At 43.8% G+C, this 60,948-nt stretch overlaps 2 protein-coding genes across 4 annotated transcripts; both read left to right on the top strand.

The window, feature by feature from the left end:
• The first annotated feature begins 8,055 nt into the window (after positions 1-8,055).
• cdhr5-rs (cadherin-related family member 5, related sequence) lies at positions 8,056-35,071 on the top strand. 3 transcript variants are annotated; one of them, XM_029666214.2, is made up of 16 exons: positions 8,056-8,547; positions 12,773-12,879; positions 13,157-13,368; positions 13,513-13,569; positions 13,715-13,807; positions 13,903-13,989; positions 18,939-19,049; positions 20,821-20,994; positions 21,227-21,317; positions 21,524-21,630; positions 21,799-21,999; positions 22,129-22,260; positions 23,638-23,716; positions 25,257-25,447; positions 26,665-26,685; positions 30,678-32,543. In XM_029666214.2, exons 2-16 carry the CDS (start codon positions 12,813-12,815, stop codon positions 31,524-31,526), a joined length of 2,472 nt encoding a protein of 823 aa, XP_029522074.1. In that variant the 5' UTR covers positions 8,056-8,547; positions 12,773-12,812; the 3' UTR covers positions 31,527-32,543. The 3 variants fall into 3 exon arrangements, with proteins under 3 accessions (XP_029522074.1, XP_029522075.1, XP_029522076.1); XM_029666215.2 differs by lacking the exon at positions 26,665-26,685 and having other exon boundaries at positions 8,057-8,547; positions 30,678-32,542; XM_029666216.2 differs by lacking the exons at positions 26,665-26,685; positions 30,678-32,543 and adding an exon at positions 33,628-35,071 and having other exon boundaries at positions 8,059-8,547.
• Positions 35,072-49,516: 14,445 nt separating this feature from the next.
• On the top strand, positions 49,517-60,108 carry LOC115133223 (interferon regulatory factor 6-like). The gene is made up of 9 exons (XM_029666218.2): positions 49,517-49,852; positions 53,142-53,375; positions 56,859-57,045; positions 57,241-57,266; positions 57,386-57,413; positions 57,559-58,020; positions 58,502-58,891; positions 59,276-59,397; positions 59,483-60,108. The coding sequence occupies exons 2-9, from the start codon at positions 53,199-53,201 to the stop codon at positions 59,651-59,653; spliced, it is 1,563 nt and encodes a 520-aa protein (XP_029522078.1). The 5' UTR covers positions 49,517-49,852; positions 53,142-53,198; the 3' UTR covers positions 59,654-60,108.
• The last annotated feature ends 840 nt before the right edge of the window (positions 60,109-60,948 follow it).

Below are 60,948 nucleotides of genomic sequence, written 5' to 3' on the forward strand. Positions count from 1 at the left end.
CACAGCCTAGTACGGGAATTGCTCTGTCAATGACCGCAAGGCCCTCCAGCGGGTGGTGGTCCAGTACATCCCTGGGACCGTGCTCCCACCTATCCAGGACATCTAATCAAAACTGTCCCTGGGGAAGGCCCGCAGCATCATCAAGGACCCCACACACACTAGCCACGACCTGCTCACTCCCTTACCGTTGGGCATATGGTATTAGAGCATGAGGTCTGATACCAACAGACTCAGATACAGTTTCTATATACAAACCATCAGTCTGTTGAAACCTTGAACTGATCACCTGCACTGACTCTCTGCACCTTAGCGCACGTGTGTACACACACACACACACACACACACACACACACACACACACACACACACACACACACACACACAGTATATCAAATGTTAGGAACACCTTCCTAGTATTGAGTTGCACCCTCCCCTTTTGCCCTCAGAACAGCCTCAATTCTTCGGGGCATGAACTCTACAGGTGTCGAAAGCGTTCCACAGGGAACTGGCGTATGTTGACTCCAATGCTTCCCACAGTTAAGTCAAGTTGGCTGGATGTCCTTTGGGTGGTGGACCATTCCTGATACACACAGGAAACTGTTGAGCATGAAAAACCCTGCAGCATTGCAGTTCCTGACACTAATCAGTGTGCCTAGCACCTACTACCATACCCCGTTCAAAGACACAACTATTTTGTCTTGCACATTCCCCCTCTGAAGGGCACACATACACCGTTCATGTCTCAATTGGAAAGAACAGGTGTTCTTAATGTTTTTATAGTCAGTGTATATACATTCATGTGACACACACATCATAACTGCTGCTACCGAGTTTTTTTATGATGGCTAAATAGTGCACAATTTAAACACTTGCTCCCCAATTCCCCTTCCCCAAAACACGTGTAAATATTGAACTATAAATTGTGCCTTCCTGTATTATACTTACGCTAAAATGTTTATTATATTCTACTTTATTATATCGGTCGTTCTGCCCCTGAACAAGGCAGTTAACCCACTGTTCCTAGGCCGTCAATGGAAATAAGAACAATGACAACCTACCAAAAGGCAAAAGGCCTCCTGCGGGGACGGGGGCCTGGGATTTAAAAAATAATAATAATAATACAATATAAATATAGGACAAAACACACATCAAACAAGAGTGACAACACAACACTACATAAAGAGAGACCTAAGACAACAACATAGTAAGGCAGCAACACATGACAACACAGCACGGTAGCAACACAACATAACAACAACATGGTAGCATCGCAACATGATAGCAGCACAAAACATGGTACAAACATTATTGGGCACAGTCAACCGCACAAAGGTCAAAAAGGTAGAGACAAAAATATATCACAAAAAGCAGCCACAACTGTCAGTAAGAGTGTCCATGATTGAGTCTTCGAATGAAGAGATTGAGATAAAACTGTCCAGTTTGAGTGTTTGTTGCAGCTCGTTCCAGGCGCTAGCTGCTGTGAACTGAAAAGAGGAGTGACCCAGGGATGTGTGTCCTTTGGGGACCTTTAACAGAATGTGACTGGCAGAACGGGTGTGGAGGATGAGGGCTGCAGTAAATATCTCAGATGGGGGGAGTGAGGCCTAAGAGAGTTTTATAAATAAGCATTAACCAGTGGGTCTTGCGACGGGTATACAGAGATGACCAGTTTACAGAGGAGTATAGAGTGCAGGGATGGCAAATCTGATGGCCGAATGGTAAAGAACGTCTAGCCGATGATACTATTCTTTCTATACAAAATATACAGTTTCAACTTGTGTTTCGAGGTCTTTCAACTAGATTCTTCCATGCTTCAGGAGTGAAAATAAAGCAGGATCGCTATTCAAATTGCACAAGTTACAATAAACTGTGGGGTCTGTGGGGGCTCCGATATATAAGGCTTCATTAAACGACATGATCAGGACACAAACATGTGTATGTCATTGTCATTACACGTTACACAATGCTTATTCTGTATTCACACAGCAATCAATCAAAAACATACACCACAACATCAAAGCGTCATTCATTTCTTTCAATTCCCTATTTCTACAGTACATGGATACACCCCCCCCCCCCCACCCCCCCAGTCTGCTGCCTCTCGATTAGCAAAGGTCGTAGAGCAACATCACCAGGACTCCACTGCAGGGGGGGGGGGGTTAAACGTTGCCACGCAGCCAGAGTCACAAGGCCTTTTGTTTGGGGTTGAGAGAGGTTTGGTTTTAGCCTACGGACTGAAGTAACTGAATGAAGGCACGCGAGAAGAACGAAAGCGCCCGTCTAAGGCAGTGCATCATGGGCTGTCAGTTGGTCTTTGGCATGGGCGGATGGTGGTTGGTGTAGTGAATTTTCGGAGCTTTACTGTATGTGGGATGAGGAGGAGGTTGGTACTGGGCTATACTAGAGCAACGGTGGTGTCACTACAGTCAAGCATCACCTTTCTCTTCCTTTTATGTTGTTTGTGTAGTGGGGCATGCAGAGGCTATAGCCTGCCACTTGCTTCAGACAACTGTTAAAGATGCTGATAACAAAAACAATTTGCAGAGCCTTCCACACAATGCCTCTGACAAAGTTGACATTGTCAGCTCCCACACAGAGAGGATACATTCACTGCCTCCACAACACTGTCACCCTCAGGTGAAAAAGAGGAACACTGCACCTTTTAAAGAGTCCAATGGGGCTTACTGATATGTCCCAAAGGATTTATGCTAAACAAAAATATAAATGCAACATACAACAATTTCAACGATTTTACTGAGTTACAGTTAAAATAAGGAAATCAGTCCATTAAAATAAATAGATTAGGCCCTAATCTATGGATTTCACATGACTAGGCCCACCCACTGGGGAGCCAGGCCCAGTCAATCAGAATGAGTTTTTCCCAACAAAGGGCTTTATTACAGACAGAAATACTCCTCAGTTTCATCAGCTGTCCGGGTGGCTGATCTCAGACGATCCCGCAGGTGAAGAAGCCGGATGTGGAGGTCCTGGGCTGGATTGGTTACACGTGGTCTGCAGATATGATGCCGGTTGGACGTACTACCAAATTCTCTAAAATGATGTTGGAGACAGCTTATGGTAGAGAAATGAACATTGAATTCTCTGGCAACAGCTCTGTAGGACATTCCTGCAGTCAGCATGACAATTGCAAGCTCCCTCAAAACTTGAGACATCTGTGGCATTATGTTTTGTGACTAAACTGCACATTTTAGAGTGGCCTTTTATTGTCCCCCCAGCACAAGGTGCACCTGTGTAATGATAACCCTGTTTAATCAGTTTCTTGATATGCCAGACCTGTCAGGTGGTTAGGTTATCTTGGCAAAGGAGAAATGTTCACGAACAGGGATATAAACACATTTTACACAACATTTGAGAACAATAAGCTTTTTTGCATATGGAAAAATTCTGAAATATTTTATTTCAGCTCATGAAACATGGGACCAACACTTTACATGTTGTATTTTTTGTTTTTGTTCAGTATATACAGTACCTGTCAAAAGTTTGGAAACACCTACTCATTCAAGCGTTTGTCTTTATTTTTACTATTTCCTACATTGTAGAATAATAGTGAAGACATCAAAAGTACGAGATAACACATATGGATTCATACTGTAACCAAGAAAGTGTTAAACAAATCAAAATATATTTATATTTTATATTCTTCAAAAATTGATGATAGCTTTTCTACACTCTTGGCATTCACCTAGAATACATAAAATACCAAGTCCATATTATGGCAAGAATAGCTCAAATAAGCAAAGAGAAACGACAGTCCATCATTACTTTAAGACATGAAGGTCAATCAATGCGGAACATTTCAAGAACTTTGAAAGTTTCGTCAAGTGCAGTCACAAAAACCATCAAGCGCTATGATGAAACTGGCTCTCATGAGGACCGCCACAGGAAAGGAAGACCCAGATTTACCTCTATTGCAGAGTTAAAACCCAGGATGGGAGACCAAACGGTAGCTGTAGATAGATCAGTTCTCCAGTAGAAGGTACTGCCCAGACGTTTTAATTTTGTATTATTTTTTTAAAAGATCTGACGTTGTTTTAAAGGTACAAATTCAACATATTTTATACAAGGCGTGTCTATGTTGAAATCTGTTTACCATGATGACGTAATTCTGTGGTTGAAATGTTACCTTCAAAGCAACAGTTATTTGATGACTTCTTCCAAATCCAATGTATTTTACACCTATGGTCCACCTCACAATAGGTTCACAAATTACTTCACAATACTTTGTCAGTGTGAGGGTGTGTGTGTGTGCGTGTGCACAAGTGTGTTTGAGCAAGAGTCCCAATATGTTTTTTTTACAAAAAACATATAAAGTATCTTTCGTCTCTCTGTGTTTCATAAATTGCCTTCAATTCGCAAGAGGCTGAATGTATCTCACCGGAGAAAGCATCCGACTAAACGAAACAGCGCCCCTCAGTCCCAATATGTGTAGCGTATATATCTGATGGTGTCAGGTCAGAAATGGTATGATATTGTTGCCGCCCGTAGTATTGAATGCAAGAGAAGCCAGAAAGCATTTGACCTCCATGGATAAAAACAATATAAAATATTTGCGAATTAGCGTTGAGCTAAACTATGAATGCTCCAGGGGCACCAAAATTAAGTGTCAAGGGAAGCCAGTTTGGCTTGTGATATGATTGGTCTGAAGCCAAATCCAAAGGTCATTATTGGCAGAAAATAATATTGAATTGTTGCATCTCGTTGTGTTGTTGTCCTCCGGTGGCTAGCTAGCTAGCAGTTCCTTTCCTAAATTAGCCATGATGGTGATAGGGACTTGGACTTGGTGATTTTTCTTCATTCTCCGTACTGGCCAGTGATTATAACAGCAATTCTGATCCAACCATAAATTCATACATTGTGCCCCTGGTCTGAGAGGATAGAAGTTCAACATGTAGCTAGATGTACAGCAGTATACTAATGTTAACTAGCTCGCTGGCGTATCGTTGCCCATGGAAGGAAGTTACTAGTGAGCAAGTATTTTAGCCAGGTAGCCTACGACAACAACAACAACTAAAAGTGTGTACTGTATGACAGAGTCATAGACCGTATAGGCAACATGAAAGAGGAGGATGGCATTGTCAACATGTTTTTTCTACTTGCACGCATGCATGCACGCACACACACAGAAAGAAATACCACTATCATGTTTAGCTTTCGTTGACAGGACTAAATAGTTTTTGGAATGTTTTAGTTGTCACTGTATTAGACTAATCATACAGTGCATTCAGAAAGTATTCAGACCCATTGACTTTTTCCACATTTTCGTACGTTACAGCCTTATTTGAACATTTACACACAAAACCCCATAATGACAAAGCAAAATCAGGTTTTTAGATTTTTTTGCAAATGTATTCAAAATAAAAAACAGAAATAACTTATTTACTTAAGTATTCAGACCCTTTGCTATGAGACTCGAAATTGAGCTCAGGTGCATCCTGTTTCCATTGATCATCCTTGACATGTTTCTACAACTTCATTGGAGTCCACCTCTGGTAAATTGAATTGATTGGACATGATTTGGAAAGGCTCACACCTGTCTATATAAGTTCTCACCGTTGACAGTGCATGTCAGAGCAAAAACCAAGCCATGAGGTCAAAGGAATTGTCGGTAGAGCTCAGAGACAGGATGTTGAGGTACAGACCTGAGGAAAGGTACCAAAACATTTCTGCAGCATTGAAGGTTCCCAAGACCACAGTGGCCTCCATCATTCTTAAATGATGGAGGCCACCAAGACTCTTCCTGAGCTGGATGCCAAACTGAGCAATTGGGGGAGAAGAGCCTTGGTCAGGGAGGTTACCAAGAACCCGATAGTCACTCTGACAGAGCTCCAGAGTTCCTTGGTGGGAATGGGAGAACCTTCCAGAAGGACAACCACCTCTGTAGCACTCCACCAATCAAGCCTTTATGGAAGAGTGGCCAGACGGAAGCCATTCCTCAGTAAAATGCACATGACAGCCTGCTTGGAGTTTGCCAAAAGGACTCTCAGACCATGAGAAACAAGAGTCTCTGGTCTGATGAAACAAGATCGAATTCTTTGGCCTGAATGCTAAGCATCACGCCTGGAGGGAACCTGGCGCTATCCCTACGGTGAAGCGTGGTGGTGGCAGCATCATGCTGTGGGTCTTTCAGCAACAGGGACTGGGAGACTAGTCAGGATCGAGGGAAAGATGATCGGCGCAAAGTACAGAGAGATACTTGATGAAAACCTGCTCCAGAGCGCTCAGGACCTCAGACTGGGGTGAAGGTTTACGTTCCAACAGGACAATGACCCTAAGTACACAGCCAAGACAACGCAGGAGTGGCTTCGGAACAAGTCTCTGAATGTCCTCTAGTGGCCCAGCCAGAGCCCGGACTTGAACCCGATCGAACATCTCTGTAGAGATCTGAAAATAGCTGTGCAGCGACGCTCCCCATCCAACCTGACAGAGCTTGAGGGGATCTGCAGAGAAGAATGGAAGAAACTCCCCAAATACAGGTGTGCCAAGCTTGTAGGGTCATACCCAAGAAGACTCGAGGCTGTAATCGCTGCCAAGGGTGCTTCAACAAAGTACTGAGTAAAGGGTATGAACACTTATGTAAATGTGATATTTCAGTTGTTTGTTTTTTAAGACGAGGTGCAAAAATGTCAAAAATCTTGTTTTTGCTTTGTCATTATGGGGTATTCCTTGATGAGGAAAAATAACAATTTAATCCATTTCAGAATAAGGCTGTAAACGAAACAAAATGTGGAAAAAGTCAAGGGGTCTGAATACTTTCCGAATGTAGGTGATTAGATTATGTTGGAAGGTTGAAGTTGAAATGGTGCTGGAATAGTGGAGGCAGCTCCTGTTTTCTTTGCGACTTGCGGTAAATCAATGGTTCTAAATCAATAGTTGTAAATCAATAGTTGTTTAGTAGTCCAGAAATGTTGGAAACATTACCTTGCATGACCATGCTGTAGCTCAAATGCAGTTTGTTACAAGCAATGTGTTTTGTGGGCTTCACCAGACAGATGTTGTTCTCCGGTTTTATAATGAAACAAATGTGTGGTTGAATTCATTCTGCCACTTTGTCTTCTTAATGTCTCGGCTTTAGGCCTACACATCACGGTGTCAAGGTATATGAACTAATAGCTTTTTAAAGCAAATAACGCAATTATTACAGCACATTTTTTTCTTGATTGGCTTTCTCTCTGATTTTATCCACGCACTGCTTCTGATGGATACGTGTCTAAGCCACAATAACTGTTAATCAGCGCAGCAGTAAGAGACCCTAAGCCAATTAACCTGCTGCAACAAGGCAGGAGCCCTGCTGATATACCGGTAAAGCAGAATTAAATGTTAGCGCAGGAGAAAATGTGCAGCACCTCACAGGCAACTGCTGCCATTGCCTATGGGTTTTCTTATAGAGATGGGGAAAGCAGATTTGTGAAGAAAAGAGAGGGAGGGAGAAAAAGAGAGCGATAGAGAGAGAGAGAGAGAGAGAGAGAGAGAGAGAGAGAGAGAGTGTGTGTGTGCCAAGCGGTTTAAAACCTTGTCAAAAGTAATTAAGGAATTGCATGGTGCGAGTTACCCAAAGGCTTCTAAAAAAAAGAGGGAGACAAAGAGGGAGGCATCTGGCTTTAGAAAAGGGCTGCTGTACTGTTCACTGATGAGAAGTGATTGTGACTGTACTATCATTTAATCAACAGCAGAATAGATATCAATACCAAGGTATACACTACCAAGGTAAGCTATACAGTACTGTCTGGGGTTGATAGAAAACATGCTGCAATAATCTCTTTACTATTTTTTAAATATTTTTTTTCCTCATCTGATTAATCATTTTATTCCGACACCAAAATCCATACTACTACAGTATGGCGGCACGTTTGTTGGTTTAATCCTAACTGGTGGTGTTGCAACGTGTTGCCATTAACAGAGCCTCTGTAGTTGGAAGGGAAACCAAGGCCTCTCTTCCTGCATGGATTCACAACACTAATGGGGTGTCATGATGATTCTTCAGCACACCGAGTGATTCCGTCAGACGCTACCCAGCTGGGGGCTCATAGTGACTAGTGACTAGTGAGAGTGATACGGGGGCTTGGTGGGAGAGCTCTACTGACACCCCTAGGCTGGTTTGGTGTCATTAGCATTAGCAGCACAGCCAGCGTTGTTCTCGGTTTAACCTCCCTCTCTCTTAACTGCTGTACTGAATGGCTATCCTGTCCTGGAAATGCCAGCTAAGCCCCCAGTCTGTGCTCTACGCAGGAGCTCTTAATGCTCTCTTCCAACACACACACCTCCCTCTTTCTCTCCGTCTCTCTCTCTCTTTCTGCCACGCTCCCACGCTTGGGGGAACAAGGCTCAACCGGTGGTGGTGGGAGAAGCGGGACTGGAGTGTTTAGTGCTGTCGTCACTGCTCTTGATTGTTTGACCCTGGGAGAAAGTTCTGCCACAGGGGGAAATATGTGTCTGAAACCGAGGGGCTGGAACAGACAGAATAGGAGAGGGATACCACGAGCGTGAGAGCCTCGGCTCAGGCTTTGACCATTCAGCTACCGGACGCCAGTGAGTATGGTGTGAGCCTACATGTAAATTAGTGTAAGTTAGTATATGTAGAAGAAAATATGTGCATGTGTGTGTATGAGTGTATGTAAGAATGTGGGTGAAGCCTCCTGACATATTTTCACATCATTGCGACATCACATCACCTTGAGTCACATGTGCATTAAAGGTCTCCGACCTCCATTGCCGTCTATCTAAGTGGTGATAATTGCAAACAATAACCGTTAGTCTAGGGAACATAATATTCCAACTGAATTAATATCTGGTGTGTGTGACCAAAAATATCATCATGGATTAACCTTCTGTTATGCTATGGATTCTTCCTGGGTATTCATTTGTGGATGTCTATCATCAATGTATTACGAATTACAATTCGTACAATATGTTACGAAAATGCAACGTTACCAATTCCAATTTGCTGTGGCTAATGTTAGCTAGGTGGCTAGGAGGTTGACGTTAGCTAGGCTAGGGCTTAGGGTTAGGGGTTAAGGATAGGGTTAGGGATAGGGTTAAGGATAGAGTTAAAGATAGGTTAAATGGTTAAGTTTAGGGAATGTTCGAAGCGGGCCCTAATGGCTCAGTAATTGCTGTGTTCAGTAATCAAAAGCACTTTGATGAGTTTAGTTAATTGTGGTGGGTGCAGGGCATGAAAGGAGTTCAGATAGCTTTTCAGAAAGAAACAAACTGGGCAACGCAGGTCTATTCAGCTAGAGCTCAATTTCCAGCAACAGACAAAGGCAGACTGGGTGAGGCCGCTGTCAACACAGTGCACAGAGGTACTTATTAAAATAACTACCGTTGTGCTTTAATATATTGCCTCCCTTTCACGATTCACTATTGCTTTTAAAATATGTTGAAATTTAGAATAATTTTTTTTTTTGAAATTTATATTTTTCACACGGAAGTCAGGACTTAATCAATCAGATTTCAAATTAATTTGGTTGGGGGCAGGTGATTCTCGTTTTCCTGGTAATTTCTCAACTGCGGTAAGTTGCCTACATTGTGAAAACAGCCAATCAACCAGTTTTGAAAGGAGAAAACAGAATATTCTGCTCCATTGCACTTCATTGTAAAGTGCAAGGGAACCAATATATAAGTGTGCAACTGTATGTAAATGCAAGTTTGATGAAAGCTCCTCTACAACTTCTGCATCCCTCCGTTAAAACGACCTATTAATTCTATTATTATAGTGAAGCAGATTAACCCAGACACAAACAGGTGACATTAGCACAAAAGGGGGGAAACACAAACACACACACACTTACGTCTACATCTGCCAGGGGCAGGTGTGTCAAGTCGGGCTGGATAGGATATAGAATAATATTCCATATGTAATCCCCTGTTATCTGCCCGCGTGACAGAGACTGACTTCCTGTTGCGAAGGTATTTCAATCAGATTAAAGACGGTATTAATCCAGAGACAGACTGACTCCACTCCTAATAACCAGTAGACACACACAGCATTATCCACAGCCTTACCAGCTGCGTTATCAGTCTCTACTCTTTTTAATAGATGTTCTATTGTGCAATACATTTCTTAGGACAGTTCTTTTTTTGTATCATTTCATTTTCATATACATGCCACACTAAATTAGTGAATTTATCTTTTTTTTTGGGGTGAGGGCCATGAATTTATTTGTTTTTTGGGGTGAGGGCCATGAATTTATTTGTTTTTGGGGGTGAGGGCCATGAATTTATTAGTTTTTTGGGGTGAGGGCCATGAATTTATTTGTTTTTTGGGGTGAGGGCCATGAATTTATTTGTTTTTTGGGGGGAGGGCCATGAATTTATGTGTTTTTTGGGGTGAGGGCCATGAATTTATTTGTTTTTTGGGGTGAGGGCCCAATCAATATTATATATGGAGTGTGTAGAGCATTAACACCTGCTCTTTCCATGACATAGACTGACCAGGTGAATCCAGGTGAAAGCTATTATCCCGTATTGATGTCACTTGCTAAATCCACTTCAATCAATGTAGATGAAGCGGAGGAGACGGGTTAAAGAAGGATTTTTATGCCTGGAGACACTTGAGACATGGATTGTGTATGTGTGCCTTTCAGAGGTTGAATGGGAAAGACAAAAGATTTAAGCGCCTTTGAACAGGGTATAGTAGTAGGTGCCAGGTGCACCGGTTTTGGTCAAGAACTGCAACGCTGCTGGGTTTTTCACGCTCAACAGTTTCCCACGTGTATCAAGAATGGTCCAACACCCATTGGACATCCAGCCAACTTAACAACTCTGGGAAGCAACTCAATATTAGGAAGGTGTTCTTAATGTGTTGTCCAACATATCCACGGTGCCGGCGTTATTCCAATTTGTCACATTGAGACATTTATATTTTATCCGCATCAAATCAGCAGTTATAATCTTAATTGCTACGTCTGTAAAAGTAATCACATTCATCATAAGGTACTACTTGTACTGAACCACACTATTGTATTGAACACCAAGTAATCATGGTGACTTCCATGAAATTTCAACTTAAAAAGTGAGACAAAAAACGGTACATTCTGTATTTCTGTTATTAAGCAAGCATAGTATCACTGAGCATGCATGATCTCATGTAAAGGAAACGTTGGGCATCCCATCGTGATGTACCTGTACGTCCCCTCATGATTCTCTTGCGCTGTTAGGTCAGAGAGGTCAGACGAGACCTTCCAAACACACGACTCAGACATATAGCCTAATTCTCACACTGAACATTATAACTACACTGAGCATCGTGTGCATTTTTACACTCAAGCCACAGGTGGCATCGAAACACACTGTCATTTAAACAATAAATAGCAAACAGTAAAATATATTAGAGTAAGATTCTATGACAGTTGGCCTCCCGAGTGGCGCAGTGGTCTATTGCAGTGCTAGAGGCGTCACTAGAGACCCGGGTTTGATCCCGGGCCGTATCACACCCGGCCGTGATCGGGAGTCCCATAGGTCGGAGCACAATTGGCCCAGCATCATCCAGGTTAGACGAGGGTTTGGCTGGGGGGGCTTTACTTGACTGATCGCGCTCTAGCGACTACCTGTGGCCAGCCGGGTGCCTGCAGGTTGACCTCGGTCGTCAGTTGAACAATGTTTCCACCGACACATTGGTGCGGCTAGCTTCCGGGTTCAGCGGGTGGGTGTTAAGGAGCCCGGTTTGGCGGGTCATGTTTCTGAGGATGCATGACTCGACCGTCACCTCCCGAGCCCTTAGTGGAGTTGCAGCGATGAGACAAGATCGAAATTGTGGAGAAAAAATAATCATTGATGCTATGACAGTAAAGTTTTGAGAGCAGTAAAGGTGTGTGACCAATCCAGGTTCTGACTGCTGAGAGCAGGAAGGAGGGTGACTGACACTCAGTGGACACTCATAGGCAGAGCAATCTGATAAATGGACCTAGCAACAAATGACTAGCCTGGGTGCCAGTCTGTTTCTGCTCTCATGTCAACTCCCTATGGAAATGTCATGGCAAACATGTTTAGCATGACATGGAGGGGAATAGCTAAATAGACTGGTACACAGGCTAACAATTGACTAGCACTGGCCCCAGGCTAATCAAACTGCAGTCATTTAATGTGATCAACAACATAAAACAAAACAAACATGAAAGGATTACTTAGTCATAATGAATTACGGTAAATAACACAAGTTGCCTTGTTTTGGCCTAAAAAACATCAGAGAAAGGAAAATATTGAGGATTTAAAAGTTGATTATACGAGGAGCCAAAAAAAGCTTTCAGGCACTGAGAACACTAAATAGACAATGAGGTGGGGTTTAACAAGAGAGGCCACAGTAAAAGTAATGTTACCCGGGCTGGTTACCGTAACTGCCTTGGCAGAAGGCTGTTAGGAGTGACTAAAGAGGGACTAAATAGTTTTAGCAGTGGTTCTCAATCAGGGGTACTAGGCCTATCCACAGGTGGTACTTGAGAAGACTCATAAGACCCTAGTCCTACTGGTAAAATGCACGGGGGGCTACTTCAGGGGTATAGGATTAGAAGGAGGACTAGCAGTGAATGCCAGGATGTAAACAAAGGGGAAACGGTTGTCAACTAGTGCTGGACTGACTGTACTTCATATTGGAAAACAAACCATCTTAATCACTAATGTTTTTTGGGGATCCTGGTTACATAAATGTTGTCAATAATAATTTGCATATAATACAGAATTTAACATCCTGCCTCTGCTGGATTAAGTTATAAAAATGTAACACCGCTATTTTGCTGCTGGTTTCTGTGGGTTCCAGGTGTGGCTGAGAGACTGGAGGCTCAGGAGGCTAGAGGAAGATGTTGACCCCATGGGGGCTGTTCCTCTGCCAGCTGGTAATAAACACGTCCTACCATGTCATCAAAGGTAGGCCAGAGTTCAATCAAACTCTCACTGTGGGGAATAGCGGTCTTGCTTCTCAAGTTGCCTCAACATGAAACTGCAAATACTGTGTGACCCCTGGTATCATGTTATGGTTTTAGTAATTAACCACTTAAACCAAAACTACAATGCCACCTGGCCTAATAAAGAGAACAATGCTACGTATGGTTGAACCGCTAATGAACAATAAGTCATTGACATTTCATTTAAGTAATTTAATTGAGAGCCATTGGACCCCAAATCTGTGTCTGTTGATTGACAGCCAGCCTCTGCCTGGGTGGGTCGGACATCTTTGCAACGGTGAGCGAGAACAGCCCCGTAGGAGAGTTCATAGCGAACCTCAGCATCATCGGGGACCCTACAGGAGTCAATAGCATCCGCTTGTGCCTCACCGGAGAGAACGCCAATTGGTTCTACCTAGAAGGGAGAACCATCAGGCTAAACTCATCCGTTTTAAGAGTCCTGGATCGAGAGGTAATAAGACATCACGCTGTTGCTGTCCTTCTGTTTTAATTCTTATACCAGAAAACCAGTTATCTGTTTTGATTGAATAGGACACATTAATATCTTTGACAGTTCATACTTAACAAGTCTAATTAATAGCTTTTTCTCTCCAAGCGCCAGGGATCTGTATTGATGGCAGCATTAACATGTTATGAAGATGACATAATACAGGTAAGGCATCTCAATTACTCCATTATCTCAACTAGGCCTACAGCATGTTATTCCCAACCTTTACATTTAAAATGTGAACCGACTCAAAATGAAGTAGAGGAAATACCTACACTGAGTTTCTGAAAATACTGTTTTCTTTCTCTAGAGTGAATACAGGGTCATAGTTGAGATCCTGAATGAAAACGACAACAAACCAAAGTTCTTTGAGAAGACTATACAACCACGTTACATAAGTGAGGTAAAGATACATCTCTAGATCACACTTTGATAATATAGATAATCTTGTGTTTCAGATGCATAATGACAGGTCTTCTGTATTTCATCAATCCTCAGCTCACTGCAGTCAACTCTGTAGTCTTCACCGTCAAGGCCATCGATGCTGATGGAGACACCATCACCTACATCATCGACAGAGCCTTGGTATGAAAAATGGCACTGACAGATAGGGCTGCCGTGCTTCTAGCTCTTAAGAAACTTTGCAGTATTTTGTTTTTTATGTGTTATTTCGTATATTATTATCCCCCCAAAAAAATGGTGTTACTACATACAGCCAGGAATAACTTTTGGATATCAGAGCGGCAGTAACTCACCAGCATTACGACTAGGAATATGACTTTCCCAACTCGGATCCTTTGTTCGTACCCCCCAGGACAATTGAACTGATTCCAGAGGCTGATCCAAAACACCGCCGTTGGAGGAAAGGTACTCGGAGTGGACTTCTAGTCCGACTCAGGAGGCCTGCACACCACCCACCACTTCCGAGTATATTACTCGCTAATGTTCAGTCTCTGGATAATAAAGTTGATGAGCTCAGGGCGAGGATTTCCTTCCAGAGAGACATCAAGGACTATAACATACTCTGTTTCACGGAAACATCGGTATATACTGTCTGAGTCCATACAGCCAGTTGGGTTCTCAGTTCATCGCGTAGACAGGAATACATATTCTTTCCGGGAAGAAGAAGGTCGGGGGTGTATGTTTCATGATTAACTACTCATGGTGTAATTGAGCTAACATACAGAAACTCAAGTCCTTTTGTTCACCCGACTTAGAATGCCTCACAATCAAATACCGACCGTATTACCCCGCAAGAGAATCCTCTTCGGTTATAGTCACAGCCATGTATATTCCCCCTCAAGCCGACACCACGACAGCCCTCAAAGAACTTCACTGGACTTTATGCAAACTGGAAACCACATATCCCGAGGCCACATTTATTGTAGCTGGGGACTTTAACAAACCAAATTTGAGGAAAATGCTACCGAAGTTCTATCAACACATTGAATGTAGTATTTGCGCTGCTAAAACACTTGACCACTGCTACTACAACTTCCGGGACGCCTACAAGCCACCCCCCCCGCACCCCCTACGGCAAATCTGATCATGACTCCATTTTGCTCCTCCCTTCCTATATGCAGAAACTCAAACAGGAAGTACCCGTGCTAAGGACTATTCAACGCTGGTCTGACCAATCGAAATCCAAGCTTCAAGATTATTTTGATCACACGGACTGGGATATAATATAAACAGTGTAGTTATCTCCTCCATAAGACCTTTATTTTCTTTGTTTTGTCATTATTTAGTATGGTCAGGGCGTGAGTTGGGGTGGGCAGTCTATGTTTGTTTTTCTATGATTTGGGGATTTCTATGTTTCGGCCTAGTATGGTTCTCAATCAGAGGCAGGTGTCATTAGTTGCAGCAGCAGGAGAAGCAACAGAGGCAGCAGCAGCAGGAGCAGCGAAATCCAGATTTCTGGACTTGGGAGGAAATCTTGGCTGGAAAAGGACCCTGGGCACAGCCTGAGAATATCGCCGCCCCAAAGAAGAGCTGGAGGCAGCGAAAGCGGAGAGGCGCTGGTATGAGGAGGCAGCACGGCGACGTGGATGGAAGCCCGAGAATCAGCCCCAAAAATGTATTGGGGGGAGGCACACAGGGAGTATGGAGAAGCCAGGTAGGAGACCTGCGCCAACTTCCTGTGCTTACCGGGGGGCGAGAGAGACCGTGCAGGCACCGTGTTATGCTGTGGAGCGCACGGTGTCCCCAGTGCGGGTGCATAGCCTGGTGCGGTACATACCAGCTCCGCGTATCGGCAGGGCTAGAGTGGGCATCGAGCCAAGTGCCATGAAGCCGGCTCTACGCATCTGGTCTCCAGTGCGTCTCCTTGGGCCGGCTTACATGGCACCAGCCTTGCGCATGGTGTCCCCGGTTCGCCTGCATAGCCCAGTGCGGGCTATTCCACCTCGTCGCACTGGCAGGGCGACCGGGAGCATTCAACCAGGTAAGGTTGGGCAGGCTCGGTGCTCAAGAGCTCCAGTGCGCCTGCACGGTCCGGTCTATCCGGTACCACCTCCACGCACCAGCCCTCCGGTGGCAGCCCCCCTGCACCAGGCTGTCTCTCCGTCTCATCCCTACAGGTGCTCCCGCCTGTCCAGTGCTGCCAGAGCCTTCCTCCTCTCCAGCGCTGCCGGAGTCTCCCGCCTGTCCGGCGCAACCGGAGTCTCCCTCCTCTCCGGCGCAGCCGGAGTCTCCCACCTGTCCGGCGCTGCCGGAGTCTCCCGCCTGTCCGGCGCAGCCGGAGTCTCCCGCCTGTCCGGCGCTGCCGGAGTCTGAGGCGCCAGAGCCCCTCAGCCCAGAGGCGCCAGAGCTTCCACCCCTTTGTCCCGAGCTGCCCCTCTGTCCAGTGGGGTCATTTAGAAGGGTTGCCATGGTTAGGAAGCCACGGAGGCGGACAATGAGGCGGACTAAGACGATGGTGAAGTGGGGTCCGCGTCCCGCACCAGAGCCGCCACCGCGGACAGACGCCCACCCAGACCCTCCCCTATAGGTTAAGGTTTTGCGGCCAGAGTCCGCACCTTTGGGGGGGGTACAGTCACGTTCTGACCTTTATTTCCTTTGTTTTGTCATTATTTAGTATGGTCAGGGCGTGGGTTGGGGTGGGCAGTCTATGTTTATTGTTTTTGTATTCAGTTGTTCATGTGTACTATTTCTTATTAAAAGAACCATGGACACTTACCACGCCTCATATTGGTCCTCTGATCCTTCTCGCCTCTCCTCTTCGGAAGAAGAGGAGGAAATCCCTTACAACGTCAGTATAGAGACAAAGTAGAGTCGCAATTCAATGGCTCAGACACGAGACGTATGTGGCAGGGTCTACAGACAATCACAGACTACAAAGGGAAAACCAGCCCCGTCGTGGATACGGACGTCTTGCTTCCGGACAAGCTGAACACCTTCTTCACCCACTTTGAGGAAAACACAATTCCACCGACGTGGCCCGCTACCAAGGACTGTGGGCTCTCCTTCTCCGTGGCCGATGTGAGTAAGACATTTAAGCGTGTTAACCTTCGCATGGCTGCCGTGCCCAGATGGCATCCCTAGCCACGTCCTCAGAGCATGCACAGACCGGCTGGCTGGAGTGTTTACGGATATATTCAATCTCTCCCTATCCCAGTCTGCTGTTCCCCATGCTCCAAAATGTCAACCATTGTTCCTGTACCCAAGAAAGCAAAGGTAACTGAACTAAATGACTATCGCCCCGTAGTACTCACTTCTGTCATCATGAAGTGTTTGCGAGACTAGTCAAGGATCATATCACCTCTACCTTACCTGGCACCCTAGAACCACTTCAATTTGCATACCACCCCAATAGATCCACAGACGATGCAATCGCCATCACACTGCACACTGCCCTTTCCCATCTGGACAAGAGGAATACCTATGTAAGAATGCTGTTCATTGACTATACTGTAGCTCAGCATTCAACACCATAGTACCCTCCAAGCTCATCATTAAGCTCGAGGCCCTGGGTCTGAACCCCGCCCTCTGAAATTGGGTCCTGGACTTCCTGACGGGCCAGCCCCTGGTGATGAAGGTAGGAAACAACACCTCCACTTTGCTGATCCTCAACACTGGGGCCCCACAAGGGTGCATTCTGAGCCCACTCCTGTACTTCCTGTTCACCCATGACTGCGTGGCCACGCACGCCTCCAGCTCAATCATCAAGTTTGCAGATGACACAGCAGAAGTAGGACTGATTACCAACAATAACGAGACAACCTACAGGGAGGAGGTGAGGGCCCTGGGAGTGTGGTGCCAGGAAAATAACCTCTCACCCAACATCATCAAAACAAAGGAGCTGATCGTGAACTTCAGGAAACAGCAGAGGGAGCACCCCCCTATCCACATCAACAGGACCTCTGCGTACACATCACTGACAAACTGAAATGGTCCACCCACAGAGACAGTGTGGTGAAGAAGGCACAACAGCGCCACTTCAACCTCAAGAGACTGAAGAAATTTGACTTGGCACCTAAAACCCTCACAAACTTTTACAGATGAACAATTGAGAGCATCCTGTTGGGCTGTATCACCCCTTGGTACGGCAACTGCACCGACCGCAACCGGGGGGCACTCCAAAAGGTGGGCGGTCTGCCCAACGCATCACCGGGGGCAAACTACCTGCCCTCCAGGTCACTTACAGCACCCGATGTCACAAGAAGGCCAACAACACCATCAAGGACAACAAACAACCGAGTCACTGCCTGTTCACCCCGCTATCATCCAGAAGGTGAGGTCAGTAAAGGTGCATCCAAGCTGGGATCGAGAGACTGAAAAACAGCTTCTATCTCAAGGCCATCAGACTGTTAAATAGCCATAACTAGCACATTAGAGGCTGCTGCCCTATATACATAGACTTGAAATTACTGGCCACTTAAACAATGGAACACTAGTCACTTTAATAATGTTTACATATTTTCATTACTTATCTCATATGTATATACTGTATTCTATCCTATTCTACTGTAACTTAGTCTATGCCGCTCTGACATTGCTCGCCCAATTATTTATATATTCTTAATACCATTCCTTTACTTTAGATTTGTGTGTATTGTTGTGAAATTGTTAGATATTACTTGTTAGATATTACTGCACTATTGGAGCTAGAAACACAAGCATTTCGCTACACCAGCAATAACATCTGCTAAATACGTGTATGGGACAAATACAATTTGATTTGATTTGACAGTACCATGAGCTTGAACTTACAGAGAACCATTATGGGACCGTGTGTGACAGAATTTAGAGAGTATGAAGAGTTAATTGACAGCAGTCAAACTGTATTTTTACCAATAAAACTCCTCACTCTCTAGTAGGCACTTCACCACAGTGTTGAATCCTGTTGACATGTTCCTGTTTATTTCAAACAACAACCCAATATATCCACAACCCAACATCTACTCAAATGAAATCTATTTTAAATGCTCCTGTACTTCCTAACCTTGCTGATTACACTTCTGTGTCAATCGCTCGGTAGACCATCTGTGCACTAAATTAATGAGAATTCATTTCCATGTTTCCTCTCATCCCAGCCTGATGCCAGCTATTTCAGGATAGACCTACCCAACAGTGGTAAAGTGATCCTGGACAAGCCATTGGACTATGAGACCAAAACCCAGCTGCAGCTAGTCATCTACGCTGTGGTAAGACCTGCTACTTATCAGACCTGGGTTCGAATAGTATGTGTTTTCTTTCAAATACTTTGAGCATCTGATTGAGCCTGTCTGAGGTACCAGACGGACGGGGTTGCACTTCTTGGACTATTTAAGTGAGCTCATTGAGTCAGACATGCTCAATCAAGCACAGCTGAAAAAAAATTAAGAAAACAAATATCATTTGAACCCATTTCTGCTACTAATCCCCTTTTTCATTAATCAACAAGAACTCATTGAGGTCAGAGGCCAATAATTCTGAAAGCCAGAGGCTATAACTGTGCACTCCCTGCCTAGTCATATAATTGAAAATGATAATCTGAAAATATGTAATCTATTACTATGCCACTGCCTGACTAGATGTGTATTATAATCTACTCAACTATTTATGAGTAAAGCCATCCTCAAATACTCTGTGGAGAGCAACCGATCATAAATAGTTACAATGCAAAGCACATTTCATCTTGCAGGCAGCATCATTCTCTAACCTTAAATCTCAAATGCTGTGGAAGGACATGGCTGGGCTGAATGCTGGTCTCCCGACCATGTCTTTGTCTTCTCTTACAGAAAAAACACATGGATTTCATGTGACCACGTGATTTTGTGTGATCAAATGTAATTTCATGTGAAGTTAATGTAATAACATGCGACAACATAAAACCACGTGACAACGTGAGCACATGGGAGAAAATTATCTCATGTGAAACAAATGTGGAATAAATGTGACAACATGGGGATGAAACATTTCTACATGCAATACCATGACACTACACATTTAGTGACTGTATTTTCTTGACTGTATTTTCAACAAGGTTGGGATTTAATTTTAAGTCCAAAGTGTAGCAATACAGTCGAAATCGGTTACTGACACAGACATTGTGGCATAGCAGGAAGATCGGAATGCTGTAAACCAAGAGGTTGTGAGTTAAAATCCCAGGTAAGACATGTTGAATAATAATGACTGTATAAATAAACATACACAATGTAGTATTGTTTGTTAAAGTGTGTCAAATATGTAAGTTGAAAACACCATGTTAAAAGTGCTGTGTGTATCACGACTCTGGAAGTGGCTCAGATGCAGAAACAGGAGGCGGATAGTTAGATTCTCAGAATATTTATTATAACAAAGGGGCAGGCAAAGGGCAGGTCGAGGACAGGCAGAGTCAATCAGGGACAGAACGGCAGGCAGGCTCAGGACAGACAGAAAGGTCAGCACCGGGTAGAATAGAAAACAAAAACTTGAGAACAGGAGAAACATGCTGGTAAGACCTGACAAGACGAACTGGCAACAGACAAATAGAAAACGCAGGTATAAATACACAGGGGATAATGAGTCAAATATAGGAGACACCTGTTGGGGGGGGGGGGTGGAGATAAGCACAAGACAGGTGAACAGATCAGGGTGACAGAGGGTGTATCATAATGAGTCATTATTGTTCGCAGGGCATCACCTGTGAAATCTCATGTGAACATTTGAATCCACATGTGAAAGGTTATGTGATCACGTGAACATTCACATGAGAAACTTCATGTGAAATGTCATCACATGTGAAGTGTTCCAAAAACACATGGTTTCACGTGATTTCACATGTGCAAAACATGTAAAGATGTTAAATGTGAAATTGTGATTTTCCACATGTGAAATCAATGTGGTTTTTCGGTAAGGGTTTGCTCTCAGTCTTGCTAGGTGGAAGAGTTTTCTATTATATTGGGTATCATTACTGAAGCTTAAGTAAAAAATAATAATAAATATCTACTCCAGGAAACCAACACCAAGGAGTGGTACAACACTTCCGCCTCTCTGACTGTGCACGTGAAGGACGGGGACGACCAGTACCCTCAGTTCCTACCGTGCACACCCATCTCCCAGGACAACAAACACACGGTTGTCTGCACCAATCCAGTCTACACAGTCAACATCACAGAAAAGGACCAGGTCATGACTGCTGCTTAGTTCTTTCATTGTAGAATTTGAATTATATGGATGTGCATACTGCATACACTATTGATTATTTTGTTTTAAATTAACCCTTAATATATTAACCAGGAAAGACACTTGAAGTTAGAAATCTCTTTTACGAGGGCAACCTAGCAGGAATCAAGATCTAACAATTGATTGATTGAACAATCCATGTGGATTCTAAGATGCAGTAATTCTCTGGTTTCAGGACATGTTACTGAATTTCTCTCCTGGTCCAATTCATGCCGAAGATGGAGACAGAAGCCTTGATACGCCTTTGCTCTACTCCATTCTCTCAGGTGTGGGCCTACCTAATAGTGTCTGCTTAATCCATAGTCGCCAATAGGCATTTTCAAGGCCTATTGAGAGGCCAGTAGACTGTTCTGACGTTTCTTTTTTGAAAGGATTGCATTGCAGCCTTACACTTGACAGAAGTGAACTCATGTGGTCATTCTGTGTGACATCCCGGTGGCCTGTGTATTTACCTGTAACACATGTGCCTCAGGTGCTGACAAAAACAGGTTTCAGATTGACAACCGAACAGCAGAGATCACATTGACTAGACGGGTGGAAACCAGACACCTGACACCTACATTCCGACTACGCATCATGGTAAGAAAATCTTGAATGAAACAATGATAAAAGCACTAGTATCAGTAGCAAATAAGACAATAAGCGCCGTACTAAGAGCCTTTTAAAATCTAATTTGGTAAGTAAATAGACCTGAAATGGGATCTTCCTGGACTGTTTGACATTGAAAACACAATCAATCATGTACAGGCATCTCAGCTGAATGACCCAAAGAAGTACAGTGTGGCGACAGCGCTGGTCCGGGTGCTAGCAGAGAACCGGTTCCCTCCCCTCTTCAACAGAACCACGTACAAGGGCTTCATCGTCGAGAACTCCAGTCCTGCCACGCTAGTCTCCACCTATGGGAACGAGGTGCTTCTCATCCAAGCCATAGACCAGGACTTTGTAGATGTAAGCGATGGGATAATGTGTGTGTCTGACTACATTTAGTTAGTTTCAAGGGATAATAAACAAAAGTATTTTCATGCCATCTTGGTTCCTGGTACATCATCTCTCGGTTTAACTTCCCTCCATTTACAGGGGGTGAATCCAAAAATGCATTACTCTCTCCCGCCCACATCAGCCACAACTGCACTGTACCACATCACCCAGGAAGGGGTTATCATCGCTAAGACCGACCGCCTACGACCCTTCGAGAGGCACTTCCTAGAGGTACGATCATAGTCAGACAAATATATACTGAACAAAAATATCAAATATAAAACACAACATGCAATTACAGTTACAGTTCATATGATGAAATCAGTCAATTGAAATAAATTAATTTGGCCCTAATCTATTTATTTCACATGACTGGGAATACAGCAATGCATCTGTTGGTCACAGATACCTTAAAAAACGGTAGCGTAGATCAGAAAACCAGTCAGTATCTGGTGTGACCACCATCTGCCTCATGCAGTGCGACACAACTCCTTCACATACAGTTGATCAGGCTGTTGATTGGGGCCTGTGGAATGTTGTCCCACTCCTCTTCAATGGCTCTGCAAAGTTGCTGGATATTGGCAGGAACTGGAATTCGCTGTCGTACACACTTCAATTCAGAGCATTCCAAACTTGCTCAATGGGTGACATGTCTGGTGAGTATACAGGCCATGGAAGAACTGGGATATTTTCAGCTTCCAGGAATTGTGTACAGATTCTTGCGACATTGGGCCGTGCATTACCATGCTGAAACATAAGGTGATGGCGGTGGATGAATGGCACGACTATGGGCTTCAAGATCTCGTCACAATATCTCTTTGCATTCAAATTGCCATCAATAAAATGCAATCGTGTTCGTTGTCCATAGCATATGCCTGCCCATTGCATAACCCCACCGCCACCATGGGGCACTCTGTTTACAATGTTGACATCAGCAAACCTCTCACCCCCACGACGCCATACACGTGGTCTGCGGTTGTGAGGCCGGTTGGATGTACTGCTAAATTCTCTAAAACGACGTTGGAGGCGGTTTATAGTTGAGAAATAAACATTCAATTCTCTGGCAACAGCTCTGGTGGACATTCCTGTAGTCAACATGCCAATTGCACACTCCCTCAAAACTCGAGACATCTGTGGCATTGTGTTGTGTGACAAAACTGCACATTTTAGAGTGTCCTTTTATTGTCCCCAGCACAAAGTGCACCTGTGTAATGATCATGCTGTTTAATAATCTTCTTGATATGCCAGACCTGACAGGTGGATGGGTTATCTTGGCAAAGGTAAAATGCTCACTAAGAGGGATAAACAAATTTGTGCACAACATTTGAGAGAAATAAGCTTTTTGTGCATTTGGAACATTTCTGGGATATTCTTTTTCAGAAACATGGGCCCAACACTTTACATGTTGCGTCTATATATTTTTTCAGTGTAAAAACCTGGATTTGTTAAACAGGGACAGTTGGTTTTACTAGTCGTCCCTGGCTACAACTGTAGGTAACACACACATTGAAATTAGCTTAATTTAACATTAGGGTTACAAATACACATAGAAGTCTTTTTTTCGTCTCTAATCTACAGCTCTCTGTAATATCTTTATTTATCCTATAGGTGGTCGCTATGGATGAGGAATCAGGTGAGGTTGCTAAAGCCTCAGTCGACATAGAGCTGCTACAAAGAGGCCAGCCAGGTAAGTACTGAGCAGGACTGACACGTCAAAGGGGAAGGGGAATACAGGAACCCCACATACAGACCACACCCACACACACAGTTTCAGCTCTTTGATAGGTAGGGAAAGTCACAATGACAGTAGTGTGCACACACAACATATGGAGCTGATCAACACTGGTTAATACCACTAGGGCTCTCTGAATGTCAATAAAGAACAATAGTATTTTCTTACAGTGTAGCCTGTAGATGCAGGAAAGACATCAATTGAACTCGACCAAAACAATGGAAATGCCATGGCAACTATACTCGCGCGTCCCCCATGGGGGGGAAAGATTCCGAATCTCTTCATTGCCCCCCATCAAAAGCAGTCTACAGTTAGGCTATGGTATTTCCCGCTATTTTGGGATGAAAATCTGGGATAAAAAGTGCTTGTATGGATGTCAACCCCAATACATGTTCATGTCATTGTCACCATCCAACCCCATTACACTTAAAAACGGCTTCAAGGATCACCACAGATTTCAACATGCCTAGCTATGCTACCAGCTCACATGAATGGCAGTTAACAGAAATCTTTTCTAACCCCGAAATTGACTATATCTAAATGTTATGCATCAAAAACAGCCAAACTGTTTAGTACCACATTGTGGGCCTGTTAGAACACAAAAATTACGACGGATTTTTACAAACATCCACTAAAATCAGTTTCTGGGATGTGCGCTAAATGACAGCGTCCTTGTTCTTTCTCCCCACGGTCTGCATTCCAAATGATTGACACTCTTGATAAAGATGAGCAAAAACTACTGTATAAAATATATCATTGGAAAACGGAGCTACAGTATATTGTATGTTCCCCCCAAAAATGGGAAATTATATTATTTTATACTAATACAATTGCTCAGAGAAAGAGATTTTGTTTAACAAGTAATATAATATGTATATATATTTTAAACTAGGGGTCAAAATGATTGATACCCTGTTTTCAATGCCTTACCTTGCGAGGATAACGGCACAGAGCCTTTCTAAAATGTCCTTTATATCCTTCCTATGCGCTTATGGGATTGCCCTCCTCAATTCAAACCACATGTTTTCAATGTGTTTTAAGTCCGGAGACTAAGATGGTCATTGCAAAATGCAAAATGTTGATTTTGTGGCCACTTAACTATTTATTTGTGGCTTTTAATGTGTGGCTGGTCTATTCATAAAATATTTGTGACCTTGTGATCTCCCAGTTCACCCCCCCCCATCCCCTTCAATGCACGGTCAATCATGCCACTCCAGGCAACATGAATACAATACGATGGACGTCAAGCTGCTCGAATTTCCCAGAATGTATTTTCTCCCCATTCAAAGAAGTGTACACTGACTGACTGCTTACAAACCAGACACAGACTTTCTCTTCATCTGGGCGTCAGGCACAACGTTTGGATGAATGAATAGGACTCCGCAGGGCTATGAGCACGAGCCGGTGCAAAGTGAAGATAATGGACCAGTTGTGCGGGCAGTTGGACTTCATACTCTAAACTGTCTCTCCTATCCCTCCATCCTTTCCTCCGTAGTTCCACGGACACCCTTCGGAGAAGAGCGGTTGTTCAGAGACATGGATGTGAGGATGGCTGGCGGTATCATGGGTGGGATGCTGCTGCTGTTAGTGGCCATCCTGTTCCTGATGATCCGATGGGCCAAGAGGAGACGGAGACGGGACCCGGCCAGACGAGGGGCTGTCATCCTGGGGAAGCACCCCAATGTGGTAAGGGCTGCTCCATGTACACATAACACACACTGTATCCACACACATGACTCTCACACATACACAGGGGCAACTAAAGCACGCACACAAGTGAAAGAAATATATTGATCCAGGTGTTGAAATATTGAATGACCATTTGCTGGCCAGTTGCAACTGAAGGAATGGCCAGGAATGGCAAAGACACAAAGTATAAGCATGCAACAACATGTAAACCCACTGAGTATTACAGTCAAACACAATTCGCTTATACAACCCTAATCTGAGCTAAATGTGTCATTAACCAGGTTTTCATCCAAACTTTTAACGTTTTTTTATTTTTTTAAAGCTGTTGGTGAACTTTCCAAATTTCGACAAAACCAAATACGCTACATAAAGTGGGATCTTTTTGTGTCGTCAAATTAATTATGCGAGAAATACTGGAGGAAACACCTTTATGGGCAAATATTGATACAATAACCATGAAATTGAAGTAAACTTGGAGTCACGCGATGATATACTGTGTGGTCCTCCCACTACGACTCGGGAAGCTATGCAGTTTGTTAGACTACTGATGAAATGAATGATGATGAACTTCACAGCGTGGTGAAAGTGCACGGTGATCTTAATGCTCCTCTCCAATAAATATCAAAGGGTCTGATTCTGGTGACATGATGATCGATGCTTGACTGCCATTTGACAAGTAAAAATATCCTCACTTCTTATCTATAATAATCTCATCACGTAGACGAGCCTACCCGCAGTGTATCCGAGAGCTGTTGCCTAGAACGCACGTGCCAATACCATAGTAGGCACATTTGCTATTTAACACAACAGTATTTGTCAAAAAACTACATCTGATATTTATCCGCAACAAGTCCATTTGGTGGAAACCACACTGGTTGGGAAAATGCACATATTTTCTATGTGCAGGTTTTAGAATATTGGTATGACAATCGGTCGCCAATTGGATGGAAACCTAGCTACTGTCAAATCTAAACTAATCGACCACTTATCTAAACTACAGTGTAATACAAGGCAAAAGAACATTGAGACTAATATATATATTTTTAAACATGTCTACCTTTATTTAACTAGGCAAGTCAGTTAAGCTCAATCTCTGAGCTCTGACTCCTAAACCAGTGGATGGCAGAACAAGTTCAAACTCAGCATATCAGACAGTCTTTCCTTCCTCCCCTCTATGCCCCTGATGTCTTTTTTCACTAATGCTGTTTATATAGAGCTTAAGGGGGTTCCAGATGGTGAGTTTTCATGAAAGCATTGCTTTGACGTACTCACTAGAGTGATGTTGTGGTTGTGACAGTGAGGTGGTGTAATGTGTGTTAAATGTTTACATGTGATGCACTTCCATTGCATAATTATGCAAATTGAAGTATGGCACCTGTGGTTGTACTGTGACGTCGTGGTTCTGCATTGTGTTTTTGTTTTCCCAAGATGCAGCAACAAGAAAATGTAGAACTCTGTAAATGTTACACATCGGTGATGTGTAACAGTAACACGTGAGCCATAATAGTTACATGTACAGTGCAGCTCCAAAAGTATTGGGGCAGTGACATTTCTGTTGTTGTTTTGGCTCTGTACTCCAGCACTTTGGACTTCAAATGATACATCGACTGAGGTTAAAGTGCAGACTGTCAGCTTTCATTTTGCACCATTTTAGGGGACCAAAAGTATTGGGACAAATTCACTTATGTGTATTAAAGTAGTAAAAAGATAAGTGGTCCCATATTCATAGCACGCAATGATTACAGAAAGCTTGTGACTCTACACATTTGTGGGATGCATTTGCTGTTTGTTTTGGTTGTGTTTCAGATTATTTTGTGCCCAATAGAAATTAATGGTAAATAATGTATTGTGTCATTTTGGAGTCACTTGTATGTTTCTAAACATTTCTACATTCATGTGGATGCTACCATGATTATGGATCTTTCTGAACGAATCGTGAATAATGATGAGTGAGAAAGTTAGACGCACAAATATCATAGATATTCTAATCAAAAAACAGGGGAGGCTAGCATTTTTGGTGGGTATATTTATGCCTCTGTACCTTTCTCACTATCAGGTGACAGGAGACAAAGGGCTGTGAGACATGGGTTTACATCTAGACACACGAAAATTAGGAAGTATACAGGACAACAGAGGACGAACAGCAGAGGGGCTAATGACTTTGGAGCAGGGGGGGAAAGGTCTCGGCTTCCGGGGGTGTAGCCGCGGGGCTATAGCGGCGTGCCTGCGCATCCGGCTTGACCTTCTTGGATACCGGTTGGAGCTCCGGAAGCGAAGTGGACCGGGCCTTACTGAACCCCTCCCGCAGGTCCTGGTAGTCTGTGGGGTTGGCGGAGAGGTCCAATTTCCAAGCCCCCAGGAAGATGTCCCGGGGCAGGCAGAGTTGACTTCAGGTAATGAGTGTGGCAGAACGGGCTCCAGCCCACGATGGCACCAGTAGGCCAGTCAATCGAGGGATTGTGTCACTGGAGCCAAGAGAATCCCAATACCACCGGAACCTGCAGAGACTGGTCTGGTGGGTGACCCGGCCTATGCAGTGCCTGTCCAGCGCTCTAACACCCATAGAAATGGAGAGGGGTTGAGTGGGGATGCCCAGCTTGGACGCCAGGGTAACATCCATAGGACTCATATCAGCCCCCAAGTCAATGAGTATCTGGAGGAACTTGGACTGGTCGCCCCACAGCAGGGTGGCATGGAGAGGGGGGTGAGTAGGAGAAGAAGCAACATTGTCCTTAAGACCCATCAGAGTACTCATTCCTGCCAATTAGCTAGGTCTCTTGAAGGGACAGGTAGACACCTAATGACCGGCAGTATAGCAATACAAACAACTCTGGGTGTTAAGTCTATGTACGCATTCGGCTGGAGACAGCCTTGCCCTGCCGAGCTGCATCGGCTTGGGAAGGGTCAAATCAGCAGTCTTCGGAGGCTCTTGGAGGAACTCGGGTAAGCTCAGATCCTCTCGGAGACGAAGATGCTGGGGACTTCCAGAGTTCATCGGATGCAAGGTGGGATTCTTGAGTGAGCGTTTGGGACCACAATCAGACCTCTTCTCCCTCCTATGGTCCCGTAGCCAACCATCGATCCGAATGGTTAAAGCGATGAGTGAGTCGAGATCCGTCGGAAGTTCCCAGGCTGCAAGCCCGTCCTTTACTTCCTCCGATAAATCCGTGCAGGAACGCGTCGAACAGTGCTTCCGGGTTCCAGGCACCCTCCTCTGGTAGCGTGCGGAAATCCACCGCATAGTCTGCCACACAGAGGAAGTACTGCCGAAGCTGGAGTAACTTCCGGGGAGCCTCTCTCCTGGACACCGGAGCCTTGAAAACTTCTCTCACCTCCTCCACAAATACCTCCAGACTGAGGCAGACGGCAGATTGTTGCTCCCACTCCGCCGTGGCTCAGGCGAGTGCCCCCCGGACATCAGCTTAAATGATGTACGCTATCTTCGAGCGGTCCGAGGGGAACGAAGAAGGCTTCATCTCAAAAATGAGGGAGCACTGGGAGAGAAAGGCCCGGCAGATTCTGGAATCTCCATCGTAGTGCTCCGGGGGAGGTAAGCGGGGTTCCTGGGAATCCAGGGTGACGGGGCTGCTACCAGCCGGGTTACTGAGGGGCATGGAGGTTACTGTTGTGGTAGGCTGCCTAGTAGGCAAACCACGGAATTGCTGCCGCAAAGTGTCCAATGCTAGGTCGTGACGTTCGGCCATGTCCTGGAACCCTTCCATCAGACCAAGAAGCAATTCCTCGTGCCTTCCAATGAGGGCTCCTTGGGAGGAGATGGCATTGTGGAGCTGGTCCAAGTCTGCTGGGTCAGTCATGGCCAGTTCGTACTATCAGGTTTCAGGTAAGACCCAAGTGCAGACTGCGTTGAAGTAACAATGTGTATTGCAACAACAGGGGCAGGCAAACAACAGGCCAAGGCAGGCAGGGGTCGATAATCCAGAGTAGTGTGGCAAGGTACAGGACGGCAGGCAGGCTCAGAGTCAGGACAGGCAAGGGTCAAAACCAGGAGAACGAGAAAAAGAGAGACTGGGGAAAATCAGGAGCTGAGAAAAAACGCTGGTTGACTTGAACAAACAAGACAAACTGGCACAGACAGACAGAAAACACGGGTATAAGTACCCAGGGGATAATTGGGAAGATGGGTGACACCTGGAGGGGGGGATGAGACAAGCACAAGAACAGATGAAACAGATCAGGGCGTGACACTCACTTATCCTTACTCATGATTCATTCAGGATTATCCGTAATCATGGTAGCATGGTAGCACAGAGCCAAAACAATAAAAAATGTGTCACTGTATGTAATAGTTTGCATATGTAATTATTGTGAGTTTGGTGATGAGGTGAAATACTGACTTGTGTTTTGCATCGTAGACTGAAGCCGATTTATGGTCAGTACCCAACCCCATGTGTAAGCGGAATATCATAGATTCAGACATAGAATAGATCTAGTATCTATCTGAATCGATTCAGTAAGCTAATGTGTGGTGTTTTAATATTTCGAAAACGGTGTGGCTGCGTGACCAGATTCTCTGGAAGCTTCTTCCCAATAGCTAAACAACCGCACCTTCTGCGTATGTGCTAGTTCAGCTGGCCAGAGCTGAAACAGGCTACTCTGGCAAATTTCAATGACATACTGTCTATCATATCGTTTGGTGTTGCGAAATAACTGCATTAGGCTACATGTCATGTTGTCATGTTGTCATGTAGGCTAAATGCATTTGGTTTCACACCACATTTAGGATAAGGATATTGCAAATAATATTGTTTGCGTACTGCTTATGTTTGTGCTACTGCAGTATCCTTAGTTACAGACAGAGAAGGTTGTAGTTACATGTCTATCATGTCGTCTTAAATTAGCCCACAAAATAGATATTTTGGGGGAAAGCTCATTCAAAGCGCACAGAAATGTGTGCGTAGAGTAACACATGAACAGAATGTGATAAGGTTGTTTGGCTCTGTGGAAGAGGCATCCTGGGAGGCAGGGTATGGGCGTGGAGGGGCGGTTTGATCTGGTTGTACAGCCAAAGCTTTTCAGAAAACACTGTCAAACGGGCTGAATTGCTTGTCCATAGTTGTCCAACGTCATTTTGAAATTCTGAACGAGACCAATGAGACTTTTGCACGGACAAGGACAAGGCCGCATCAGTTGGAACATAACAAGTCACAAAGCAACCATTTCAACTCAAAGCAACCCTCTAAATGCCCCTTCTTTCCGTGATCGACAGGTGAACTCGGGCCGGCCCATGATCCCCCTGATTGAGGAGGTCTGCTACCAGAACAAAGGGTTCAGCATAGACTACGATGCCTCGGGAGGTTCCGGAAGCCTCTATGGGAGACATGGGGTCTACACCAGGAAACAGTCACTGATCCCACCACAACCACGCTCCCACAGCAGCCATCCAGACTGCGGCTCCAGGACCGTAACAGGCGACATGCTGCCTATACTGGTGATGCCAGAGCCCTTGGTTAAAGACCTCACTCCCACCCTCATCTCCAATGGCAGGAAAGCTGAGATCAGCATGGGGGCTGCGACAAAAGACAAGAAGGAGAAGGAGAGAAATAAGCAGAGGGATATGGAGAAGGAGGAGGAGGGGGAATGGGAGAAGGAGTGGGAACGCGCCGTTGACACAAAAGAGAAGAGATATTCCGAGGGGGAAAGGACGGATAAGTCAAGAGATGTTGTGGGTGCTTCTAGTGGTGCTTCTAGTGAGACCGCAGATGTAAGCGAGGCCTCTGAGGACCAAACAAACACAGAAAAGCCTCAGAGTCACAGGATGAAAACACACCAAATCAAAGATCCCAAAGACGGACACAAAAGCACTTCCGAAGAGGAGTCTGAGACAGAAAACCAATATAAGAATATGCACTCGGTGATCTGTCTTTCAGACGATTATGACAGAGCCATGGAGGATGAAGCTGGAGCCAGGTCCCGTTGCTCCAGCATCAGGACGTCGACGGGGGAATCGCAGCGCAAGGGCTCAACGAAACAAACCGGCGACCAAGCAAACAGACGACCAAGTAACCCACAGATGCACCATTCAGACTCACACTCTGGGCTTCAGACTCACATTTAGGAAGATGCAAAAGATGCATTTATTCAAAAATAAAACTGACATTATGGAGCCAAACGAACACTGTACACAGACAAAAATGTTTATAAATAGTTTTGTTTTCTCAGTGTTTTTTCTCTCTCCAATTCCAAATGATTATTTTGGGCCTAAAAAAGCTCAAACACTTTTCAGGTCTTGACTGAGTAAATGGAGGAATGTAAATCTGAAAACAGAAACGTGTGTTTTCTGTAAAACAGTGTGGGACCAGACTTTCTGTATTACCTTCATTTGCAGTGTTGAAGAACTAGTATTTCATGAATTAAAGTCATAATGTAAGTGCATGCAATGTAACTACAGTGCTAGGAAAGCTACTCTGAAAATATAGTTTACCAAGCTACCAATTACTTCACACTGGAAGAAATTAAGCGACACTAAAGCTACCCTTAAGAAGAATATAGTGAACTATAAGAGCCTCCGAAAAAGTAGTTCACTCCATCCAAACTACTATACTTAGTTAACAATTATCATATCTAAATCTGAAAGGCCATAGACTACATATTGCAAGAACAAATCACTCCGGAATTAGATGTTAACAGAATGTGTAGTGAGAATTATGCAGGTCTGATGCCAAAAAAGAAAGAAAATTCTCGCCTACTTCACCTATATTTTATTTTCTTGTCAGCAACAAAGTAGTGTGTAGTTCCAGTAGTTAGCTACACTGCTACATGGCAAAACACAACCAAGATTAGAATTTTGCTACTGCAAAATGTAATTAAATTACTTGTTGAACTACACGTAGTTCCCTACTCCCGAACACTGTGTAACTATAGTGTACAGTGATTTATGTGGCGTCACTAGTGTTTGCTATAGAGTAAACCGAAGTTTCATACTGTAGATGTCCACACACGAAGACATGAGTGTTGTTTCAAAAAAAATGGTTAAACCCCACTCGAATGATGTGCTCAGCACATTGCAAATAAACACATTTTGTGATTTCAGTAACTGTTTCTAAATTGTGTTTTCTTATGAATAACTGGAAGGAATGGATGTATTCCATGTGCAGCTATGATAGAATGATATTGGGTGTACTGTATATGTAATTATGATATTTGTATTAATGTATAATTGTAGCTAGTAATAACTAGCTAAAAACTACAACACTTGTCCTAAACATAAAGGCACACTTTCAATCACTGAGAAAAGTTAGGTTATATTAGCTTTATAGGCTTTTAATTGCCCTTGGGCTTCCTGAATCACACGTCCTGTCTGCCATGAGGCTCAGCAGCAGCCATGTTGACTTCCACGAGCCTGAACGATTGGACGAGTAGCGCTACGTGCATAAGGACTTCCCTAACAATGGCCAATAGGGAGTGGAGAATGGCCCTGACAGCCCATGAGACGTTGAGGAAACACCTGGCCATGGGCTGGAGGGTGTGGCTAAACAGTGCCCCGAACAGAGGTGTGATCACCTGTTCCCCTAGCACTACGACTAGCCCCACCATCAACACCTGTGTGCACACAGGTAAAGACAGGTGAACTAAATGCAACCAAATATAATATACTTTGAAATAACTGAATTCTAGTTATTAATCTGAATATACTCATGCACATCATTATCCCTCGGAGAGCAACTTCACCTTGATGACATACTGTGTGATGAAGCTGAGCAGCTCTATGATGAAGGCAGTAGCCAGGGTGAAGGGGAAGCTGAAGGACTGGAAGATTCTGCGCCAACAGCTGTGGATCATCTTATTCCCCCTGCAGAGACAAAATAAACTTCAGCAAGAAGGTCAATTTAAACAGTGTGTGTGGCAAGAAAGGTGTGTCACTACCTGTGCAGGTAATGGTCACAGGCATCTTCATCCTCTGGGCTCATGCTCTCTCTGTGATTGGGTGACATATGCACAGGTCTGTGAAATGAAAACAAAAATCTCAAAAACATTATTAATAATCAATCAATAAATTGAATACTCAATGTGCACAACCAAACAACGCAGAACAACCAAACAATGCCTGAGTCAACATCCTTTGCAAGGGGCTGTGAGCTGCTGTGTGCTTGTTTACCTATCCTCCATGTGGTTGTTGGCTGTCCTCTCACCTGCTGCCTCTCTCTGTCTGTCCCCAGGATTTGCATGAGCCCTGTCATCCTCTCCAGGCTCCTTAGAGAGGGAGAACACACATCACTCTGGACATCAATCACACATTCACAGACTGGACTGCTTTTAATTGTGATTCATTATCAGTTATTATGTCTGTATGACATGTACTGTATATACTGTAGTACTATCTCTTTAGAAGCACTGTTGCCTTTAGAGATGTTAGTACTGCAAGACATTAGACATTAGTACTGTAAGTACACCCATTGGCTCGTCTCGCTCGCTGCTGTATTGCCATCTAGTGTCTTGCCCCAGGGGGCCCTTCATAGTGTCGAGTTTCAGGAGAAGATGCTGGAGTTTGTCCTTTTTCAGAGAGAGATCTATCATAGAAAATAAAATAATACATTAACTTTAGCTAAACGCAAACCAAACATTAACTAGGCCTTCATTTTGAAGAATAATTTTGCATCCTAGACAGTGAAAGGCCTATTTCTTAGGATCATGCTCTGATCACTACCACATGCTGTGAAAAAAATGATTCAGGTACATTAGTATCAACAAATCCACCCAGTATATTTCCCCTTTGCCCTGTCAAAGACCTCTGACATTTCCCTCTGACCACTGACCTTTGACATGGCGTTCCTTCTGGGCCCTGAGATGGGAACCGGCCTGCTGTTTGAGATGGAGTAGGTACTCATGGCTGCTGGGGGGAGTGTTGGAACTGGAGGGTCCTACATCATTATCATCATCATTCCCTTTGGTGCTATAGCCCTCTATGAAAACACACATCCTTCTACTCAAGTAATGTTTTGTCTTGCCTCAAGAACATCCTAGTTAGCGGGTTTTTGACTGAACAGGGCCCTCAGTCAAGAGATACTCTTCAACGCAATCTAGTGTTTGGAATGTAAGGAGTGTCTCACCATGATCAATGGACAGGAAGTTATCATCGATGACCTCATAATTCTCTGCCCTTTGGCTTTTGCTGTGATTGGTGGAGGTGACATTTACAGGTGTGCTTGGATCTATACTTGAGAGATGTAAAAATCTGCCCTGAGACAGAGGCAATACCCAAAGATAATCACCTGCTTTTGACAGTTGTTAACCCTAAATTAACATGACGTAATCCATTCAATCATCACTCGCCTGCAGTCTTTTTTGGACCTATCATTTGTTACACAAATTCAGTGCTCTCTTTTTTACCAGGGTTGAGATTGTTCTCCCTAGGCTGTGATGGGGGGGTAACATTCCTCTCCACGTACTGAGGAACATTGCTGATCACCCTCTCGGTGGAACATCTGCAAAAACATAATAAACCATAGTGTTGCGCTCATAAGCCAGTTATCCAATTAGTGGCAGAAGAAAAAGAACAGATAAAAGACAAAGCAAGTTAAGCCATGGCTGTGATGTTGGGTGTTGGCTGTAATAGAAGGCTACAAACTGCAAAACAAATAAACAGTTGGCTGTGATTTAGTATTCTACTGTAGTCGGCATGTGTATTGTGCCAGGAACTGCAATGCAGTTACATGGTAACAGGTACACTCAGCAAATACACTCATTTTGCATCTACACTGCCTCCACAATTTCTTTCAAACATTCAGCAGGGGGTCTACGACCTTGAAGAATTCAAAGAGTTCTGCTCGGAGGCAGACACAAGGTCCTCTCTTCCTGTTTTGATCCACTCCCCATGAAATGATGCCTAGATATGGGGAACGTGTTAGAGAAAGAAATTAAAAACAGCATGCTGGTGAATTCAATGGATCACATTTAAATGATTTTACTCACCATAGTCAAAATTAGGTCAACTCTAGTACACTATGGTATCACAGACTTGCATTCACTTCATTTACTGATGTTTAGAGGACAGAAAGAGCCCGTGCAGGTTATTCCACATATCCCTTCCAAAGGTCATGGCTGAGATGAGACATATGGACATTAGTGAGAGATGACAAACAAGAACACATAGAAAACCATTTTAAAGTAGACGCATGGATCTATGCACATTTACGCAATTGTTAGTTCACAATGGGCAGTTGCCATGGGGATAGAATATCAAAACATTCCAGGTGAAATCAAAAACTTCAGACCTGAAAAGATTTGGGGGTACATAATGTTTCCTGCTATAATTACATGTGTATGGAACCACTTGTTGAAGTGGACGGATGAATAATGGCAACAATACCTCCTATCGACTAGATCATCGACCATTACCGTTCTCCTAGCAGCAGGATAATAAGGATAACACATTCCCACCACTAAAGTGTCAATACTATCTCACAATTTCTACTTATTATAGACATTTGTAGATACCTAAGTAAACATTTCTAGAGAATGTCGAAACATTTACAGACACTAAGTTGAGGTTTAGCATGTCTTTGCAGGGAGACTGAATGTGTTGCCAGCATAATATCCTATGGAAGCCCATTCCCCCCATCACTTTATTTTTAATGTCAATACTATCTTATACCATTTGTTTCTTCATTTGTAACATTTTGTGATTACATTGGGGGGTTCAACCTGTCAACTATCAGCTAATCATGAGTCTTGTCAGATAATCATCAAGCCCTTGATTGGGTGAATCAGGTGAACTAATTCAGGGCTAAAACAAAATTGTGAAACGTCTGGGTGTCCCCGAGGAGGTGTTTTAGAAGCACTGGGCTAACCTAATCAGGTTAAACTCCAGACCCTAGTTGGAGGGTATGACATAAAATGGTTATGGGCTATGATGAGACCATATTTTTTCTAATTAGGTCATATGGTTAAAAAAAAAAATAGACAACTGCAATTGGACAATAGAACCAACAGGGGCGTGTTTGCTTTATGCAGGGTTGCATCATGTAGGCATTTGCATCTGTAATACATTTAAAAAAAGGTTACTCACACAGTATGTCAACACTATTGTGTTAATTGATTCATTCCAGTCAATAATTGTGGATTGAAGGTCTAGGTAGCCTAGCCACCCGAAATTTGAATATGAACCAAATTTGATCACATTCACATTTTCTCTTAACACAAATAAATAGGCCCATTTTAGGCTATACATACACAGCTTAGGCTACAAATACATGACGTTACTGATTATTTTCCCCTGGCCAGAGGGGATTAGCGCTTAATAGGCTTCTCTACCTGCAGCTGTGGATGTTATCAGTAGGCTACCGTTGATCAGACTGAAGCAAAGATAAATTGTGCACGAGTTGACAAATCATGATGCAAATCAGTCTAAACAACTTTACTTTGTCCCTATTTCCTTTTCTTTTTTTGAATTTTCCCCTTTTTCTCCCCAATTTCGTGGTATCCAATTGTTTTTAGTAGCTACTATCTTGTCTCATCGCTACAACTCCCGTACAGGCTCGGGAGAGACGAAGGTTGAAAGTCATGCGTCCTCCGATACACAACCCAACCAAGCCGCACTGCTTCTTAACACAGCGCCATCCAACCCGGAAGCCAGCTGCACCAATGTGTCGGAGGAAACACCTTGCACCTGGCAACCTTGGTTGGCGCGCACTGCTCCCAGCCCGCCACAGGAGTCGCTGGTGCGCGATGAGACAAGGATTTCCCTACCGGCCGAACCCTCCCTAACCCGTGCGACGCAAGGCCAATTGTGCGTTACGACAGAGCCTGGGCGCGATAAGTCCCTATTTTCAATGCATTCCGTGTCCATATGTTTTATCAAACCGAATCAAAAGTGTTGGGGCATATGCCAACTCGCCACACGTTTGCCAGCGGCCCTGCTGATCTCTGTAACATGGTTAGATTGAGATCGCCACATAATTTTGAGATAGCATCTCAAACGTTTTAGATAATATTGACACTTCTTTTTTCTTCTTTTTTAAATATGTGAGATGGCTTGGGAAATCGAGAATTACTCGCAGTTAAGATGGCGTTATGGGATACTTATTGGCTTGTAGAGAGACCTTTTCTACCTCTCTCAGCTAAAGTGGGGTGGGAAATACTCAATAGGGTCTATACTAACCAAATATGGTTCGTTTTGGAGGGGGACTACGTTGTACATACAGCACTTCATTCTCCAACCCTTCCATTGTCCCCAATGTAATACACTGTAATAGATTTTATACATGGGATACATACTGTTTTGTAGAAATAACTTTTCTACTTGTCTCAGCTAAAGTGGAGTTGGAAATACTCTGAAGGGTGTCTACCAAACAAATATGTGTAGTTTCATACATATCCAGCAACAGAGCTTTAAATGACCTGGTAGCCTACTATCCATGGTCCTGAAATCAATACACAAGCATCAACAACAACAAATAATCACAAAAGCTCAACTTTTTAAAAAATCAAAACGAATGTTAAATGTAATGAATACTAACTAGACTATCAGGACACAGTATAATCACACTTTCTGAACAACAATGGAGAAAATGATTTACAAGGTGTAGGCCGATATGCACTTCTTATCAAGGTTTGCCCATTAACTAGTTACAAATAAGAAATACGCGAGACAAGATTATTTACAAGCTATATTGTCATGATTATCGATCTAGGTCAGCAAAGGCACTTTTTATAGAGTTTAAAATGTATTACGTGAGACAACAAGGCTACAAGGCTAACAGTACACATATAATCAAGCTTTCAGAACGACAATGAAGAACATTATTTACAAGTTATAGGCCTCTGTGTTGATTTCCTCCAGTATACTACTGTAAAGGACTATTAACCAAGTTTTCAAAACCAATAACTGAGACAAGACTGGAAAATAATGCATAATACAGAGATGTGTTGATTATGTATCACGGTCAGCAAAGGCATTTTCTGTAGAGTTTAAAATGTATCTTGGATAACTGATATAAAACATACTCTGGCATGCCATTGTGACAAAGCGTATTCATAAGCACACAAACGCCATAACTAATTTAAAAAACATTACTTTTGTTGAAGCACCTTTGGTAGCGATTACAGCCTCGAGTCTTCTTGGGTATGACGCTACAAGCTTGGCACACCTGTATTTGGGGAGTTTCTCACATTCTTCTCTGCAGATCCTCTCAACCTCTGTCACGTTGCATGGGGAGCATTGCTGCACAGCTATTTTCAGGTCTCTCCAGAGATGTTTGATCGGGTTCAAGTCCAGGCTCTGGCTGGGCCACTCGCTTCGGCAGGACTCCCTCCATGTGGCAGACTATGCGGTGGATTTCCACATGCTACCAGAGGAGGGTGCCTGGAACCCGGAGGCACTGTTCGACACGTTCCTGCACGGATTATCGGAGGGAGTAAAGGACAAGCTTGCTGCCTGGGAACTTCCGATGGATCTCGACTCACTCATCGCTTTCACCATCCGGATCGATGGGCGGCAACGGGAACGTAGGAGGGAGACAAGGTTTGATCCTAATCGCAATCACTCACTCTAGGATCACAACTTGCATACCTGTACACAGACTTAACACCCAGCGTTGTCTGTATTGCAGTACTGCCAGTCATTGTGTGTCTACCTGTCCCTTCAAGAGACCTAGCTCATTTATAGGAATGAGTACTCTGGTGGGTCTTAAGGACAATGTAGCTTCTCCCCCTACTCACCCTCCTCTCCATGCCACCCTGCTGTGGGGTGACCAGTCCAAGTCTCTCCAGATACTCATCGACTCGGGTGCCGATATGAGTCTTATGGACATTACCCTGGCGCCCGAGCTTTGCATCCCCACTCAACCCCTCTCCATTCCCATGAATGTTAGTTCATGATCAAATTCCTGCTGAGTCTCCGCAGGTTCCTGTGGTATTGAGATTCTCTTGGCTTCTGTCGTTTGCCTGCCCCTGTTGCTGTAATAAATATTGTTACTTCAACACAGTCTGCATTTGGGTCTTACCTGAAACGTGATAGTGTGATACTGATTGAACACGGACAAAACTAAAATGTTTTTGTGCATTTGCAGCATCTCCCCTCCAGAACACCACACATGACTCAAGTTCACAGACAAAATAAAAACTATTTCAGACAAACTAAACTAAATTTCAGACAAAATAAAAATGCATTGAAGCATTGTTTACTAAATGGGGAATGCAGTCAGAGGCTATAAAGGTGCTGAAGATGACAGTCCCCTCAGTTCTCTCTTTGCTGAAGCCATGAGTGCACATTTCAGTGGCCAACAGATTGTAGATCTGATTTATTTCAGATGTCCAGGAGGAACAAGAGAACAATGACTTTGAAGAGGAGGTATCTGAAGAAGAAGATGGGGAACAACCCAGAGCACGATCCATCATCCTCAGATGAAGAAGAAAATCCCCAAGCTGAAAGAGAGACATTTTGTCAAAGAACAGCAAAACAACATAGTCCTTGTCACCACATGACACCCAGGGCAGGATGGCAGCACAACATGTCATAAGGACGACCCCAGGGACTACAAGACATGCAGTTGCCCATGTCCAGGACATCGCCTCAACGTTCTACATGTTCATCACACCAGCCATCCAAAAAATTAATCCTGGAGATGACAAATTTGGAGGGTTTCCGTAAATATGGAGACAACTGGAAAAGTATGGATGAGATTTACCTGCGTGCCTACATAGGGCTGCTAATCTCAACTGGTGTGTATAGGTCCTGAGACGAGGCTACATGGAGTCTTTTGGATGCAATTTTCCGTACCTCGATGCCACTGAAAGTCTTTCACACTTTCTCAAGAATGCTACGATTTGATAACAGTGAGTCAAGACTCTCTTATGGTCGCCAGTGAGAGACACTGGCGGCCATAAGAGAGGACTGGGAAAAGTGGGTGGAGCGTCTGCCATACCTCTACAACCCTGGGCCTGAAGTAACAGTGGATGAGCAACTGGTTCCATTCAGAGGTACATTTTTATTTTCATATCCGTAATGTAAGTGATTTTCACTGTTCATTTTATAATGTATTGCTGTAATATCATTGATGTATGAGATTGTTTTATGTGACACTGATACTAATTAGTGATAGGAATCTCTATTGTCAAAAGGTCGCTGTCCTTTCGGGCTGTATATGCCCAGCAAGCCAGCAAAGTATGGCATCAAGATATGGGTGGCCTGTGACGCACAATCCAGCTACGCTTGGAAGATGCAAGTCTACACAGGTAAGCCGACCAGTGGAGGCCAGAGAAGAACCAGGGGTTGTGGGTTGTGCTTGATGTGAGGGGGACACAATGATGTGAGGGGACACAATGTCATGTGTGAAAATTTCTTCACTTCTTATGAACTCAGTCAGCAGCTCCTGAAGAGGAAGATCACCATGGTTGGCACAGTTAGAAAGAACAAGCCTGAGCTCCCCCTGCACTCCTCACAACAAGGGGGAGAGAGGCCTTCTCATCAAAGTTTGCCTTCACCCCCACCACAACTCTAGTTTCTTACCTCCCAAAGAGGAAGAAGAATGTGGTCCTCCTGAGTACACAATGGCTGAGATCAGTGATCGTGAGGACAGGAAGCCAGCCATCATCCTGGACTACAACCACAACATGGACAACCTGGACAAGGTGATTGGAAGTTACAGCTGCAGGAGGATTGGCCCACTGGCCCCTGGTCATGTTCCATAATATCATTGATGTGTCCTCATACAATGCCTTCGTGATATGGAACAAAATCAACCCTACCTGAATGCCTGATAAGCGGAACAAGAAGAGGGTGTTCCTGGAGCAGCTGAGAAAGGCACTTGTAACCCCACACATTGAAAATAGGGATGGCCTCCCTCGCACTGCAGCCTCTGCAGATCTTTTAAAAGCTGTTCAGGGGGCTGAATCTTGTCCTGATCCACCTTAGGCTGTAGCTGGGGCAGGCAAGAGGAGGAGATGCAAATTCTGCCCCCCAAAGAAGAACTGTAAAACAAATACTTTGTGCTGCACATGTGAGAAAAACATCTGCAAAGTCCATGCTGATACACTTGGGGGTGGGGGCAATGGTTAAAAAATGGGAGAAGACTAGTATTTTGTAGTTGAATTCCTCATTGTACAGTATATATCACCATGTTGCCAAAACAATTAAAGACGGTTATTTCCCTTCAATAAAATGCATTCAAAACTACTTTCTGCAAATTTCTGCTACTTTCTTAGGCTATACAAGTGCTATCTCTTGCTAAAAAAGATATGTTTACACCTATGCAGTACCTTTAGCAATAATAATAATGAACCTCTACTTTAGTAAAGAAAACAATTATGACGGGTGTGATGTAATAAAAACGAGGGGTGTTTACTGATCAAATGCAGTCTTTCTGCATTGTGAAGAGGGAAAACACAGATATTTAAAGTTTGTGATGAAGGACTGGTTGTTTCTTCATGCAAAATAGATTTGGGGTTTAAAATTAGATTAAGCTGCTTTATTTTAGGGGTTTAGTGAAGGCGGGTCATTTTTTACCCTTAGGACACGGGGAGTATACAGAATGTTAAGACTACACAAGGGTTAAGCTATTCTCTGCTTCAATTTGGCCTCAGCGTCACACCATCCATACGTCGCCTCCGACCACATTTTCAGATCAAGCATAAATCATCTCTAATGCCATCATACTGTCGGCCAGTGGTTCCCAACTCCGGTTCTCGAGTAACCCCCCCCCCAACAGCAAAGTTTTATTGTAGCCGCAGACAAACACACTTGATTCAAATTGTCAACTAATCATCAGGCCCTCAATGCGTTTAATCAAGTATGTTTGTCCGGGGCTACAACAAACGTGTACTGTTGGGGGAACTGGAGGACTGGAGTTGGGAACCACTGCTGTAAGCCTATGGCTGCATTGGGAACCGCTGCTGTAAGCTTATGGCTGCATTGGGAACCGCTGCTGTAAGCCTATGGCTGCATTGGGAACCGCTGCTGTAAGCCTATGGCTGCATTGGGAACCGCTGCTGTAAGCTTATGGCTGCATTGGGAACCACTGCTGTAAGCCTATGGCTGCATTGGGAACCACTGCTGTAAGCCTATGGCTGCATTGGGAACCGCTGCTGTAAGCCTATGGCTGCATTGGGAACCACTGCTGTAAGCCTATGGCTGCATTGGGAACCGCTGCTGTAAGCTTATGGCTGCATTGGGAACCACTGCTGTAAGCCTATGGCTGCATTGGGAACCGCTGCTGTAAGCCTATGGCTGCATTGGGAACCGCTGCTGTAAGCCTATGGCTGCATTGGGAACCACTGCTGTAAGCCTATGGCTGCATTGGGAACCGCTGCTGTAAGCCTATGGCTGCATTGGGAACCGCTGCTGTAAGCCTATGGCTGCATTGGGAACCGCTGCTGTAAGCCTATGGCTGCATTGGGAACCGCTGCTGTAAGCCTATGGCTGCATTGGGAACCACTGCTGTAAGCCTATGGCTGCATTGGGAACCGCTGCTGTAAGCCTATGGCTGCATTGGGAACCGCTGCTGTAAGCCTATGGCTGCATTGGCGTTGCATGCCATTATCAGCTGCAAAATTGGTTCACATAGCTGAAACAATTGTGACAATCAAGTCAAACTAATTGGAGAGCTTATGACTTCACAAAAAGGTCCTGTTCATTTGAGAATACAACACAGAAACAGACAAATTAGAGACAGATTCCACTTCTTTATTGCAGGATTGTCAAATCAAATCAAATTGCATTTGTCACATGCGCCGAATACAACGGGTGTAGTAGACCTTACAGTGAAATGCTTACTTACAAGCCCTTAACCAACAATGCTTTAAGTTAAGAAAAAAAGTGTTGAGTAAAAAATAGATAAGTAAAAAATAAAAGTAACAAAAAAATAAACAGCAGCAGTAAAATAACAATAGCAAGGCTATATACAGGGGGTACCAGTACAGAGTCACGGTTAGTCGAGGTAATTGAGGTAATATGCACATACAGGTAGAGTTAAAGTGACTATGCATAGATAATAAACAGAGAGTAGCAGCAGCGTAAAAGAGGGGTCTGGGTAGCCCTTTGATTAGCTGTTCAGGAGTCTTATGGCTTAGGGATAGAAGCTGTTAAAGAAGCCTTTTTGACCTAGACTTGGCGCTCCGGTACCGCTTGCCGTGCAATAGCAGAGAGAACAGTCTATGACTAGGGTGGCTGGAGTCTTTGACATTTTTTAGGTCCTTCCTCTGACACCGACTAGTATAGAGGTCCTGAATGACAGGAAGCTTGGCCCCGGTGATGTACTGGGCCGTACGCACTACCCTATGTAGTGCCTTGCGGTCGGAGGCCGAGCAGTTGCCATTCCAGGCAGTGATGCAATCCGTCAGGATGCTCTCAATGGTGCAGCTGTAAAACCTTTTGAGGATCTGATGACCCATGCCAAAACTTTTCAGTCTCCTGAGGGGAATAGGTTTTGTCATGCACTCTTCACAACTGTCTTGGTGTACTTGGACCATGTTACTTTGTTGGTGATGTGGACACCAAGGAACTTGAAGCTCTCAACCTGCTCCACTACAGCCCTGTCGATGAGAATGGGGGGGTGCTCTGTCCTCCTTTTCCTGTAGCCCACAATAATCTCCTTTGTCTAGATCACATTGAGGGAGAGGTTGTTGTTCTTGCACCACACAGTCGGGTCTCTGACTTCCTCCCTATAGGCTGTCTCGTTGTTGTCGGTGATCAGGCCTACCACTGTTGTGTCATCGGCAAACTTAATGATGGTGTTGGGAGTTGTGCCTGGCTGTACAGTCATGAGTGAACAGGGGGTACAGGAGGGGACTGAGCACGTACCCCTGAGGGGCTCCCGTGTTGAGGATCAGCGTGGCGGATGTGTTGTTACCTACCCTTACCACCTGGGGACAGCCCGTCAAGTGGTACCGCCCTGGGGGCAGTCCCTCGTTTTAAGTTCAATCCTGTTCCATGAACTGAACTCTCGTTTTAATATGGTGATTCTTTCTTTTTTTTTTTTTTTCAAAAGAAACATTGAACATACTCAAATCATAGTGTAAAAGCAGGTGAGCTGATTCTACTCTTTTTGGCCATATGCTGGTGTTTTGTGGTGGAAAACTGAGCGGATCGAGTATAACACGTCAACCCTGTTACTCATAAAACATTTTATGTGTGAAGCTTGCATTCAATTGCCACTCTCGGTTGCTCACAAATAGCTTATGGTCGATGTAGTCAACCGGTCAACCATGTTACTTTATTTGGCACTACAGCGGATGGTTCTAATCCTGAATGGTTATTGTTTAAAACCGCATTCCAGCCAGTGTCTATTCCACAAGTTACAACCGGATAAATCTATGACGTTAAAATGCTATTTACTCTGTTCCATCTGACTGCACAATCCACTGTCTCATCAGCCGAGCTAGGCACTATATAAACTTGATCTCCACTATAAAGATCTAGACATTATTTCACATTACTTTTAGACTAACATTTTGTTTTGAACGGAGGAGATTTGTATAAACCTTGCTGTCTGTCTCAACGACATTTGCAACATTGTTTCAATATTCAAATTAGACCTCCAGCTGTCCCATAGTAGTCTAGTGGGAGGCTTCTCTCGGGCCTAACACCCATGCTGATATATCCTCCAAACACGAGCTTTATCACTTAATTATAGGCACTTACTGTAGTCTTTAAAAAATTGTACTTCTTGAGATGTGAAAGAGTATTTTTTTTTTTTTCAAAGATTTAAGTTTTGTTTTTCAGTCAACAAAGAAAACACAATACACATTCAGAAATGTGGCAGACATAATGGAATAAAAAAGAAAATGAAACAAACAAATTTGCAGCAGCACTATCAGCGATCATGTTAGGTATTTCCAGCTTTAGCTGAGATAACGAGAACATCAATAGTTTTATAGCCCCTTACACATCATGTATACAGACACATTTCCTTAATCACCACATTCAATCTGTCCAGTTTGAAATATAGTTGAGTAGTGGAGACCGACCCTGGGTTGTCTCTTGCGGAGGTCATAATTGAGCTTTACAAGAGGAAGAAAGTCAACAATCTGGTCAATCCACATTTTAAATGTAGGAGAGGAATCAGAAGCCCGCATTAGGAGAATACATTTGAAATCATGTTTTTTTTACAAAGTTGAACATGTGCTCTTTTATGACAGAATGTTAAAATTTGTTGAACCCCCCCCCCCCCCAAAAAAAAGGCACAGAATTGGTAGAGTTTGTATTTGAACGTGACTTGTCTGAATGGATGGGGGTGTTGATGAACACTTCTTAATTTGAACCTCTCTTTCTTAGGGATGGAGTGAGAGATCCTAACTTCAGTCAAATTCTCTAGTTCAGAATGGAGGACAGCTTAACGGGGTGGGGCAGAAGAATGTTGTGTGTGTAAGTGGATGGTGTGTGGCGCCCTCACATGGCCCAGCTCAGACATCACACACCCCAGGAGAGACTGGAGACAGGCCAATTACATCCTCAGGAAGTTCAACTCTGACAGGTGATTGGTCCGGACATGGAACTGTTTGTTTTGACCTTTATTCTTAATTCGTCAGGTCCTTATGGATCTTCGGTAGCCCAAGCCCAAATTCCCTATTGACTGACAGGATTTGATAGATTTCTGCAATATGGTTAAACTTCCACCTAGCCTTTCAGTGAGCAAGTGGAGCTATTATCATATTGCTCACATTTTTCAAATCCTCTCCGATCTCGACAAGTGCATAGGGTCTAGGGGTCCATTTGGGATTGGACCTCTGTGTAATGTGACTAACCTAACCCCTGACCCCTACCCCGTCAGAGCTAAGTTGATCTCAGACCGTGGCGGTGTTAAGCATCACTTCTAACCACCTTGTTGTTGACGGCCTGATCAAGAGGTAAGACCAGAACTTTAACCCTGACTCTGTCTGACCCTAATGCTGCGTTCATAACATCTCGTAAATTCTGAAATACCAGCATACGACTGGTAATTACTAGTGGGAAACTCGTCTATCATTTCTGAACTCTTGATTTCTCCTACATGTTTAACTCTGAAGTCACATACTAAGTAAATTACTTCGATAACAGCATTTTCTGCAGTTAAATTAAACAAAACCTTATTTATAAAAAATTATCTATTTAATATGTTTTTTGAACACTAATTGGTTTGCCTGCATAATATCTGTACTTTTAGTTTATGTTTGTCTCAGCGGCCAATCGGTGTTCTCGACGAGTTCAAAGCACGTGAATGCACAGAACGCAGACAACTCGTTCCTCCCAGTTTACAAGTAATATTTTACGAGGTTTCCACTTACTGTGAACGCAGCATTACCCTAGCATTGTTTAAATTGGGGACACACGTGGGAACGCCCAGCACCCAACATCAGAGTTTTTCCCCACAAAGCCGACATGGAATTTATACTAGTGCGTTAATTAAGGATAGGTGTCCCGCTAGCGGGACAACTTCCGGTGAAACTGGAGGGCGCGCAATTCAAATAAATAATCATAAATCATATGGATATTAAATATTTAGGTACATACACAGTGGGGCAAAAACGTATTTAGTCAGCCACCAATTGTGCAAGTTCTCCACTTAAAAAGATGAGAGAGGCCTGTAATTTTCATCATAGGTACACTTCAACTATGACAGACAAAATGAGAGAAAAGAATCCAGAAAATCACATTGTAGGATTTTTTATGAATTTATTTGCAAATTATGGTGGAAAATAAGTATTTGGTCACCCACAAACAAGCAAGATTTCTGGCTCTCACAGACCTGTAACTTCTTCTTTAAGAGGCTCCTCTGTCCTCCACTCGTTACCTGTATTAATGGCACCTTTTTGAACATGTTATCAGTATAAAAGACACCTGTCCACAACCTCAAACAGTCACACTCCAAACTTCACTATGGCCAAAACCAAAGAGCTGTCAAAGGACACCAGAAACAAAATTGTAGACCTGCACCAGGCTGGGAAGACTGAATCTGCAATAGGTAAGCAGCTTGGTTTGAAGAAATCAACTGTGGGAGCAATTATTAGGAAATGGAAGACATACAAGACCACTGATAATCTCCCTCGATCTGGGGCTCCACGCAAGATCTCACCCCGTGGGGTCAAAATGATCACAAGAACAGTGAGCAAAAATCCCAGAACCACACGGGGGGACCTAGTGAATGACCTGCAGAGAGCTAGGACCAAAGTAACAAAGCCTACCATCAGTAACACACTACGCCGCCAGGGACTCAAATCCTGCAGTGCCAGACGTGTCCCCCTGCTTAAGCCAGTACATGTCCAGGCACGTCTGAAGTATGCTAGAGAGCATTTGGATGATCCAGAAGAAGATTGGGAGAATGTCATATGGTCAGATGAAACCAAAATATAACTTTTTGGTAAAAACTCAACTCGACGTGTATGGAAGACAAAGAATGCTGAGTTGCATCCAAAGAACACCATACCTACTGTGAAGTATGAAGGTGGAAACATCATGCTTTGGGGCTGTTTTTCTGCAAAGGGACCAGGACGACTGATCCATGTAAAGGAAAGAATGAATGGGGCCATGTATCGTGAGATTTTGAGTGAAAACCTCCTTCCATCAGCAAGGGCATTGAAGATGAAACGTGCCTGGGTCTTTCAGCATGACAATGATCCCAAACACACCACCCGGGCAACGAAGGAGTGGCTTCGTAAGAAGTGTTTCATGGTCCTGGAGTGGCCTAGCCAGTCTCAACCCCATAGAAAATCTTTGGAGGGAGTTGAAAGTCTGTGTTGCCCAGCAACAGCCCCAAAACATCACTGCTCTAGAGGAGATCTGCATGGAGGAATGGGCCAAAATACCAGCAACAGTGTGTGAAAACCTTGTGAAGACTTACAGAAAACGTTTGACCTCTGTCATTGCCAACAAAGGGTATATAAAAATGTATTGAGATAAACTTTTGTTATTGACCAAATACTTATTTTCCACCATCATTTGCAAATAAATTCATTAAAAATCCTACAATGTGATTTTCTGGATTTTTTTCTCTCATTTTGTCTGTCATAGTTTTAGTGTACCTATGATGAAAATTACAGGCCTCTCTCATCTTTTTAAGTGGTAGAACTTGCACAATTGGTGGCTGACTAAATACTTTTTTGCCCCACTGTATGTGTTAGTAGACTAGGGGCCTGAGGGCACACCCTTAATATGTTGTGAAATCTGTTGTGAATGTATTGTATGTATGTTTTTTGAAATAATTGCCTTCATTTTGCTAGGAAGAGTAGCTGCTACCTTGGCAGCAGCTAATGGGGATCCATAATAGATACAAATGCATACGTACACACGCACATTTGTGGAGGTTAAGATGTGTGTCCTGGTGAAAGGAGAGGAAAGTCATGTTTTTCTGAATGTTCTTCCTCAGAGGGAGTAGCATCAGAAGCAGCAGGATAGAGCCCTCGCACACTAACCCTTTCAGAGAGGAAAGAGGGTATGACACCATCTGCCTCCTCACTTCCTACATGCACACACACACAGCTGTTTTCAGATCTCTCCAGATATGTAGGCATCAACATTGACAGTGGTGTAAAAAATACTTTAAAGTACGACTTTTGTCCGTTTTGGGGGGTATTTGTACTTTACTTTATATTTTTTAAACTTTTACATTTACTTCACTACATTCCTAAAGAAAGTAATGTACTTTTTACTCCAAACATTTTCCCTGAACCCCAAAAGTACTCGTTAAATGTTCAATTCACACACTTATCAAGAGAACATCCCTGGTCATTCCTACTGCCTCTGATCTGGTGGACTCACTCAATAAACACACATGCTTAATTTGTAAATGATGTGCTCCTGGCAATCTGTAAATACAAATAAATAATGCAATCTGGTTTGACTACAATAAGGAATTTGAAATGATTTGTAATTTTACTTTTGATACTTGAGAATATTTTAGCAATTACATTTACTTTTGATACTTATATAAAAACCAAATACATTTAGACTTTTACTCAATAGTATTTTACTGGATGACTTTCACTTTTACTTGGGTCGTTTTCTATAAGGTATCTTTACTTTTACTCAAGTATGACAATTGGGTACTTTTTACACCACTGAAAATAGATACATCTTACAACCACTAGGCTAGTACTAGGAGCCTGTCGAAAATGAAACAATATTTTTCATATACTTCTGTCTACTTTAGAGCGCTGTCTATCAACCGGCAGGGTGGCACCACGTTTGTTCATGTTAAACCTCAAATCATGTTTGGCCACTGTTTGTGGAAAGTTTTCTGAATAAGCCTTGGACTATCTGACTGTCATTTTCCCACACAGTCATTGAACTTGTGACGGTGTTGGGCAAGGTTTTTGTCAGTTCGCCTACCTAGTAAAAAGCTTACCTGTGGCAGGGCGCATACTCTGCCTGGCCGGTTTCTGTCTGTGGAAGAAGGGATCCCTACAGTCAGCGTACTAGAACTCTTCGATACAAGGGAGCGAAATCATTTTGTGGAGAAGACCCATCGTTAAAAGGTGGGTGCCGCTTAAAGTTGTACTTATTTCCTAAAACAACTATAGTAGCCGACTGAGCTTGTTTTCAGACCGATTAACTCATTTTTTGAAGATTGTGTACATACTCATGTCAGTGTCAGGCGGCCTATTTTTCATTTTTTGTCGCTTTTTGTTCACTTTTTTTTCTCAACCTGCCTTCTGCACACCCTGAATGAAACTTAGTAAACCTATTCCTGTTTTAAAACAATTTTCATTTAAACATACTATCTATGGAGTCTAGACAATAGAATCCAGGCTTGTGCAATTGTTAAGTTCTTGAAACTAATGGGAAGTCCCCTTTTTATCCCCACCATGTCTCCACCAACATTGTGGTTACTCACAATACTAACCTAAATGACAGAGTGAAAAGAAGGAAGTTTGTACAAAATAAAAAATAATACAAAATGTGCATCCTGTTTGCAATAAAGCACTAAAGTAAAACTGCACAAACAAAATTAATATCCTGAATACAAAATGTTATGTTTGGGGCAAATACAACACATCCCTGAGTACCACTTTCAAGCATGGTGGTGGCTGGATTATGTTATGGGTATGCTTGTCATCGGCAAGGGCTAGGCAGTTTTTTGGGGGTTATAAAAAGACCTGGAATAAAGCTAAGTACAGGCAAAATCATAGAGGAAAACCTGCTTCAGTTTGCTCTCCAACAGACAGAGACAAATGCACCTTTCAGCAGCACAATAACCTAAAACACAAGGCCAAATATACACAAGTTGCTTATCAAGACAACATTGAATGTTCCTGGGAGACCTAGTTACAGTTCTGACTTAAACCGGCTTTAAAATCTATGGCAAGACTTGAAAATTATTGTCTAGCAATGATCAACAACAACTTGACAGAACTTGAAGAATGAAAATAAAAATGTATGCGCAAATATTGTACAATCCAGGTGTGCAAAGCTCTTAGAGACGTACCCAGAAAGACTCACAGCTGCAATCGCTGCCAAAAGTGACTCTAACATGTATTGACTCAGGGGTTGAATACTTATGTAATCATGAAATATTTGGGGGTTTTTTCTTCACTTTTTAATTTATTTTTTTTTTTTTTACAAATGTTTGAGTTTTTCTTCCACTTTGACATTACAGTATTTTTTGTAGATCGTTGAGAAAAAAATACAATTAAATCCACAACAAAATGTGGAAAAAGAAAAGGGATGTGAATCATTTCTGAAGGCACAGTATAATGTAAAGTGCTTTAAGCACCAGCAAAAAGTGCATAGGGGCCTACCGGTATGAAGTCAATTCATTATGTATTGCTGAAGTGCTTATAGTTGAATCCCATTGAGCTTTTACTCTGCCACCTGTTATTAACTCATTCCTTAAATTAAGTCAAACTCAATTTTCACCTCACCACCTCTGCTCACTGGGAGGGAGCCTATAGCATGACATGTTTTTCATTCACAATGTGTTGAATGAATAACTCAAAATAAATGTGTGGTTGTGTACTGCATCACAAGACATCTCAGTTCACCTAGCGAGGGGTGTCATGCACCCCAAAAATCTAAGGTGGCACAATGTATGCAAGGATGGCTAGGGTGTGCTCCAGAGGGGGCCTAGTCCCCCCTGTCTGCAAGTTAGGGAATTTATAATTTTTCAAACACCTAAAACAGCATTTTCCTGCAATCTATAGAGCCATAATCATTATACTTAATTCTTAAATCATTATTCTTAAATATATATATATATATATATATATATACAGTATCCTGAGCTGCCTGTGTCCTCCTGACTGGTGTTTTTATTTATTTTAAGAAACTAAATATGCTTCTCTGGATTTCTGAAAAAATCTGGGCAGAAGATTAAAAGGAATGTGGTTCTTATTCAATCAAATCAAATTTATTTATATAGCCCTTCGTACATCAGCTGATATCTCAAAGTGCTGTACAGAAACCCAGCCTAAAACCCCAAACAGCAAGCAATGCAGGTGTAGAAGCACAGTGGCTAGGAAAAACTCCCTAGAAAGGCCAAAACCTAGGAAGAAACCTAGAGAGGAACCAGGCTATGTGGGGTGGCCAGTCCTCTTCTGGCTGTGCCGGGTGGAGATTATAATAGAACATGGCCAAGATGTTCATAAGTGACCAGCATGGTCCAATAATAATAAGGCAGAACAGTTTAAACTGGAGCAGCAGCACGGCCAGGTGGACTGGGGACAGCAAGGAGTCATCATGTCAGGTAGTCCTGAGGCATTCAATACATGTTGTAATTGCTTGCCTTTCTAAATTCTTAACAACCTTGCCAGCAGGCATGCCAGCTAAGCTAGGTAGACAAGCTAGCTACTCTAATTTGATTGATAGCCTGAAATAACTTATTGGTTGGAAAATTAGAAACCCATCTGGACTATTTAAAGCCAAATATAAACGGGACAAATCTGAGGGGGCTGGGCACCCTATGGGCTTGACTCCTCTGCACCCAGCTGTTGTTCTGTGTTACATACTCCTTAAAGTTACATTGCCTTTTTCAGTGTGTGTGTGTGTGTGTGTTGGTTCAAGGGCTCAGAAGGACATGTGTGGGAGCCTCGGGATGAGGACATATTCTATCCAGATGCATTAGTTTGTCTGTCTCCGCACGTCCAGAGGAAGATGCCTTGTATTTGCCTCTGATGTGCTGCTTGAGATGGAAGTTGGTCTTTGGCTGTAAAGGAGTTACCTGCATTCCTCTGTGTTCATATGATCCTCTGTGATCTTATACAATACACTTGTTTGACAGTGGACCCTGCATCTGTGCCCGGAGGGCCTAGGCTTGTTGTCATATTATCAAATCCAACATTTTAGGATGACAAAAGCAAATGTGGTACTGTCATGGAATGGCGTAAAGGATTAAGGAATAGTCTACAACTGTTACATGATGTGTATGTTAATTCACCAAACTCTATAATGTTGTATTTTATTGCCTTGGAAGTGTTTTTGTTCTGTATCCTTCAGCCACAGAGCACTTTTTTTTGTTTTCAGCAGATCATTTCATAAACAGGCCTGTTGCCATCATAAATAAAAACAGACTTTTTTACTACTCTCTCCACCCTCATACCTCTCTTTTCCCCACCCATCCTCTCTCTCCATTTTCCCCAGCCCTCTTACTGCAAATGGTAGGGAGTATCTTCTTTCAACCCTCCCCACATTACCCCCATTGCCTCATCACCCATCTGAACCATTACTCTTGTATCACGCTTAAAGACACTCCCTCAGTGCCCACTCTCTCCCCTACCCCCAGTGCCCCATCGCCCATCTTAACCATTACTTTTCCCTTCACCTTTCCAGCCTCTTCACTCACCCCATCTGAAGCCCATTTCTCCTCCCTGTGTGGTGCTCTGCCCCATGATGAGTGCGCAGCCTCGGAGGATCCGCCTAAAGCCCTGGCTGTTAGCCCAGGTGAACAGCGGGAGGTACCCAGGCCTGCAGTGGCTCAGCCCGGACCACCGGATCTTCCAGATCCCCTGGAGACACGCCACAAGACACCTGCCCACCTCTGAGGAAGAGAACACCATCTTCAAGGTGAGAGGGGGGTCCATGCTGAGAATGGCATGACAGATCTGAATACTTAGACTCTGTATGCCGTCATTTGTATATCAAACTGTAGTTAGATCAAAGTTTTGTCTTAGATCTACTTTTTCTTTGATCACTACTAGCAAGTCGAGGAACAGACATTTGTCAAAAGCTAAACCATTTTCAGAAGTGTTTAATCAAAACAGCACAGACATTATTCCCTTCAAGTAGCACGTTTCAAAAAAGTATTTCTAGGGAACTCTGCTACTAAACTCAGCAAAAAAAGAAACGTCCTCTCACTGTCAACTGCGTTTATTTTCAACGAACTTAACATGTGTAAAGATTTGTATGAACATAAGATTCAACAACTGCGACATAAACTGAACAAGTTCCACAGACATGTGACTAACAGAAATGGAATAATGTGTCCCTGAACAAAGGGGGGTGTCAAAATCAAACGTAACAGTCAGTATCTGGTGTGACCACCAGCTGCATTAAGTACTGCAGTGCATCTCCTCCTCATGGACTGCACCAGATTTGTCAGTTCTTTCTGTGAGATATTACCCCACTCTTCCACCAAGGCACCTGCAAGTTCCCGGACATTTCTGAGGGGAATGGGCCTAGTCCTCACCCTCCGATCCAACAGGTCCCAGACGTGCTCAATGGGATTGAGATCTGGGCTCTTCGCTGGCCATGGCAGGTCACTGACATTCCTGTCTTGCAGGAAATCACGCACAGAACAAGCAGTATGGCTGGTGGCATTGTCATGCTGGATGAGCCTCCTGAAGGGTACCACATGAGGGAGGAGGATGTCTTCCCTGTAAACGCATAGCGTTGAGATTGCCTGCAATGACATCAAGCTCAGTCCGATGATGCTGTGACACACCGCCCCAGACCATAACGGACCCTCCACCTCCAAATCGATCCTGCTCCAGAGTACAGGCCTCGGTGTAACGCTCATTCCTTCGACGTTAAACGCGGTCCTGCCTTACAACAGGCCTACAAGCCCTAGTCCAGCCTTTCTCAGCCTATTGTGGAAAGTCTGAGCACTCATGGAGGGGTTGTGTGTTCCTGGTGTAACTCGGGCAGTTGTTGCCATCCTGTACGTGTCCCACAGGTGTGATGTTCGGATGTACCGATCCTGTGCAGGTGTTGTTACACGTGGTCTGCCACTGCGAGGATGATCAGCTGTCCGTCCTGTCTCCCTGTAGCGCTGTCTTGTGCGTCTCACAGTATGGCCAGTATTGCCCCCAGTATTGCCCTCATCTGCAGTCCTCATGCCTCCTTGCAGCATGCCTAAGGCACGTTCGCGCAGATGAGCAGGTACCCTGGGCATCTTTCTTTTGGTGTTTTTCAGAGTCAGTAGAAAGGCCTCTTTAGTGTCTTAAGTTTTCAGAACTGTGACCTTAATTGCCTACCGTCTGTAAGCTGTTAGTCTTAACGACCGTTCCACAGGTGCATGTTCATTAATTGTTTATGGTTCATTGAACAAGCATGGGAAACGGTGTTTAAACCCTGTGAAGGTCTGTGAAGTTATTTGGATTTTTACGAATTATCTTTGAAAGACAGGGCCCTGGAAAAGGGATCTTTCGTTTTTTGTTTGTCATCCACACACTTCCTTATCCCATTCAGCGATAAATGCATCAACTGTTTTAGTGAACTGAAAGAGCCTTAGTTTCATTTCCACTGCTTCTCTAGTGTCAAACCTCTCTGGGTGTTCCTGACCTCGTGTATAAGGATGTCCACATGATATCCATTGCACCAACAGCAGTAATTGCCTACTCCCTGCCTGCTTTTGGCTGGAGTCATTTCCTCATTAGCCATTACCCTGTTCTCCATTTACAGTGCATTCGGAAAGTATTCAGACCCCTTTTTGCACATTTTATTACGTTACAGCTTTATTCTAAAATGTATTAAATACGTTTTTTCCCTTAACAGTCTACACCAATACCCTATAATGACAAAGCAAACCGTTTTTTGACATTTTTGCAAATGTAGAAAAAAAACAAAAAACACAGAAGTACCTTATTTACGTAAGTATTCAGACCTTTTGCTCTGAGACTCCGGTGTATCCTGGGAAGTGTACCAAAAACATTATGCAGCACAAGAACACAGTGGCCATCATTCTTAAGTGGAAGAAGTTTGGAACCACCAAGACTCTAGGAAGAGCTGCCCGCCCGGCAAAACAGAGCAATCGGGGGAGAACGGCCTTAGTTCGAGGTGTGACCAAGAACCTAATGATCACTCTGACAGAGGTCTAGAGAGTTCCTTTGTGGAAATAGGAGAACCTTCCAAAATGACAACCATCACTGCAGCACTCCACCAATCTGGCCTTTACGGTAGAGTGGCCAGACAGAAGCAACTCCTCAGTAAAAGGCACATGATAGCCCGCTTGGAGTTTTGCCAAAAGACACCTGAAGGACTCAGACCATGAGAAACAAGATTATCTGGCCTGAATGCCAAGCGTCACATCAGGAGGAAACCTGGCACTATTCCTGTGGTGAAGCATGGTGGTGGCAGCATCATGCTGTGGGGATGTTTTTCAGCGGCAGGGACTGGGAGACTAGTCGGGATCGAAGGAAAGCAGAACAGAGCAAAGTACAGAGAGATCCTTGATGAACCTGCTCCAGAGCAATCATCACCTCAGACTGGGGTGACGGTTCAACTTCCAACAGGACAACAACCCTAAGCACACAGCCAAGACAACGCAGGAGTGGCTTCGGGACAAGTCTGTGAATATCCTCAAGTGGCACATCCTTGAACCCGATCGAACATCTCTGGAGAGACATGAAAATGGCTGTGCAGCGACGCTCCCCATCCAACCTGACAGAGCTTGAGTGGATCTGCAGAGAAAAATAGGAGAAACTCCCCAAATACAGGTGTGCCAAGCTTGTAGTGTCATACCCAAGGAGACTTGAGGCTTTAATCTCTGCCAAAGGTGCTTCAAAAAAGTACTGAGTAAAGGGTCTGAATACTTATGTAAATGTGATATTTCTGCTACAATTTCTAAACACCTGTTTTTGGGTTGTCATTATGTGGTATTGTGTGTAGATTGATGAGGGGGGGGGGGGGCTATTTAGCCCATTTTAGAATAAGGCTGTAATGTAACAAAGTGTGGAAAAAGTCAAGGCGTCTGAATACTTTCTGAATGCACCCTAGTTGTGACTAATGTGGTTGGTTAATGGCAGTGCAGTAACCCACCCATGACCCCTGTAAGCTTATGAAACAACAAGTTAAATACTCGGCAGTGGGCAACTTTTTACAGGCACATAATGCCGAAATTAAATTGTTTATTCATCATTTGTTCCAGGGCACTTCAATTAGCACTGCTACCCTTAATAATTGCCCCTTGGGGATGAATTTGATGGGGATGGATTTGATTTGAATTTAATTTAACCCTCACCCATTTGATTCCATCCAGATGTGACCCCTTCTCCCATTCATTAAAATGTAACCTCATTCTCCTCCTTGCCTACCCCTCTCTTCCCCCAGGCCTGGGCTCTGGAGACAGGGAAGTACCAGGAGGGTCTGGATGAGCCTGACCCAGCCAAGTGGAAGGCCAACCTGCGCTGTGCCCTCAACAAGAGCCGGGAGTTCAAACTGAAATACGACGGCACCAAGGAGACACCCGTCCAGCCCTACAAGATCTACGAGGTCTGTGACCAGCCCTGCAATGGAGGTAAGAGTGTGTGTAAGCATGCAGGCTCATTGGCAGCTTTGCAAGTCTTATCTGATTGTCTGTCTTCAAATTTAAATTAGTTATTTTAGAATAACTTTGTTGAACTTGTCTAACCTCCAGATATGAATGTTTTGTGAAACTAATGAGATTTTCTCCCCCATGTTGATGGCATATTCCTTTTTGATTTGGTTTCAGACACAGTTGATGAAGATGAGGAGGAGGTAAGGTGTAGACAATCACTTTTCCATTATTTCAGAACAATGTGTTATCTCAAAACAATCTGAGAACAATACCCATATATCAGCTTTTTTACACAAACATTAAATCTTGTCTTTTTCAGATGCCGAATATTGTTGGACTCTCCATTGGTAAGTGTATACTGTCAATACACCTTTGCTACTGAGCCATGGGTGAATTGGGCAGAAATCGCTTGAAAGGTTAACCGTTTGAAATGTGCCACTATTGACATTATGCGACGTCTTAAGTGTGTGTGTGTTCTCCTGTCTCTCCCAGACCCCAGAATTAGTGACCCACACAGTTTTCAGACATTCCCTACTGCACATAGGATAGACTTTCCCTTCAGCTCCGCTCTCAATCACAGATATGGCACCCCCCACCACACCCCTATGTACTCCAATCCCAACGGGAGCATTACCATGGCAGCACATCTCCCTCAGCCAACCATGGCTCCCCCGGAGTTTTCTGCCGACGTTCCATTGGTGGTGAAGTTGGAACATGGGGTCTTTGTGCACCCTGGACCCGTAGGACCCTCCAACAGCCTGGGGGTGGGTGGAGGGAGCATGCAGCCTCCTGTGGTCACCGAGATATCCCCCATGGTTCCTTCTGCTGCATCTGTGGCTCCGGTTGACCATAACCCAGGTGCCGACCCCATGGAGGCCATGTCAGGAGTCCAGAACCAGGAAGAAGGGCAGGCGCTGCCACCCTACAAATATGACCTGCTGAACAGCCTGCCATGTGAGTGGAATAGAACCTATAGGTCCATGCTGTGTTGAGAAGAATACTGCTTTATGTACAATGGCTTTACTTTCGCAGTCAGGGACTTCTGCAATAGTTCCTTGCATGTTATCCAAAAAAATAATTCATTGCAATTCCCCTACCATAACAACAGGGTGTTCAACTTTATTTGGTATTACAATTCATTCACTCAAATTGACTCATTCGATGGATTATCGGGCACTATCGGGCATTAGTGTAGCAGTCTGGAATACCTGCCTGTCACACCCATCAAATGGAACACACCGGAAGCTGTCTGAAAGTGTGGGGGATGGTAAGACAGGTTCTGTCGTGAATTGGAATGGGCAAAATCGAGTTTTGCCCTTTCTAATAGCTAAAGCGATTATGTGTTATTCATTGATTAGAAAGAGCTTTATTCAATGTTGACTTTTTGAAGTGCCCACAATTATTCTAACACTACATTATTTGACTCTGGTTTCAGTGACTGACCTAGACATGAAGTTCCAGTACCGGGGTCGCAAGATGGGCTCCCTGACGGTGAGTAACCACCAAGGCTGCCGGCTGTACTACGGCCACCTGGAGCCCACCCCGGAGCAGGTGGACCTGTTCGGCCCTGTCAACCTCAACCAAGTTCTCTTCCCTGGCTCGGCCGACATCCAGAACGAGAAGCAGCGGTTCTACACAGAGCACCTGCTGGATGTGATGGACCGAGGCCTGATCCTGGAGATCTGGGAGCAGGATATATACGCTATCAGGTTGTGTCAGTGCAAGGTGTATTGGTCTGGGCCGGGCGTTGACGAGCAGGGGCCACCCAACCCTATGGAGAGGGAGAGGAAGTACAAAGTGTTCAGCCTCAATAACTTCCTGCACGGTGAGTCGGTCAATCCATTTTATTGCTGGGTATTTTAGTCATCTTCGGCACAAGTTTCATAGTGTTTGAATCCCCATCTGATCCCTCAAAACACCCTATTTTTCGATTGAGATTCAATAATCACATAACACCAAATTATCCTGTCAGATGACAATGCTGGACTCTTGCCATGATTTTTCAGTTAACTTGAGGCTGTCTGAGTTTCAATTGATCCCTGAATATTTCAGTCACATGCCCTTTCTGTGAGTAAGATCTTGAATAGTACTTATTGCTTGTACTGCTATTGTTGCACAGACCAGGCATCCAAATGGATTAGCTGTAGAACAGATATTACAGGAGATAACCTTTATTCCTCCCTCTCATGCACACACATACCAACAACAGGGCTCATCTTGTTCCAGAAGGGTGAAACTCCCACCCCACCACCGTTTGAGCTCTACTTCTGCTTTGGGGAGGACTGGCCAGATCAACGGAAACCCAAGGAGAAGAAGCTCATCGTTGTGCAGGTGAGCCGAACGAATTGACCCCATACCCTTGACAGATCCAGTACACACACACACACATGACATAACAGGGACCCTCCATGTCTAGGTGGTCCCCGTGGTGGCGCGGATCCTAACAGAGATGTTTTCCGGAGACCTGTCCTGGTCCACAGACAGCATCCGGCTGCAGATCTCCAACCCAGACCTGAAGGATCAGACGGTGGAACAGTTCAAGGAACTCCAGAGGCTTCTCCAGAGTCAGCATGGCCTGGGACCCTGAGTCAGGGGCCTCTTTCTGGGTCTTAAACAGGGCCTGTCCTGGATAAATAACCTTATTCAACTGCCATTAATGTTTTGTGTGTTGGACTATTAGCCTTCTTTCAACTCTGAGCCTCCCTCAATATAATCTTCATCCATACCATCCAGCCTAGAGCCCTGTGTCTTAACTGGATCTTGGGCAGAACTACTTCTACATCATCAAAACCCAGACTGCTGTATCCTCAATGTGTTTAGTCTCTTAAATTATTTTTTTGAATTACAATAATTACCACTGCAGTATTTTTTTTAAATATATAGTTGTGGCAGATATGACTTAACTGTCACAAATTTCTATCCATTTTCCTTTTGCAACACTGTAACTGGCTCTCTCTCTGATGCTATGAGGCCAAAAATGTGACACACAATGTGAAAAGTATTGTAACGTTATTTTTTATGAATAAATTAATCAGCAAAGTGGTAATTTATTTATTGACCAAAACAGACCATTTTGTACTCGAGTCAACTGTCAGAGGGTGTTTTAGTCAAGGCAAGGATGCAGTATCCACTGGTACTGTCGCTTCACACAGGCTCATCACCCTCAGATTCCATAGGCAATTCTAGAACATTGAGAAACGCTTACCTTCATTCAGTTAACAGCTGGAAGGGAACCTGTTTGACTTGAACACAGAGACCGGGTCGTACATTGTGGGCGTGATCCAAACATGTACTTGGCAGTGAGGGTGAACCGGTCAGCAAATTACCCTCAGCTGTCACTCACCACCCTTCTATGGAGTTCTACACACATTCACTGGGAATTTGACGAGTGTGAATGGGCTCAAGGAAAAGTAGGGGCTGTTGTGTGGAAGTGTCTCTGGATATATTTCCACCGAGTTGCAGCTACACAGTAAGCTACTTAATGTCCAGACAAATGCATGTCGGCATCTAAGTAGAAAACACATATGGCACTCAATGCGTAATATCAATGTGTGTGTTTTGTCTGAGACTAGTGGCTCTGCAACAAAGAACACCTTGACTAGAGGTCGACCGATTATGATTAACACCGATACCAATGATTTTATTTGTAATAGACAATTACAACAATACTGAATAGAATGCCTCAAATAATGCAAAGTGTTGAAGTAAAAGTGCAATATGTGCCATGTAAAAAAGTTTACGTTTAAGTTCCTTGCAACATGAGACTTCAATATTCCAAGGTAACAGGTTTTAGGTTGTAGTTAATGTAGTATTTATAGGACTATTTCCCTCTATACCATTTGTATTTCATATACCTTTGACTATTGGATGTTCTTATAGGCA

Source organism: Oncorhynchus nerka, linkage group LG8 (assembly GCF_034236695.1).
Source record: "Oncorhynchus nerka isolate Pitt River linkage group LG8, Oner_Uvic_2.0, whole genome shotgun sequence".
Lineage (NCBI taxonomy): Eukaryota > Metazoa > Chordata > Actinopteri > Salmoniformes > Salmonidae > Oncorhynchus > Oncorhynchus nerka.

Coding starts and splice junctions, on each gene's coding strand:
- cdhr5-rs (XM_029666214.2), top strand. CDS start 12,813: ATGTTGACCCCATGGGGGCTGTTCCTCTGCCAGCTGGTAATAAACACG. Junction 13,990..18,938: donor ACATCATCGACAGAGCCTTG/GTATGAAAAATG, acceptor CTCTCATCCCAG/CCTGATGCCAGCTATTTCAG. Junction 25,448..26,664: donor TGGGGAAGCACCCCAATGTG/GTAAGGGCTGCT, acceptor CTGTTTATATAG/AGCTTAAGGGGGTTCCAGAT.
- LOC115133223 (XM_029666218.2), top strand. CDS start 53,199: ATGATGAGTGCGCAGCCTCGGAGGATCCGCCTAAAGCCCTGGCTGTTA. Junction 53,376..56,858: donor AAGAGAACACCATCTTCAAG/GTGAGAGGGGGG, acceptor CTCTTCCCCCAG/GCCTGGGCTCTGGAGACAGG. Junction 58,892..59,275: donor CCTCAATAACTTCCTGCACG/GTGAGTCGGTCA, acceptor TACCAACAACAG/GGCTCATCTTGTTCCAGAAG.